General features: G+C 29.6%; 7 protein-coding genes and 1 pseudogene across 15 annotated transcripts; 5 read left to right on the forward strand and 3 right to left on the reverse strand.

Moving 5' to 3' along the window:
• Nucleotides 1-2001: 2001 nt before the first annotated feature.
• LOC122859473 lies at nt 2002-14968 on the forward strand. Of its 9 annotated transcripts, none has more exons than XM_044163083.1 (4): nt 2002-2544; nt 2988-3622; nt 13762-14178; nt 14286-14968. In XM_044163083.1, exons 2-4 carry the CDS (start codon nt 3354-3356, stop codon nt 14617-14619), a joined length of 1020 nt encoding a protein of 339 aa, XP_044019018.1. In that variant the 5' UTR covers nt 2002-2544; nt 2988-3353; the 3' UTR covers nt 14620-14968. The 9 variants fall into 9 exon arrangements, with proteins under 9 accessions (XP_044019018.1, XP_044019019.1, XP_044019014.1 ...); XM_044163084.1 differs by having other exon boundaries at nt 2002-2152; XM_044163079.1 differs by having other exon boundaries at nt 2002-2152; nt 3349-3622.
• LOC122859477 (eukaryotic translation initiation factor 3 subunit G-like) lies at nt 9574-11121 on the forward strand. The gene is made up of 3 exons (XM_044163092.1): nt 9574-10461; nt 10555-10746; nt 10822-11121. The coding sequence occupies exons 1-3, from the start codon at nt 10446-10448 to the stop codon at nt 11019-11021; spliced, it is 408 nt and encodes a 135-aa protein (XP_044019027.1). The 5' UTR covers nt 9574-10445; the 3' UTR covers nt 11022-11121.
• LOC122859470 (putative U5 small nuclear ribonucleoprotein 200 kDa helicase) lies at nt 14932-22067 on the reverse strand. The gene is made up of 2 exons (XM_044163074.1): nt 21787-22067; nt 14932-21513 (listed from the first exon to the last, which is right to left on the reverse strand). Exons 1-2 carry the CDS (start codon nt 21829-21831, stop codon nt 15145-15147), a joined length of 6414 nt encoding a protein of 2137 aa, XP_044019009.1. The 5' UTR covers nt 21832-22067; the 3' UTR covers nt 14932-15144.
• Nucleotides 22068-30012: 7945 nt separating this feature from the next.
• LOC122859833 (disease resistance protein RPV1-like) lies at nt 30013-31944 on the reverse strand. Its single transcript, XM_044163517.1, has 3 exons — nt 31635-31944; nt 31078-31547; nt 30013-30990 (listed from the first exon to the last, which is right to left on the reverse strand). The coding sequence occupies exons 1-3, from the start codon at nt 31786-31788 to the stop codon at nt 30013-30015; spliced, it is 1602 nt and encodes a 533-aa protein (XP_044019452.1). The 5' UTR covers nt 31789-31944.
• A 568-nt stretch (nt 31945-32512) lies between these two features.
• LOC122859834 lies at nt 32513-33813 on the forward strand (annotated as a pseudogene).
• A 15382-nt stretch (nt 33814-49195) lies between these two features.
• Nucleotides 49196-50526, forward strand: LOC122859479 (zip homologous protein 2-like). The gene is given in 5 exon segments (XM_044163095.1): nt 49196-49459; nt 49462-49488; nt 49562-49743; nt 49839-50086; nt 50160-50526. Coding segments are annotated over 5 exon segments (792 nt in total). The 5' UTR covers nt 49196-49374; the 3' UTR covers nt 50410-50526.
• Nucleotides 50527-50540: 14 nt separating this feature from the next.
• On the reverse strand, nt 50541-53744 carry LOC122859478 (transferrin-like). The gene is given in 8 exon segments (XM_044163093.1): nt 50541-51131; nt 51222-52224; nt 52441-52586; nt 52734-52894; nt 52962-53168; nt 53171-53242; nt 53344-53574; nt 53675-53744. Coding segments are annotated over 8 exon segments (2193 nt in total). The 5' UTR covers nt 53736-53744; the 3' UTR covers nt 50541-50819.
• Nucleotides 53745-54909: 1165 nt separating this feature from the next.
• On the forward strand, nt 54910-59377 carry LOC122859835 (modular serine protease-like). Its single transcript, XM_044163518.1, has 9 exons — nt 54910-55094; nt 55159-55346; nt 55447-55660; nt 55759-55878; nt 55953-56287; nt 56729-56980; nt 57051-57485; nt 57570-57871; nt 57935-59377. Exons 1-9 carry the CDS (start codon nt 54910-54912, stop codon nt 58034-58036), a joined length of 2133 nt encoding a protein of 710 aa, XP_044019453.1. The 3' UTR covers nt 58037-59377.
• Nucleotides 59378-72089: the final 12712 nt, after the last annotated feature.

A 72089-nucleotide genomic window follows, 5' to 3' on the forward strand; every position in this document is an offset into this window, starting at 1 on the left:
ATTTTATCGAAAAACTTATCGAATAAAAAGTGTTAGTTTTGATGTAAGATACATTTTGGTGCAAAAAAAAAATACAGTATTTATTAAAAAAAACTATGTTCATACCTAAAACTCCGCCATTTTGAATTTTTTGAATTTTTTTTGTTTTTTTTTATGGGTCCCCCTCCAAACCCTACAACTTTTACTTGAATCATTTTTCAATTTGAGCTATAATTTTCAAGAAAAATCCATTATCCAATTAAAATGGGACAGTCTGTATATACATAATATTTTTTAGAAAGTAAAATGTATAAAATTAAATAACAATAAAAACTAATTCCTTGTGAGTATGAAAAAATTGTTTTTTTTCGGCAGTTTGGATGTGATTAGAATTTCGAAGCGCGTACCATTCAGAGACACTGTGCGCTCCTGCTCCAAAAAAATGGTTAAAAGCGGCCACAAACTGAGAGAGACGCCGAGCATTTGATCAAGATGGTCATCACAACAATCATTTTCTTCAAGATCATTGAGAAATTGCAGAAAGACATCACCGTTTTTTAATGGCTATTAAATCGAATCTTTTGCACATCACGGAAGATTCAGAATTCACAATATCGAATCAAAAATAATAATAATAAAATTGGCTCTTTTCAGGGCCAGCGAATTGTATAATTAATTTCTTAATGTAACATGAGCTCTTCGATTTAAAAAAAAAAAAAAAAAAAATATAGTCAACTGCTCCAAGTTGCACCCTAAAAGTGTTCCGTAAGATTGTTTTTTTCAATTTTTTTTTAACGTTCGATTTTTTTTTTTTGTCTTTTACGTTTTAAATTTTTTTTAAACATGAAAAAAAAAAATAAACTATACAAAACTCTATTGGATCTAAAAAGACCCAAAATAAAAGAAAATATCGTTTTAAATTTGTATTTTTTACGTTTTAAATTTTGTTGCAACATATATAATAAAAAAAAAAATTTCACACAAAACTCTAATTCGGTTGGTCAGTTCAAAAAATATCTTGAAATAACAAATTCTGACACTACCGCATATCGTTGATTAAAAAAAAAAAATAAAGGACCGAAAAATTTGAAAATAAAATCGTAAAGTCTGCAGATGAAGCGTTGTCGATTGGGACATTGCCGGAATTGATCAATCAATATTTACAGTTGGGCCCTGTGAAAAAATTGGAATATTAAATTTAATTAATAATGGGCCCAATAATGAGAAAAAAATATGATGATTGCTTTGGGGAAAAAAAAATCAAACAAAATAACAAAAAGTCATATGAAAAACGAAAACATAAGTGTCCTACAGAACACTAAAAAACGATCATTTGTGACATTTTTAAAAGTTCCAAATGCATCAAACTAAACTATTTCTACCTGAAATCAGTTTAATTTTACGTTGAAATCAAGTGAAAATAAACTGGAGTGTTTCTCGGTCCGTTCAAACGCGATCACCACGTGTCTATCCAAGATATATATGGATAGTATGGATTGCTCCGATTTTTCTTCTAACTTTTACTTTTACTTCAAAGCGAAGTGAATCGGAGAAATGTGGAGATAAGTTCAAAAGAAATTGGAGTAATGCAGAGAAAAACGTAGAAATATCGGAGAAAAATGTTCGCCAGGGTCTCAAGAAAAAAATTATACGACAAAAATTAAAATTTTCAATACTCCGGTGGGCTATGTGCAATTACTAATTGGTGCAATTGTTTTTTTTTTTTTATTCTCAAGTAAAAATTGAGTTTGTTTTTTTTGAAAACTTACCGTAAGATATTCTGATTTATTCCTATACATGTACATGACATTTTCTTCCAAGAATTTATGATGTTGTATATGCATCCGAATAGGGATTAAAATTTCAATTCATTCAAATAAATAAATGATGAAAACTTTTTTTTTCATTTCTCTTAGATTTCTCATGTGTATACTATATATGTATAGCAATAAAAAGGGTATTGTCCTCCTTCTTTTGCCAAATCGATCGACGCTTGTGCAGTAGCAACCCTCTGACAGACAAGGCACAGAAACGACCCTTGATAAACCGGAAGCGATCGCCATTCATATCTACGACATTTATTCTATATACATATACATATATATCAGTGTACATTTTTATTGTATGTCAATTTTTTATTGGAATCAAATTAATTCAATCTCAAAAATCCCAGGTGATTTAAATTCATGTTGTGTTTTCTGTGTGTTGAAATAATAATTTCGAAAATATAATTTAAAGTTTTACATCATGTAAATATTTAACAAACATTGAAAAGTGAATCTTTTTTATTAAAAAAAAAAAAAACGAATAATAAAAACTAATGTTGTGATAAAGCTAACGCTGCATTTGTTCAATGTTTTCCATTGGTTTTCAAAAATCATTTTAATTTTACCTGTGAGTGTTATTTTTTTTTTGAGATGAGACTACGCCAGCCAAAATGCAAGTACTGGTATATACGTTGTGTATAAAAATAAAAAAATGAATCAATGAATTATTCACTACACATACACGTTGGTCAGTACTTGGAATTTGTTTCCGTGACATACCCGATGACATAATGTTTGAGTTAGTTAGAGTAATTTATAATAAATGGACTGGAAACTAAATTATTTGAAAACATTATTCTAATTTTAAAACTTGCATTTTTTTCATTAAGCAAATTAATTGTCATTAAATCGTTCAAGTAGCATATAAATCAATATTCAAAAAATAGTAGCAAATTCAATTCGATAATTTAGAGATCCAATTAATAATTAGATAATCCATCAATGCAATGAAAATGTATATTAAAAAATTTAATGAAGGAGGAAATCAATAAATAGCAAATCGTCACACCAGTATATGATTGACTAGTTTACATTGAAGTTGTTGTCTCATCAAACTTTTAGCCAATTGATTAATATACGTTTTGTTTTATAATTTGATTATTAATTGATTGTTTATTATCTGTCAATTAATTTATAATTATGATAATTATAACTTAGCTATTTTTTTATTAATTATTTCAGGAATAAATTAATACTCGAATATAAATGCATGAGGTGAAATCGTGACAAGTGAAGTCCACACAAATCATTAAAAAGATTTCTGATGGCTTTTGAAGTGTTTTTAATAAAAATTAAAATTGATGAAATAATTGAGGATGAAAATATGCGAGCTCAATGAGACATTCAACGCGCAATTAGCGAGTCTGGATATTACAAAAAAAAAAAAAAATTAAATAAAACACGTTAAAATTTTGAATAAATAATAAAAAAAAAAATTAAATAGTTTGTAGAATAAATATTTAAAGTAAAAAAAAAGTATATAATTCCAAATTTATTCAAGTGAATTTTTATTTTTTACTCTTTTGTTTGTGGTTGAAAAAAGAAAAAATGTCAGAAGCTGAAACAAAACTACCACCATCAGCTTCACCAACAGTTCCTTTAATGGTGACAATACAGCCTCCAGTTGCAAGTAGAATTCTACGGTCACCAAGTCACGAGAGCGTCGCAACAGATTTATCATTATTCAGTGTTTCATCAATAGCAAGTGATGTCAAAGGATTAAATCGGCTTGGTGGTTTCAAAACATTTAGTGAAGTACAATTAACAACTCGTGGACCTTCACCAAATCCGGATACACGTGATAATCAAATCAACAGGTGAAAAATTAATATTTTATTTTTTGTTTAATAACTAATTTTCACTTTGCACACTGTAGGAAATTCTTTCTCGATAGAAAGCTAAAATTCTGTGTTTCAAAAATAAGTGTAATATAATCGTAGATTCTTGATAGTGTACATACTACATACACTGAAAAAAAAAGTTCTACCAGATAGAACTTTTGTTCTAGGAAATTTTTAGTTTTGAAAGAAGAAAAAAAGTTCTTGTTATGAACGGAAAACTTCTTGTTAAACGACAAAAAAATTCTTGAAACATGACAGATTTAGATTTGAAATGAAACTAAATTAGTTTTGAAAAAAAGGAAAATTATTTTTGTAATGATATTATAACTTCTTGAAATAAATGTTAAAAAGGTCTTGAATTTAGACGCATACTTCTCAAAAAAAAATCTTTTTGTTCTTATTTCAAGAACAACAGTTCTAAATTTTAGAACAAGGCTTCTTCGAAATAATCCAAAATAATCTTGAATATAGGACGCATACTTCCTAAAAAAAATATTTCTGTCCTCACTTCAAGAACAACAGTTCTAAATTTTAGAACAAGGCTTCTTGGAAATAATCAAGTTGTGTCTTGAATTGAGAACAAAAAGATTTCTATCAAGTCAAAATTAGATTCAATTCAAGAAGTAAAATACTACTGATTTAAATAAAAAAAAAAATTATTTATTTAACATTACTTTCGTTAATTAACAGAAGTACAGTGCAATTTTACATTGTGAACCATATATTTTTTTCCTAAACTAATGACCTATGAGGGGATTCGAACCCTCGACCGACGCAAACTACGATATCTTAAACCTAACGACTTTCTCAGAAATATAGAATTTTTTTTGACAGTGTAATATTAAGTTTGCGGAATAAATAATATTTTGGAACTAAATGAATTGCGAATAGGAGGAGGAGGATAAAAGTTATATTCAAAAAAAAGATTTTGTTTTAGGAAAAAACATATCAACAAAAAGTGTGAGAAATTTCAACTAAAAAAAACAATTATGTTTGAGTAAAAATTACTATAAAAAATTGTAATATTAATTTTATTTATCGTTGATCAATTTTTTTTTCACAAAATTTAGTAAAATGATACATAATATGGCAGCTGGACTTAAAAATTGTTATGTTATTTCAAGCCTCTCGAGATCGTTATCTAATGGAGATAGACATGGGGTCAAGGGAGGTTGACTATCGGCAATTCGATTCTAATCAATTTACAAAAAATGACTTTTTTTTATTAACCGTTAGATTACGAGTTATGAGTTAATTAAAATAAAGAACATGCATGTTTTGTGAAAAAAATAGAAAATATTATATGTTCCACTGAAAAATACTGCACAATTCCAAAAATATTCCAATATATATAATAGAAATTATCATATATATATATGTAAAAGTTAGTACAAGCTTCAGTAAATTTTACTATTTAGTTTAGTAAAAATTCTGGTGGGATAAAATGACATAAAGATAACCAACGGAAAGAATTTAGTCATTTTTTCAAAAGATAAATTACAATAAAATTACAGTAAATTTTATGGCTGAGTATAGTACCTAGTCAATGGCTAAATTTTTACTAAACTTTATACTGAAAATTATTTATCAATATACGAATAAGTTCTACAAATGACGTCAAGATCTGTTAGCGACAAAGTTTTTACTATTTTTTCTGTAATTTTTTTTTCTACGTTTGTAATTCTTACCCAGGAACAAATCGTCAGATCAAATTAGATCTAATTTGATCTGGCTCAGATAAGATTTGATCTGATCAGATCTGGGTACAGATCAAACTTGATCTAGTTTCAGATAAAATCTTATCTGACCAGATCTGACTGGATCAAAATTGATCTGGACCCAGATCAAATCTTATCTGATCAGATCTGACTAGATCAAACTTGATCTGCGCTCAGACCAAATCTTATCTGACCAGATCAAATTTTATCTGACATGATCGAACTTGATCTAACCAGATCTGACTAGATCAAACTAAATCACGGGCGAATGAATGTTTAAGAAGACAACATTTTCTTACGTTTTATAATCTCTGCCATGGTTAAGTAGGTAAGGCTCTGGATTTTCACACCAGAAGCATTGAGTTCAAGTCCGAGTGATGTCAATTATTTATCGTAAAAATATAAAATTCTCAATTGTATTTCATTAAAACTACAAGAAGAAAAACCAAATTCTTCAATCGAGCATTGACTGATTGGAAATTATTTTTATTAAGGGAATTCGAACGAAAAAAGTACAAACAAGAAATGTGACCTAGTGGGCCCCTCAATGCTATAGTAAAAATTTATAAAATTTTATGCGGCACTTTTCACTTTTTTCTGCGTAGACGGTCCTGTTTTCCACCAATACATGTGCGGTTGTGTGTATCTATATGCACACAAACGTATTTTGTTACCTCCACTCCTTCGCTCTTTGACTTTTTTTTTTTTTTAAACAATGATTGTTCAACTTTCTAGCCGGGAATTTGAATTTTTTTTTTTTCTATAATTATTCTAAGATTTTAAAGTTTCATACAGTTAGTTTTTTATTTAGGTGTGAAGACAAGAACACGGTAAAAATTTGATATATATTGTTTTTTTTTTAACATTTTTCGACTTTTCCGTAAACGTACACGCTAAAAGTTGTTGACTTTAAATATTAATAACTATTTTACTAGCGGGGATAGACTTCTGAAATTTTGGCATAACTCTGAAAATTTTAAAAAAAGTTAAAGATAATCAAGTGTTGTTCGAACTCCCTTAAATTAATAAATTTTTATCCAGATCAAGTCAGATCAAGCCAGATCTGAGATTGTCTAATAATTCTTATCTGGCTTGATCTGGAATATGTCAGATCAAATCTGATCTGATGATTCTTCCCTGGGTAGTTAAAATTGCTTGCAGTGTAGTTTTTATATTTAAAATATTCTTTTTTTGAATAAAATATTTTTACCTTTGCGGAAATATTTCTCCGGCATTACTCCCTTTTTGGCCCATTGTTGAAATAATTATTCTGGCATGAGATTGATGCTGGAATAATTTCGTCGTCATGAAATTAGTACCGAAAAAATCATTCCGGCAGTGATCTCATGACCGAGTATCTTCGCTGTTATCGATCTGATGCCGGAGTAAATTCTCCGTCATCAATCTCATGCCAAAGTAGTTTCTCAGAAATGGGCCAACAACGGAGTAATGCCGGAGAAAGCCGGAGTAATGCCAGAAAGAGGATTTATCTAAGTGCAAGCAAATCATTTTCTAATTGACTAATTTGAATTCAATTTCGGGTTAAATTTTTGCTGTCGGATTAAACTCACGAGCTTATTAAATTTTTTGTTTTGGTATTATTCCGTCAAGGTATTGCAAAATTATATATTATAATTGTCCCAGGGCAATTGTCCCTGCTACTGATAAATTTCACCTAAAGTTAATAATACCTATTTGTTTATAATATACCTAATTTGGGATAATTTGTATATTCTAAACAGGTACCTTCATGTAAAATTTTCGATTAATTATTATGAAAAAAAAAAATATATATACCTATATAATTATTGTTAATTTTTAATGACTAATTTTAAATAGATTTTTTGATGTGCTGTTCGATTGATTGGTTGTTTCTATCCGTTGGCTGCATTATTATTTTCCGGTAAACAACATTTACACAAAAAAAATTATTATAATTATTATTTAAAAAAACTTAATTATTATTTAAATTATTATTTTTTTTTTATGAAAATTACCTTGTTCTTGATGAATGATCAATTCCATTATCTGAATTCATGCCAGCATAAGTAAGTCCAATTTTGGCAATGTTACAACCTGCATTAATATCCCTATGCCATGTTATTCCACACATGTGTAATAATTAATTGGATATGGCAAACGCTGTAGTTTTTTGTGGTTTATATTCGTCCACTCTAACAACAATTGTACTTTTCATTTCAAGTAGTTTTTTTCTAATTTGCAAAGCGGTCTTAAAATAAAATTTTAGTACCTTCATTTTTTTTTGTCAAATTTTTGAGCCTCTTTTTACTTTTTGTTCTCTACCACGATTTCTTTGACGCAGTCTTAATTTTTTATTTGTTTTCACCATTTATTTTTTTTCAGCAGGTTTTTTTCGGCTTTCAAATTTACGTTCTTTTTTTGATTGGTGATGAGTTTTTTTATCACTATTAGCAAGCGAATTATTTTTCGAATATTTTTTCTTCGAAGTTACTTCAAATTCGGAAAAATTCGGAGCATTACGGAGCTTTACGTAGTGTTCCCGGAATTTTACGGAGGATTTCCAGCAGTGTTCGTAGATATTTCTTTTCACTTTTTGATTTATTTCGTCTTTTCGATGACGTTGATATTTTACCAGAATAAATTGAATTTGATCTTGATGTTGATGAAATAGGAAGTGAAAGAGTACGTACTGTTGGTGTATTAAGTTGTTGTTGTGTTGTTCATACTATTCAAATGGGGCTGCGAATGTAACCAGATAAATTAATTCCTAAGCAATATTTTCTATAATAACATAAAATTATTGTGTCAAATCCCTGGTGGAAATAATTTTTCCGGAATTTCTCCGGATTACTCCGTATTTCTCCGTATTATTCAGAATTTCTCCGGATTATTCCGAACTAATTTGTAGTCTAGATGAATTCTCCAGCAATATTATTTCTATAATAAATTAAAATGATTATGGCCAATGGCTGAGGAGTTAATCTGAACTAGGAATTATTTTATTTGGTTACATCCTTTCCTTAGCAACATTTGCTAACAGCTTTTTGATTAATTAATTATGGTAAATGTATCTAAGAAAAGAATGTGACCAAATAAATTAATTCGTAGTCTAGATTAATTCTCCAGCAATATTTTTTATAATAAATTAAAATTATTGTGGCAAATGGCTGAAGAATTTATTTAAACTATAGTTTTTTCCTATAGGAATAATTTTTTTGGTTACATCCTTCCCTTAACAACATTTGCCAATAGCTTTTGAATTAATTAATTATGGCAAATGTAAAAGGCAGATAATCTATCTTTCTTCTAGAATAAATTGTAAATGTTAACTTAATGGTAGAAAAAATTCTTAAATAATTATTAATTAGTTAATAAATAAATTATTTACCTCCAAAAATAATTGGAGTTTATTAGTATAATACGGTGCTATAGCTATATATGATATTGAAATTTTTCTAAGTTTAAAAACTGGAGTTTCAATTACTTTCAAAATACTCGAATATTAAGAAAACTTTTCAGGGACAATCGTGTTTGAGAATCAGTCTTCAAACTTCTCAGTTATACCTTTTAAAATACCGATCGAATATCGAAAAATATTCTCATAAACACAAATATACTCATAAATATCGCTGGAGATAATTCAAACACTAGAAAACATTAAAAGTACTTTTCAAATACTTAATTTTTTCATCTCGGGGCTGACAAGAGCACATACGAGAACCTTTGAATGAAAACTGACGTAAAAAAATCACACATAAGCTATGAAAGGCAGACTGTTGGAAGAGAATATGTTGCTGGCAGAATCTTTTCATCAGGATTATATATTTTCATAAATGACAATATTGATTCCTTACGTTTATCGAGAGGTTGATATTTTTCTTGATAATGCTCAACAATGCTCAATACGTAACATAAAATCAGCTGATACTTCTTCTTTATTCATTGTTGCATAGTCTGGACTTAATAATACTTTAACCTTGAATTAAAATAAAAATAATAACTAATTATAGATAGGTACACTTGTTGATTCAAATATATATTTATCTCTTTAAATTTGCAATCTCCGGTATAGGTAAATATGAAAATATTTTGGCAAAACATTTGGTATCGAGAATTTAATAGATTTTTTTCAATTTTTTAAATTTAATTATTGTTGTTAAATTTCATTATTTACATTTTTTTTTTTTTTTTTTTAATGAGTATTGACTGCTTAGGTCGACCGTCAAAAATAGCGTCCCTTATTTTTTTTATTTTTTTTTTGCAATGAGAGCGTTCGATAGCATTCGATAGCTGGCCGATTCTAAAAACCCGGCCAATGTTTCATCATGGTTTATTTAATATGTTTGTAGTGTCAGCACTGCTACATTATAATTTCAAATATTTGTATAGATTTCTTTCATAGCGAGTTTTTGATTTATCAAGTTGTATTCCTGTTAGCCGAGGCCCAGACTATTTTTTTTTTATCGTAATAATAATTTTATTACTTATACTTATTATTCATATTAAAAAAAAATTACTGACTAATATTATTCTCCTTCGTTCACTAAAAAAACATCAACTGACACTAATATAGACAAGTATATGGGGTTGTTTGAAATTTTCTTATATTTTATTTGAACTGTCGCCATCTTGAAAAACCGAACCGAACGAGGTTTTGGAATTTACCCCTGGGCTGCCCTGAGCGTCAAAAAAAAAAACACACAGAAAAAAAAAAAATAGACATCTCCTGCGTTTTCTTATTTTTTCTTTATCTAAGTATATTGTTATTTAACAATAATGCACAATAATGTTTAACAATATATTCACAATTAAAAAATAGCAATTATTAATAAGACATGTTAATAAAATACATAAATACAATATAATATTTAGCTTTTTATTGTTTATTAAATTAACAAAAAACAAAAACACAAAAAAAAAAAGGCGCAATAAACCAGAATTGTTTTTTTTTTTATTGCGTAGTTGTGAAAAAATTGTGTGTGAAGCAGTGTGAAACATCATTGTCTCAAAGATTTTAGTTTAAATAAAATAAGTTAAAAAGCATTAATTAAAATTTATTAAATTTGATTGTAATAACAACAAAATAAATAATTCGTGAAATGGAACAACGAGAATGTAAGTAAATAACGGCAATAGCAAGAATATTATTCTCTAAAAATTTGATGTATCAATATTAATTATATCAACTAAATTTAATTAAAATTCTAGCCAAAAATTGTCGTTTTGACATATCAATGTCAGAAAATGATCCAGAACGTGATAAAAAAAAATTACAAAATCAATTGAATCATCTCAAGAAAAGTATTGATAAAAAAAAAGAAAAAGGACTTGATTATTTACCACCAAAAATCACTGCTAAATCTGAAGCATCAAATAAAAAAATACCACTCGGAAAGTCAAGTAAGAATAAAAATAGATTAGCATCTATACATATATCAAATTTATCAGAGAGCTTTACTTTGGCTGATTTGAAAGAACTTGTTAAACCATTTGGCCATGTAAAAAAACTTTATATTGCCAAGGATTCTTCAACAAACAAATGCAAAGGTTTTGGATACGTACATTTCAAATCACGTGATGATGCTAGCCGAGCAATTGCTCATTTAAATAACTATGGATATGATAATTTGATTTTAAGTGTTGACTGGTCAACACCATCAGCACAACAACTCTAAATAATTTCTAACAAATTCATTAAAATAAAATGTATTGAAAGGTATTTTTTAATTGTCTTTTTTTTTCTTTTATTTTTTAATAATTTTTCACTAACTTGTTGATAAGCTAATTTTGATAAATAATAATAAAAAAAAAAATACTCTAGTTGCATGTGTGTTATTTTCATAAATAATAATAATAATTTATCCTTAGATTTAACGAATTTTTTTCATATCTGTTTAACACTTTAACTAGTTGATTTTATTTTTAAAAAGATCATATCATATTTTACAATTTATTTGACCTCGAAATAACACATGCAATAACATACTGCTTATCATTCCAAGATTAAGCATGATATGAACAATTTCATATGGTATTTGACTTCTTCTTGGTTCATTATAAGCTTCAGTTGTATAAAATGCAACTTTTTCATTGCAAATTCTTCAGCTAAAGTTGTAAGAAAGTTTTTGATCGTATTTCATTGGGTAAATAATTTTGTGCTTCCTAAAAAATAAAAAAAGTAATAAAATATTGACATAAATTTTTTGTTTAAAATACTATCATAAAACACATCATAGACTGTACTTTCTTTCAACATAATTAATTCATATTCTTTTTGTTGTGAAAATTCAATCATGTCATTAAATGGCATGGTAATTGTTGGTGCTGTAAAAAAACTAGTCAGACATCCAGAATATGTAGCATACACAATTGAGACAGTAATAAATACTGAAAAATATGATATTCTAATTGAAGACTGAATTGGTATATCTAAAAAGAAAATTTTATCGAAATAAAAAGTGTGTATAATTATTTATTAATGAATGAATTAATAATGCTCATTTACCAGACAGTCGTTGTTGACAAAATAAACCCCAAATATCAAGTAAGTAAATTACCAAAAAAAAAAAAACTGAAGAAAATGTATCAAGGTTGATAAATAATTATAGTCAATGATAAAGATAGCATCAGCATAATTCCAATTACAGTGATCCAGACTTGTCCATTAAATATCTGTGAAACAAATAACCAATATTTAAAACACACAAAAATATATTTTAAAAATTCCCAATTACATATTTTCATTATAGTTATATTTACAAGTGGTAAGGCTAATATTTTATCATCATCATCTGACGACAACCATTCAACAACAAGACACAAAAAATCTCATATTATATTTTACTACTAACAATAATTACAAAAAATTATTTTTAAAATCATTGAAAAATCATTATTTATTTTTTTTTTAAGTGTGATCAACTGAAGCTGAAGTATTTTTTATTTTTACAAGAGTTTTTATTTCAACGAGTAAAAAAGACAATGCCAATATTTTAGGACATTGCATGCTCGTAACAATGCAGTTGTACTTTTAGCTGATTTTCTCATAAGATAAAAATTGTCAGAAAATTGGTTAACCTTGTGATCCTATCTATCGATTTAAAAATGATGTAATAATTTTTTTTCAAGGTAAAAGTGGAATTCTTTTTAATTACCAACTTGTTAAAATAAATATTATTGTAGTATATTTAAAATGTTTTTACTCTTGATAATTTGTTGTTAATTTTTTATTATTTAAAATTATGTTTGGCATCTTGATGACTGATAAGCATTATTAAAATTTTAGAATTTAACTCTACCGTTAAATGATTTATTGTAGTAATATTTAGTAGTATTATTTAGAAGATAAAAATAGCCTCGACACCATTTAATGACACCGTTTATCGTAGTTAACATACAATCAAAGTTTAAATGATAAAACTGTTATCAGGTTAAAATAATTGGCTTTACCAGGCCACTTAAAACTATTTAAATAAATAAATAAAAAACATCAACTAAAATATTGCATATTTTCAAGATAAAGTTTGCCAGCATTGATTTGCTTGATAAGAATATTCTAATTAAATTATTCTCTTATCTTTTAATAGAAGAGATAATTAAACTGAAAAAAGGTAATATAAAAATTAACATATTTATTACATAATTAATTCCATTTAAAAATCAATTTAAAATGTTATATTTTATTTTGTAATACATAATATTGGAAAAGATTAAGCACATTGGTATTGAGTAATATAAAAACATTCGATACTTCTGATGACTATTTCATGATAAAAAATTTTGGAGCAAATCCTCCAACGATATCAGACTTAGAACAAATATTATCACAATGTGGAAACTTTTTGATAATTTTAAAACTCCATCGAAATAGTGACTATGTTGTAATGTCATTATAATTTTAGAAAAAAAGGACAATCAACAAATGCATAAACAACACCAGCAGCATCATCTACATAATAATAACAACAATTAATAATAATAATAATAATAATAGTAATAATTTTAAGTTTTAGTATAGTAATAATAACAAATTACAATTGGGGCATACTTTAAAAGGTATTTTTTTCATTCCAAATATAATACACTTGATTGTATGTTAATCAACTAATTGTTAATTTTTCAAATAATCGCGTATATCAGTACTATTGTGAATAATTACGTAGGTCTAACGACATGGTGTAAAAAACCATGACTTATTTTGTATTTAGTATGAAATGTATTAGTAAAGATTGATACGATTGTATACTGTAAATTAAAGAAACTTTTTTAATATAAATATACAAAGCTTTTCAAAATTTTCTACGAGAAATCTCAAATCATAGAGATCGTTTAAAATTATAAAACTCGTTTAAAAATGATTATCCACCTAATTAATTAGCTCAAAAAATTAGTATAACATGTAAAATTTTTTTTCAGCAGGCCTGCAGACATTCCAGAAGTTTTTTGGTTCAAAGAAGAGACCGACTTGATTCGTAGTTGTTGTGCATTGTCATCAGCATTAGGTCTTCAAAAGAGTTTCAGCGCAAGTGACGTTTTTCAGTTATCATCACCTGAGGCATCATGTACACTTGGATTACGTTCAGCAATATCAGATTTAGCACTTGATACAGCACACCGTAATGGGTTATTGCTTGAACAGGCAAGACTTGACAATGCATCAAGATCATGCAGTACTTGGGTTGCTGTTGGTGATATTGCAAGTACATCACAGTTACCAAGTCCACATGGTGGAAATGCACTTCAGCCATTGTCAACACCAACTATTCCATTTACTGCTGCTGATCTCGTGAGATCTGTTAATAAAAAAATTCGTCAAAACTACATTAGAAGAAGGTAAAATTTATGTTATATAAATTATAAAAAAAGGTGTTCAGTTAATGATATATACTTTTAAGAATGAACGCTTATTAATTTTATGTTTTTTTTTTTGTTTTTTCAAGACTACTAACAACGTATAGAGCACTTGAAAGACTTTCTCAGAGCGAATTCAACTTAGATAGATTAGAAGCAGCTGCATCAGCTGCTCAAACTATTAGTCCGGGTACGACACTTCTGGTACCTGGCGAAGTTCCAAAAATAGCGGGATCAACGGTCGTCAGACGTAAAAACAAAGATCATCCACTGACTGTCAGTGATGTTGAAAGAGAACGAGGAAAACAACTTACCAAATATGAACGAAATATGATGATTTTTAATTGGTTACATAATCTTGACGATAAAACAGATGATTTTCTTGCAGAAAGTGGAGTAAAAGATTTACAATCGAGTAAATAAACTAAAAATAGTATATATATTTTTTTTTTTTCTTTTTCTCATCATTGTTATCTGTTTGTTTGATGAAATTAATACATTTAGCTTGACGAAAAAAAAAAAAAGTTTCTTGTAATAAATTAAGAGAGATGTTTTTTTCTGAGTAACCGTCCCATTTATCTAAAAATAAATGAAAATATATTTCAATAATAAAACATATCTCTGCAAAAAAAAAAAAAACAATTAAAATGTTCCGGATATTTGTACAAAAACTGAAAATTAAATTATAATATTATTAATCAAGATATGTAATAAAAAATAAATCACAGCTCAAAATATGTGACTAAAAAATAAAATACGATAAATTTTATTAAATCAATGTGCTCAGTAATCCTCGAATTCAATTAATACAAATTGAACGTTATTAAATAATTTACATTTATTATATGAGGCAGAACGATACTTGAATTTGTTGTTGTATTTTTATCTGAACCCTTTATATTTACAGCAAATTATATGATAGTGTTTTTTTTTCATTTTTCTTATAATTTATTCTGTATCTGTATCGGAAGCTGAGCTACCACCCGACACATATTCACCGACATTTATTGTAAATTTATACTCCTGATCACATCCGAGATAAGCATCACTCATGAAATAAATTGTATAATTATGTTGTCCAGCAGCAGGTGCAACAAAATCAAGTTTAACTTTGGCCTTTTGTTGTAACGTCAATCTTTTAATAGAAAGTAACGAATTTGTTTTTGGATCACCAATAACAACCCACCAGCCTTCTTCTCTTTTTTGTGGAAAGAAAGGTGCAACAACAGGACCAGTAACTTCATCTTCACGATCCAATTGTACAATAACATTAACAGTACCACCACTGTGTAATTTGTCTTTTTCCTGTACTACATGGCTCATCTCAATGTTGGGATAACGATTACAAAACTTGGCAACATCAGCCATTTGTGATTCAGATAATTGTAAAAGACGATTTCTATCGTCATCATCAAGTTCCATAACATCAAAAACAGTCTCAACACCTTTGTCAGTACAACGTTTTATTGTTTCAGCAGTAAAATGTGGTAGTTGTTTTAAATATGAATCTTTGGACCACATTGCTTGTGTAACCATTTGAGCAAGTTCCATAGCAGCAACTGCTGGTGCAAGCCAACCAGATGATGATAGTACATCGACACATGCTTGTATAAGTCTTATGGCTTTACTCAAAACTAATTCAGTATCTTTTTGTAATTCTGGACTAAGTTGAATTCTTGATAAGTGTGCTTGTATGAGAAGCTGAGATTTAATATGTGGATCAGCCATTCTTGATACTTGTGGTGAATGTGGAAGTTTCTGAGCAACACTTCGCAAAAGATTTTCTTCTCTTTGTCGAACAGGAATATTTTCATATTCAGCTGCTGCAGATATAATCTCTAAAAGTCCACGAATTTTTGTTTTATTATTTAATGAAAGACTGAAAAGTTCAATTGTTGCATAGTTGATATAATAATATGCTGCAATCATGCCAAGATTAAGTGGCAATGTGTCCATTTCATCTTCAACAGCAACACATTTGGCCTGTTCTAAATCACTTAATGTACTTTCTACTAATTCAGAAAGATGATCAGACAAATGTCGATGTGTTACACCTTGTAAACTATAATAATTTGGATTTTGTGTCAATCTTCGATATAAAAATGTCCATGTCAAGTAATCAACAGCATCTTGTTTGTTTTCAATTGTTTTGGTTACAATTTCAGCATTAAAATGATCATGTAATCTGTGATCCAGATGACTTTCAACTGGCAGTGGTTCATTGAGGAATTTTTTGAAAAAATCTTTTTTAGAACTTTGACAGAGTAATACACATTTTGCATCATCATCATCAAGCGGTCGATTTGCTCTACCAACCATTTGTAAAACATCAGTCGTAGGATAATCTTCATAGGCATGTGTTTTACCATTATAACACTGAGTATCCATTACGACAACAAGATGTGAACTTATTGATAATCCCCAGCAAAGATCTCTCGTGACAACAGCTACTTGAATGGCACCAGCTTCAAAAATTTGTTGCACAAGATGACGATCTTCCGGTGATAGTCCTTCATGAAGATATGCAACACCCTTTAACAAGGTATCACAGAGAATTTTGTCAGACATACGATCGAGGAATGGTTCAATATCAGATTTTTCAGTATGGAAAAATTGATCTGGCTGACCTTCAGCTGCAGCAAATGTCAACAAATTAAATGTCATTAATCTTGCTTGTTTTCTTGTTGGTACAAATATTATGACTGGTTTGTGTTTTGCATGACGGAGTATTGCATTGTAAACTGGTTTTGCCATTGCAGCAAGTCTTGATGCATTGTGTGTAATATTTATACCTTGAACATGAAGCTCAAGAGGTACAGGGCGTACTGATGGATGAAAATTGAATGTTGCTGCAGCTGGAGCACCTAGCCATGAAGCAGCATCTTTTGAATCTGCTAATGATGCTGTAAGTGCAACAATTCTTATAGGCTTTTCTAGTTGTGATGAAATATAACGAGCACGTGAACAAGCAACTTCCAAAACTGGTCCCTCTTCACCACCAATTAATTGTAGTTCATCAACTATAAATAGTTGAATATTTTGTACATTTTTACGTTGTTTCCATCTGCGAGATAATATATCCCATTTGTCAGCTGTTGTTATGATTATTTGACCTTTTGCTAGAAGTTTTAAATCACTTCCTGTTTCACCAGTGAGAAGTACAACTTTTCTGCCAAGTTGATTATTGAATTTTATCGTCCAGTCTGCATATATTAATTCAGCAAGTGCTTCTTTGCTGACCATATAAACACAACGACCTTCTGAATTTTGTGTCAGTAATCGAAGAACAGCAAACTCAGCAATTGTTGTTTTTCCCGATCCAGTTGGCGCACCAATAAAAACATTATCGTCTGAATTATAAACAGCATTAAATACTTGAGTTTGAATTGGATTAAATTGTGGAAATTTGTCAGTATATAAAGATTCAAATTTGTGATTTCTCAATGCAGTTATTGGAAGTGGTTGAAGATCAAGAAGTTCAGTTGGTGGAAGATTTTTTTCTGGTAAAATCAAATGACGAAAACTTACTGGTAATTGTGCTTCAGCACCAATCCAACGATCAGAAACAACTCGAAGAAAATACTGTGGTGGTAATGGTTCAAAAACTGGCACAAAAAATTTTATCAAATGTTCATCATTTGCATATTTTTGTTTCAATAAAAAATATTCATGATGGAGAATAACTTCAGAGTCAACATCTTCAACGAGAACCCAAAAAGCTTCAGATACACCGTGAACTTTTTCATCCCATTGAAAATCTGGTGTGATTGTCAATTCAACTCTCAATGTTGATCTTGTGATAGGCTGAATTTGAGTTTTTAATTCAAGTTTAGGAAATTGATGAATATATTTGTGAATAGTTTTTCCTAATTTTGGAACACGTACTAATTCACCAATTTCAGTTGGACCAAGATCATAAAGACGTTCCCATGGGAAACTTTTCTTTTCAATTTTTTTAATAACTTCTTCGGGCATTTTACGAAATTGTCGCAGTGGAGTCATGGACTGCCACATTCGTCTATCAATCATTTTGCAAAGTGACAAACATTTATCAGCCAACTGAGCCCATCCACGGAATAATACAATTTCATAAATTGCTCTCATCAATCTTGATGCTGATTGTGTGACAAATACCATATCAGACATCAAAGCAAATCCTTCAAGTTTTAATTGGGAAATATATGCTTGAAGAAGTACATTTACTTTAGCACTTGGTTCTTCAATACTTTCTTTAATTGGAATTGGCACACGTTCCATTAATTTTTGTAATTCAAGTTTTTCTTCATCTCTTACATTAATGTGACGAAATTCTCCAGACAATGAAAAAACTCTAAATAATTCAATTTCACTCAATGTTCTTTTTAACAATTTATTGTAAGTTGCCATTGTTTCATGAGTGCAATAATAATGTGATGCGATTCTTCCAAGTTCTGTTGCTTGAAAATTACCAGATTTTCTATCATATTTACATAGTCCACTGCGGTCAAGTTGAGCTGCTGCTGAATGAATTAAATCAGCACGGTGAAGTTCCAAGCAAGAATCTTCTTGTTTTTTATCATGACTAATTCCGTATAAATTAGGACAACGCTTCATTCTGACGTATAAATATGTATATCCAAGCCAAGTAACAGCATCGCGTATATTTTGAATAGTTCCAAGAACAATTTCAGCATTCAACATATCTGACAGTTTTCCAATTAATTGTGATTCAATTGGCAATTGTTGATTTAAAAGTGAAAGATAATATTGAAGTTCACTATGATTTGTAATTAATATACCTTCACCTTTTGTGTCATATTGAGGTCTTCCAGCTCTTCCTAACATTTGTAAAACATCAAGTGCACCAAGCTCTACCCATCTTCCTTTTTCTGGATTATAAATTTGTGTTCCTTTGATAATTACAGTGTGAGCTGGTAAATTGACACCCCAAGCAAGTGTTGCAGTTGATACTAAAACTTGAATATGTCGATCGGCAAACAAATCTTCAACTAAAGTTCTATCAACTCTTGTCATACCAGCATGATGAATAGCAAATCCATAAGGTAACAAATCTTTTAGTTCTTGATTTTTTACTTGAACAGCTTCTGCACGTAATACTTCCATTGATGCTGAGCCTTCACGTAAAAATTGTCCAAGAGAATCTTTTTCAAGACACATATCACGAATTGCTCGAGCTGTTTTGCCGGTTTCTTTTCTTGAATGAACAAATATTAATACTTGATTTTTTCCAGCGTGTTCCATTGTTTTTTCATAAACAATTTCATTCATAACTTGAAAACGTTTTAAGGCTTTTTTTTCAGTAACACCAATGTATTGTTGTTCCAAAGATACTGGACGAAAACTATTATCAAAATAAAAGAGTCCAGTTTCAACGCTAACTCTTAAAAATTTAGCAACGTCATAGTAATTTGGCAGTGTTGCTGAAAGACCAACGAGTCTTACATCTTCTTGTGTTGCTTCAATATTACGAATTGTACGTGCAACAAGTGCCTCCAGTACGGGTCCTCTTTCGTCGTGTAACAAATGAATTTCATCAATGATTATTAATCTCACTAAATTGGTAAATGTTTTTTCACCACCTTTTCTTGTAATAATGTCCCATTTTTCTGGTGTACAAACAATAACTTGAGTTGCTGCAATTTGTTCACGAGTTAGTTGATGATCGCCAGTTAACTCTGAAACAGTTAAATTGTAACTTGCCAAACGTTTACCAAAATTACCCACCATTTCTTGAACCAATGACCTCATAGGTGCTACATAAATAATTTTAAATTGATCAACATCAATAATTCCCTCTTCATTTATATGTTTGCCAATTTCTCTCATCATAGTCAACAAAGCAACATTTGTTTTACCAGCTCCAGTTGGTGCACAAAGTAACAGATTTTCATTACTTTCAAGTGCAGTATGATGAAGTCTACTTTGTATACGATTAAGAGTTTCAAATCCTGCAAAAGCTGGCTGTACATACCTTGGCAGTTGATCAATTGGAAGTAATTTTTCATTATCATCAAATGGTTTTGGTTTAAGTGCTGCCACATGTACTTCTTCGTATCCTTTTCTTATTTTTCTGAAACTTCCATCTGGTAAATCACACTTTTTGTTTGCCATAAAATGAGATCCCTGAGCAAATACTAAATCACCTAAATCAATCATTGTTCTTGTGCCTTGGACCAAACCACCTGGACCACCAATATCTTCATTTTCTTCCCGACGTTGTCTTTGTGCACGTGCTTCCATAGTTTCATTATTATCCTCATCATTTTTTCCAGTATCAAGTTGACGTAAAATTTTAGCAAGACTTGGATCATCATTCATTTTGTTACGTATTTTTTGACGATCAGATTCAGACTGTGATGATGCTAACATTGTGCAATATGCAATCATTCGACGATATTTTTTTAGTTGTTTAATAAAATCAAATTGATCATAGCCAAGCAACAGTACAAGCTGATTTTCACATTCACGATCATCACCAGCATTTTTTAAAATTGCTAAAACATCGGTTGCTTTTGACTGTGATGCAATAGCATCATTATAATATTTACTCAATTTTCTTTGTAACCAGTATGCATCAATGTCCAATGGATGCAAAATTTTTTCTTTTTTCATTTCTTCAACATTACCAAGATTTTCAGCGTGGATCGCTCGGTTTTCATTAGCTTCCTCACCTTCTTCCATATGTTCTTCGTCATTTTCATGTACTTCACCATAGACATCCTCATCGTCTTCCTCACTGCTTGATTCAAATTCAACATTGATACCGTATTGTTCGTCAATATTCTCTTCACTCGTTGGATTTTTTTCTTCACTGCCAAAATCAGTAATTTTTTTAGCTAAATTAACTAGCAATGCAAATCTTTCATCAGGTAATGCACCAAGAAATGCTTCAACTTCTTTTTTTTTTTGTTTATCTTGAAGCCTATCATTTTTCAAAACTACTAAAACTTCATCAGCAGTACCACACAGAATATTTGATGGCTGATCACCAAGTGCTTGTTGAATAAAGCTCAATAATACTGTATATTTTTCACGAGTTTCTTGAGTTTTTGGACGATAAATAATTCCGGCAATATCATCAACGTTATCTGATAACAATGTTTCACCTTTCATTCTTACAAAATCATATTGAGCTTCGTCACGTTTTTGACGTTTAGCTTTACGTTCTTCAGCTTTTCCTGGTTTTGAACGTTGTGAACGATCACCCATTCGTGTACCATCCAATTTCCCAACAAGGGACATGACTTCACCGGTTGCTTCATCTCGACTACGTCGTTCAATCAAACGTACGTCAGCTTGTAATACAAGATTTGAATTCTGAAAATATAAATAAATAATTGTTATATCAACACAAATTATGTCATATTACTTACGGTTTTTTACTGTTTTAAAATTCAAGTATCTATTTATTATTATTTTTAAATACAGCCAAGCTGAATATATACGTAACCTCCAAAACAAAAGTTTAAACTACGTTGTTGATAATATATATTATGGAATAAAAAAAAAAAAGTTGCATTGTTTGAATTAAACAGTCTAGTTATTGATGAAGTTATTAGGTGTTTTTAAATTTATTTGTTAACTACTTACCGCTTTATATTCGTATTGAAGCTGTCTTGCGGCAGCGTCAGCCATACTTGTGTACACTCGATATTTTATATATATATTATATATATAATTATATATATAAATAAATAAATATGTATAAAAAATGAATGAAATCCAACGAAACTAGCAAATGCTAACAAAGTGACTTGATAAACGTATATATAACGATATGTATAACGTATATATAACGTTATATACATAAACTGATATAAACGTCTGTATATATAGCAATATATAGGTAACGAAACAGCCAAAGCACGGTGCTGAAGCCTAACGGGAGTCTGTTTCGCCTGTTTCGTCTGTTTGTTCGATAGCCAGCGCCCTGCACCCGTATTCAAAGGATGTTCTCATTAGGGCTTTTTTTTTCCGATGGTGGCGCTTGTGAACTTTTTATATAGATTTTACATGGAAAAGCTTCACAAGCGCCACCATCGGAAAAAAAACGCCCTAATGAGAACATCCTCTGAATACGGGTGCTGCAGTCCAATTCACAGGGCAAATTTTTTACAATTTAGGGCTTTTTTTTGCCGCAAATGGCGCTTGTAAAAATTTTTTTTATATAGATTTTAAGGCATGTGGCCACTAGCATAGTTTTTCGACCAAGTTCTATACCATAGCACTTGTGTCACTATATCTAACTAGAAATTTACTAGAAAATGGCCGCTGAGGACTAAGTTGAAAAAATGCTGCACCCGTATTCAGAGGATGTTCTCATTAGAGCTTTTTTTTCCGATGGCGGCGCTTGTGAACTTTTTATATAGATTTTACATAGAAAAGCTTCACAAGCGCCACCATCGGAAAAAAAAGCCCTAATGAGAACATCCTCTGAATACGGGTGCTGCATGCAGCATTTTCAGCAAAGAACCGCTAACTTCACACTAGTTTTTTTTGATACAGCCAACATTAAAAAAATACAACAACAATGGGTGCATTCCTTTAATGAAAAATTTTTTTTCGCTCTGCAATTTCGCCCTGTAATACCGACAAATAGCTAGAAACAGAAACAATGACAAAAGTGATAAAAATCTCTATGTAATATCCCAGACTTTACTAATGTCTAGTACGACCTATGTGACAATAACAAGCAAGTACAACAAGTCTATTTTCTATTTATTTGAGTTTGAAATAAACATTGAACTGTCATTCAGGTTATTCTTTTAATAATTGAAACCAAAAAAAGAATCATTTCATGTGCCAGTACTGCCACTGCAAGAAACAGCTTTTTCCTATAAAATTTTAGTCGGTATTACAGGGCGAAATTGCAGAGCGAAAAAAAAATTTTTCTTAAAGGAATGCACCCAATGGTTAGCGTTGTTAATAAATTTCTTTGTTTATATTTACACATGTATAGTACATATATATAATGATTGACTGTCAAAATATCACTGAAATATAATATAACTGGAAGGTGAACTCCTATGCCTAGCCAATGCACGGAGTGTCGCTAGAGATAGCAATATATTGGATGGCTTTCCCTCTCACTCACGCATGCGCACATTAAATCTCGTACAGTCAACGTCAAAACAAACTAGTACTACACGATATAAAAGTTACATTATATTTCAGTACAGTTTCAACCAACTTTAGTTGACGTGACTGTACCGACAAGGACAAAAGCCCATCCATTGAATTTCTCTCTCGGCGACGCTAAGTTCGGCTTCGAGTTTTATTATATTTCAGTGCAAAATATCAAATTGTCAACAAATAAAAAAGGTTATATTTTTATTTATCTTTTATGTGTTTGTAAGCAAGTTGGTACAGCTGAAACAATTTCAAGAAACGACTAAAACGCCGCCCTATAGCCGTCATATGTGAACTTTTCCTTCCATAGCGCTATGGCATAGAACTTGGTCGAAAAAGTATGCTAGTGGCCACAAGCCTTTACATACAAAAGCTTCACAAGCGCCGTGAGTGGTGAAAAAAAGCCCTAAATTGTAATGCCCTGTGAATTAGACTGCTGTATTCACGGGGCAAAATTGTTCTCATTAGGGCTTTTTTTTTCCACTGATGGCGCTTGACAAAATTTTTTTATATAGATTTCACAAACGCCACCATCGGAAAAAAAACGCCCTAATGAGAACATCCTCTGAATACGGGTGCAGAGGATGTTCTCATTAGGGCGTTTTTTTTCCGATGGTGGCGTTTGTGAAGCTTTTCTATGTGAAATCTATATAAAAAAAATTTTGACAAGCGCCATCAGCGGAAAAAAAAGCCCTAATGAGAACAATTTTGCCCCGTGAATACGGGTGCTGAATCTGGTGCAGGGCATTACAATTTAGGGCTTTTTTCCTCCACTGGCGGTGCTTGTGGAAAAATCTTCAAATCATGTGAAATCTATGCAAAAAATTCTAATTTTGAGGTATGATACATGAAGAAAAGTAAACTACTGCACCCGTATTCACAGGGCAAATTTTATACAATTTAGTTGCTACTTGATGCCACTTCTAAAATTTTTTTTATATAGATTTCACATACAAAACACTGAAATATAATAAAACTGGAAGGTAAACTCCTATGCCTAGCCAATGCACGGAGTGTCGCTAGAGATAGCAATATATTGGATGGCTTTCCCTCTCACTCACGCATGCGCACATTGAATCTCGTACGTCAAAACAAACTAGTACTACACGATATAAAAGTTACATTATATTTCAGTACAGTCTCAACCAACTTTAGTTGACGTGACTGTACCGACAAGGACAAAAGCCCATCCATTGAATCTCTCTCTCGGCGACGCTAAGTTCGGCTTCCAGTTTTATTAAGGCGTGTGGCCACTAGCATAGTTTTTCGAACAAGTTCTATGCCATAGTCCATTTATTACCAGAAACAACTGACTTTTTCAGTGATAACTGGAAATAATCTAGATGTTTCTGGTAATAAATGGACTATGGCATAGAACTTGTTCGAAAAACTATGATAGTGGCCACACGCCTTTATATTTCAGTGATACAAAAGCTCTCTAAGCGCTGCCAGTGGAGGAAAAAGCCCCGAATTGTATGGCCCTGCACCCGTATTCAGAGGATGTTCTCATTAGGGCTTTTTTTTCCGATGGCGGCGCTTGTGAACTTTCTATATAGATTTTACATGGAAAAGCTTCACAAGCGCCACCATCGGAAAAAAAACGCCCTAATGAGAACATCCTCTGAATACGGGTGCCGCAGTCCAATTCACAGGGCAAATTTTATACAATTTAGGGCTTTTTTTTGCCGGTGATGGCGCTTGTAAAATTTTTCTATATAGATTTCACCAAGGTCCCTAGATGAGTTACTGGATTTAGACAGGTCATCCGAAGCTAGAATTTGGGACGCTATATTGGGGATCTGCACCCGTATTCAGAGGATGTTCTCATTAGGGCTTTTTTTCCCGATGGCGGCGCTTGTGAAGCTTTTCTATGTAAAATCTATATAAAAAGTTCACAAGCGCCGCCATCGGAAAAAGAAGCCCTAATGAGAACATCCTCTGAATACGGGTGCAGTAGTTGTGTGCATGCGTATATGTACACAAGATAGGTACGTATGTATGCGTGGATAGTCACACACATTCACACATGTTTATCAATGTTTATGGTTGACATTGTCTGACGTTGAAATAAATTTAATTTGTTAATTATGGTTACTTGATATTAAATTATAAATGCAATTTGTGTGATAATATTGGTACTCCTATATTCAAATAGACGAAGTTAAATTAATATACTATCATAATTATATTTTATTTAAAAGGAAAAAAAAAAAAATTCGTTCAGGTTATTTTATTCAATAATATTTTATAAACATTAATATTCTTATTATTATTTTATTTCATATTAATATATTGATCATTAATGATGATTACAGATGCAAAAAAAAATTTTAATAATTTATTTTGATTTATTTTGTGACTGCAATTCATATAACTTGACGCCGTAGCAGTTTGAATTTGCGCGGCTCCGCCATATTGGGGATATCGACGATTTTACTTCGGATGACCTGTATATTGGGAATCATTCTAGGGACCTTGGATTTCACATATAAAAGCTTCACAAGCGCCACCGGTGGATGAAAGAAGCCCTAAATTGTAATGCCCTGTGAATACGGGTGCTGTGAATTGGACTGCTGGATAGCTTGACTCGATCATATATTTAATATACTACTATATTGCGCATCGCCTATGCTTTCCCGTAAGTGGCCGTGCGCATTTATTACGGTGCAGACAATCTCTCTGTCGCAGTCATACTGCTCGACAAAAATCTTTTGCGCATGTCCGAATTATTATTTGAGTAGGAGCTCGGAAACATTCGACAACGCACACAAATTCATTGTGTATACGTGTGAACTGAACGGATTATTTGGACATGCGCAAACAATTTTGTCGAGGCGTATGACTGCGACAGAGAGACTAGGTGCTTTCTATTGGGTGTTCATTTTTTTTCCTGTTTATTTTTACGCATGCGCAGTTGAAGGCGCAGTCAGCAAAAAGTCAGTTTGCAACAGCGTAGGACATGAGAGGCTGGATCAGCCATGTTTCAATTTTTATTTTTTAAGAATTATTTGTTCGACGCCACTGTACTCCAACAAGTTTGCATAACAGGCGCATGTGCATGATCATGCGCATGAAAGTGAAAAAAAATAAATACACAAAAGAAAGCACCTAGTGGCGTCAAGCGAATAATTTTTCAAAAATAAGAATTATTTGTTCAACGCCACTGTTCTCTCCTCAAGTTTGCATGACATACGCATGTGCATGATCATGTGTATTAAAGTGAAAAAAAATAAATACACAAAAAGAAGCACCTATTGAAAGGCGTGTGATAGCTGGCCGAGGACCTTGGCTTGAGCCAACAGAAAGACAACTTGATAAATCGAAAACTCGCTATGAGAAAAACCCATTCAAATATTTGGAATCATATCGTAGCATTGCTGACACTACGAACAAGTGTCGCCACAAGAGAAAAGAAATTGGTATTGGCTAACTTACGCTTGTAAACATGGCCAAGGTAATTCTCAGTGATCTGACCATGCGCAATACGTGAATTTACTCGGAAAATCACGTCGAATGAGGAAATATCACTCGTTTTATGGGAACTTGGGGTACGTTCCAAAAATCACTCGGAAGCCCGGAAACGGCGCAGTAGACAGAAATATTTAGGAATAGAATAAACTTAAAAGTTACTGGAAGTTACTGTTGATTACAAACAACAAAATTAACCATATTGCATACATGCCACTTGCTTTTGTTATTTATTACAGTTGTGAAAAGTATTTTTATAATTATTAATAATAATTAAACAATAATATTTTTCTGACTTGCACCTATTAAAATTCATGGAAAAAAAATCATGTCTACCACAACAAAATATCAAAAATTTTCTATAATCACAATCTTGAATTTCCGGGCTTCCGAGTGATTTTTAGAACGTACCCTTAGACGGCCATGTTTACAAATTCGAACAACCCAACTTCTTGCGCATGCTAAGTGCGTTTTACAAGCGAATGTTAGCTTGTCGTGAGTTTGAGACCTCAAGAATTGAAATTTCAATAAAAATATATGATTTTAACAATAACATTGAGATCATTCGTTGATATATTTTCATCTATCATTCAAATTAATTGCGCTAAATTGGCCAATATTGCAGTGCTTAGTCTAGCGACGCTATTGGCTCAAAATAAAAGTATGCGCATGGACATGCCTGCAGTCCAATTCACTGCACCCGTATTCAGAGGATGTTCTCATTAGGGCTTTTTTTTTCCGATGGCGGCGCTTGTGAACTTTTTATATAGATTTTACATAGAAAAGCTTCACAAGCGCCACCATCGGATAATAACATCTGAGCTCGGTGCTGATCAATTCACAGGGCAAATTTTTTACAATTTAGGGCTTTTTTTTGCCGATGGAGGCGCTTGTAACATTTTTTTTTATTTAGATTTCACATACAAAAGCTCTACAAGCGCCGCCAGTGGAGGAAAAAAGCCTTAAATTGTATTGCCCTGTATATATTTACTGATATTGAAATTGCAAATGAAAATTTTGAACTCAATTGAGTTGACATTGCTTTTGAAGTATTTAGAAAATTTATCAAAAAATATTTTTTCCCAATCTTTAAAATTTATCATACTAATTATATTTTAATATAATTTATAAATTTGTATTTCAAATAGAACAAAATGTCTAAATGCAAAAGAACTCCAAATAGTCTTAAAACTTTCATTAGAAATCCCAGTCACTAAAAGTGATAAAATTTTTTTACAGGCAAATCGTGAAATTGATGGTGGTAATTCAGTTACAATTGTTATGTTTTCTAATTTTTTTTATGAACTTATCCTTTAACTATAGAAATCGTTCGAAATTCTCATATTTAATAAACCTTTTCATCTGTTTATCTAGAGGATATTATGTCAGTTTTAAATAGTCGAGATAGAAAAAAAAAACTATTTGAGAGTTTCTTTTTGTCTCATCGCTAAGAACCCAATCGGTTATAAGAACAGAGTTTCCGACAATCTTCTATTAACAAAGGTATCAAGTTCCTGAAATATCATTTTAAGTCATTTCTTATTAATATTTTAAAATGAAACAACAGCAACAATTATCGATAATATTGATAGCATGTCAATTCCTGTCGCAATCGAGTTATTCATTTTTCGATTGTTTTGACCAAAAAGTGTACATAATTTTTCAAACAAAATTAAAAATATACAGCAAAGTTTTGAAAAGAAAAAACTATTGTTAAAAAAAAATATACATACCCATACTTAAATATATTCAATAAAATATTTTAAACAGCATATATTGTTGATAAAAGATGTTTTTTTTTTTTTTTTGAATACATACCAGAGCGCAGATTTTTTTATTTTTTGTTTGCGATTATTTTTTTGAGTTTTTTCACTGGTTTAATTTTGATACGTTAATAAATTTTTCGTAGAATGCTACAAAGTTTAGAAAACAAAAAAAAAAAATTATATATGAAATTTGAAAGAAATTATAAATGTTGCTAACATGTAGAATGATCACAAAAGCTCATTCACTTCATTCACCTTGTGCATCTGGAATTGTTGAAGCCCACAAACTTTCTTACAAACTCAGAAAAATAAATTATTAAAAATAGTTAAACTAAATTAAATTTTTTAATATTAAATATTAATACTTTTATAGCTTATTTACAATATTATTGTCTTCAAAAAATCACTATCGAGGGAGAATGACTTCAACGTATAACATCCAAATTTAGTGAAGCTGTTGATTTTTCAGATTGCAAAAATACTTAGAATTGATCCAAAAGATACATCATCTCCGCTGCTATATTTGAAGTTCATGATAGTGTATGTATAAATTTTTTCTTTTGATTCATAATTTTACACAGCTTTAATAGAAGTTTTAATTTAACTTTTTTATTTTTAACAAAATCGTAGAAAAATTGATTTAGAAGAGCAAATACTGAACTTTATTTTGCTGGCATTGCTTTTGAAATATGTAAAAAATTTATGCATCATTTTTTTAACAAAATTAAAAATCTACAGCAAAGATTTAAAAAGAAAAAACTTTATATACATATATTATATGAAATATATTGAGTAATAAAAATATACTGTAGATAAAAGATGTTTTTTTTTTTTGAATATATAGCTCAGGGTTCATTTTTTAACTTTTTTTTTTTACTATTATTTTAAAAGTTTTCACTGGTTTAGTTTTGATACGTTAATAATTTACTCGTAGAACTCTAAAAAGTTTAGAAAACAAAAAAAAAAGATAATATATGATGATTATTTGTTCAAATGATATTTATTTAATGTTCCTGAAATGAATAATAAATAGATGATTAAGATATAAAAACAAAATTAAAATTATTATAGCAATACAGTTAATGATTGCGTGTACTTATTATTATTATCAGTATGTTGGTTGAAAAAAAAAATTAAGTATTATGAAAACAGTATGCTTACATTCATTTAACTGTAAATATAAATTTAAAAAAATATATTCTTTTATATTTATTAAAAGTATCAACTCTGCATTATGTTTTATTTTGTTTTTTGAATTTTTATTCTGTCTTTTATTAATAAAGAGAAATATTTCTTACTCTTTCATAATAATAATCTTAAATAATTTTCATAAATATATTTTCATAAAGATAATTGTTTTGATTAATCAAGTAGTCAACATAAGCTCAAACATTAAGAGTAAAAAAACATTAAATCTATTGATCAACATGTAAAATGAATTTTTCAAATTCAATTAAATGTCCATGTTTTTTCCACAATCTTTTTTTGGTGATATAAATCTGAGCCATGGAGAACGATTACGTGACTCATTTTCATCAAATACATACTCATCATTTAATTGAAAATATAAAATTATGTTATTTGTACGCTGTTTTGCTTCACCGATAACAATTGGTCGAATATCACTTCCGATATGTGGACATCCATCAACATTGAATCTTTCAAGTATTAAACATTTTTTCAGTATTGTTTCAACACCATCATTTGTTACTTTAAGACAGTTCTGACAAGATAACATTTTCAAAGCTTTTAACGATGATGATATTTGAGTTAATAATTTGTCATCAACATGTTCATTGTCACGTAAGTCCAACTTTGATAGATTTGCAAATTTATTCGGTATTTCTTGCAATATATCTCTAGATGGACAAGTGCTCAAGCACAAGTATTTCAATTTTTGACAATCTCTAGCAATATTACGAATCAAATCAACATCAATATCATGAGCCCATCTAATTGCCAATGATTCAAGATCTTCAAACTGTATCAAAGTCATGGATTTATGAAAATACTGCTGTATAAATAAATATTTAAGTTTTTTACATCCTGACATTATACTATCAATAATGATGCTATCAGCATAATGAATGTTCAAATTCTTTAAACTTCCACATTTACCAACTTCTGCAAATGAAATTGGTAGTCCTGAATTGTCTTCTGTGGATGATACTGCTTCTATTTCTAAATGCTTTAATTTTTCCAGTCTACATCTAATATTTGCCGATATTTCTTGGTTCAAATAGTACATCTTACAAATATTAAGATACTCAAGGTTGTACAAACCATTTATCAATTTTGGTTTTTCAACAGAGCACTCTTGTAAATCCAAGTACATAATTGTTTTTGTATTTGCAATTTTTTTTGTAATATTACTTTTAATCTCATAGTTGTTGAGTGTTAAACATTGTAGAGAATTAAATTTTTCAAGTGGCTGTAATTAAAATATAAAAACGTTCATTAAATTAACTCAAATAGCATTAAATTTTAAGAAATAAAAAATAGAAAATAATAAACTTACCAATTGATTCAGTTCAATTGGATAGTTATTGAGATTTATAATGCAAATTTTTTCAATTGTCATTGGTACACTTGTCAGAACAGACATCGCAACACTGGAAACATAACTATTCGAAGAGGTCATGCATTTTTTATGTACTTGGCGTAGATTGTATTTTTCATATATTTTTAAAACTTTCAGTCTTGACATACTCATGCATAAATTGTTGAAAAATATATCACCATCATCATCAATGACCAAATGACACTCAAATATTGTTAAATTACGACATTCATTAATAATCTTTGTTGGAACCATTTTGTCATCCAATGATAGATTTTTATAAATCAAATGTTTTAAATACTGGCCACAAAGAGATAACACTTCTATTTTTTGTTCATCATTTTGATATCGTAAAACTTCAATATCAAGTTCTAATTTATCAATAACAGACCAAGTCGTTTCTCGTGCTGTTTTCCATTTTTCGCATACTAAAAAAATATTATTGTGAAAAAAAAAAATATAGGTTAATTTCTAATAAATTTATTGTATTGAATTAATCAATTAAAATAGCATACCTTGATTTACACGATCAGCTTGTTCAAATGTTGGAAAATGGCTGAATATATTTGCAAGACAAAAATCACTAATAGGTTGTTCTTTTGCAACAATGCCCTCGCTAACATTTCCATCATTAGTCTTAAATAATTTAATTTTTTTATTTTTTGACATTATGTCACTGTTTATTTAACTGTTTTTTAATTGTACTTAATTTATTGCTTGATAATTGTGTAATCAATTTCACATTGAAAATACCTCTCGCTGATCAGTGTGAAAAAATGTCTACAGGACGATCGGTGAGTGTTTAGTAAAAACCGTTGGCGCCAAAGGTTGTTTACGTGTTTACGTTTTTTTTTTTTTCTACCAGCGAGAGAGCCGCAAACGTACACGAGCGGGGAAGCAAGGGGAAGTTCGACGTTCCGAAATTATCGGTTGGTTCGGGTCTCCTAGCTCTATCCTTCTCTTCTCTCTTCTATCTCTTCTTTTAGAAAAATTTGTGGCTCTGATCTTCGTAAGTTCGAGAATTGTCGTTCGGTTTAGAGAAAGATCAGAATTGTCGTTCGGTTTGGAGAGAAGAGATAGAAGACCGAACCAGAACCTTTAATAATTTAGTAATATGTAAACAATAATTTATTTTTTAAAATGGATCAAAGTGGAAGTCATATTCACCATATGTTGTGTAAATCATTAAAGCGACAACTTAATGATAAAATTTTGTACGATGTTTAAATTATTAAATTAATCTATATTTTTTTATGAATCAATTTTTTTATTAATTAATTTTTATTTTTGGAATACTAAATTGCGTTGTGTATTAAAATTTTATTGTCTCAATAAGTTCTCAGTGAAAAAGAAGGTATTTATTTTATAAACATGGCTGAATCAACATCAAGTAATGAAAAAAAATTATAATATTAAAGAAGATAATTCAGTGACAATGCTTGATGTATTATGAGAAGAAAGAGAACTTGAAGATGATACAATTGCTGTTCTTGGTGCTTTTGATAATAAAAATTGTACATATGACAAGGTCAGTCATAAAATATCAAAAAGTCAAATCATCAAACTCCATTTCTTACAAAGAAAATATTGTTGAATATAATTTAAATAATGTTATTTAATTTAGATAAATATTTTTCTTCAATTTGATAATAATATTTTATGTTTTATGTTGATTATAGTCAGGGTTATAGGTATAAGACAAGCATTGTACGCATGTAAAACATGTTTCTTCGGTGATGATAAAAAACAAGCTGGTGTTTGTTTGACATGTAGTTTTCATTGTCATGAAGGCCATGAATTAATTGAACTCCATAAACGTTCATTTCGTTGTGACTGTGGTCATTCAAAATTTGGCAATAAAAAATGCATTTTAGACAAGGTAATTTATTTTTTATTTAGCTATTGTCAATTAAATAATGCTACCTTTGATAATAAATTTTATTTTCGTTCAGGCAAAAACACCATTGAATATTGAAAATAAATACAATCAAAATTTTGATGGTGTTTATTGTACTTGATCGGGTCCAGATCTAAATCCAGATTCACTAGAAGAAATAATAAATGATCAAATGATGCAGTGTGGTATTTTTCAAAAAATCTTATCTTATATGAAGAATTCATATGTTCTGGTTGTATGAAAAAACATTCATTTTTATGGCGTTATGCTACAAATTATTCAGCAAATAACAGTATTAAAATTACATATGATAATAAATTAAAGAAAAATGACAATGCCGATAAATCAATTGATGTTTCAAATGATACAATTTGCTGTAAAATGTCTAAAATTATTATTAAAAATAGCGAAAGTTCATGCTTTTGGATTTTAAATTGGAGATCATGATTGTAAAAAGTTATATGAAAATGAAAAAATTGAATTTTCAATTGATCTTAATGGCTATAAAAAAGGAATAAAGGCACTTGCATCACTTGGACATGTTGAACAAGTCAATGCTATTGAAGGTAAATTAATTTTTAACAATTAATAATTAATTGCATTTTCATATATTTAAAAATAATATATTTATTTAATTATCTAGAATATAATAAAATGAAAAATCAACTAAAAGAATATCTTCAAAAATTTGCTGAAAAGAAAAAAGTCGTACGCGAAGAAGATATTAAAAAATTTTTTTCTCTGGTATAGAATCAAGCAAACGTCAAAAAGTTATTGTACCAACATTTTGTCGTTAAAAAAAAAAAAATCGAATAATCACGTTATAAGTATAACTATAATAATTAAATATATTCTTTTATATATAAAATATACTTCGTGTATTATTGTTTTTTTAATTATTGTACACTCAATTTTAGAGTAACAATTATTCCAATATAATTCCGATTTCATGTAAAAATATATAAATTTAAATGTTTAATAATTATTTTATGATTTTTTTTTAAACTTTAAGAATAAAAAGAAAACTATCACCATTTAAAAAAATAATACATGAGTTAAATTTGGTTAAATTTTTTTGAAATTATAATTTATAATAAATTGGAACTTATCTTTTTTCTAATTTTATTGATAAATTTAATTTTTTTTTCTAATAATGTGAATTCGTGCGAATTGTGATGACAACACGTGGTTCATTAAATTTTGGTTTATTAGTATAACTTGACCAAGTACGTTTATCACAATTGGTGAACCAGCAAGTTTTTTCATAACACGAGATCTTTGTTCTTGACAAAATTGAAAAAATAGATTTGCTGGTCTGCACGGTGAATTTTAACCACTTCTTCCTCTTTTTCTTTTAACCAACTTTTTTTAATTTATCATCTTTTTGTTATGGTATACATTTTATTGTTTGTTTCCATGAATTCCATGAAGAATAGAAAACAGAAGGGCAAGCTGTAATAGGGCTATTAAGTACCCTCTTATGTAAATATTGTTTTTATTTATGCATCCTTTATTTATGTGTACGAGCACATTGGCGCGCTACGCGCGCCTGTATCTATACCTTCTAAAAGGTTCATTTTTCATTGATTTTATAAACACAAGTATTATCATAAAAAAAAAAAAAAAAGAATGAATAAATTGACGAAAAATTTTTTAAATTTATTTATTTACACATAAATCACACATAATTCACACGTAATTTTTAGTCTAATAACATCAAGATTGAATGTTTACTGAAAAAGTTGTGCAACCTTTATATCTTAAATTCTTAATTTAAAAAAAAAATAGAAAAAATAGAAAAAATTTTTTTTTTCAAATTTATATTTCCCCACATAGAAACACATAATTCGCACAAAGTTTTAAGCCCAATCGCATCAAGATCCGATGATTATTAAAAAAGTTGTGCTAGCTTAATATAACAATTTTTAAAAAAAATGTAAAAAATAAAAAAAAAATTTTCTTTCAAATTTATTTCTTCACACATAAAAAACACATAATTCGCACAAAATTTTAAGCCCAATTGCATCAAGATCTCATGATTATTAAAAAAGTTGTGCTAGCTTAATATGTCAATTTTTAAAAAAAATATAAAAAATATTTTTAAAAATTTTGTTTTTAAATTATTTCTTCACACATAAAAAACACGTAATTCGCACAAAATTTTCAGCCCAATTGCATTGAGATCCGATGATTATTAAAAAAGTTGTGCTAGCTCAATAAGTCAATTTTTAAAAAAAATATAAAAAATATTTAAAAAAATTTTGTTTTTAAATTATTCCTTCACACATAAAAAACACATAATTCGCACAAAATTTTAAGCCCAAGTGCATTGAGATCCGATGATTATTGAGAAAGTTGTGCTAGCTTAATATGTGAATTTTAAAAAAAAATGTTAAAAAATAAAAAAAAATTTTTTTTCAAATTTTTTCCTTCACACATAAAAAACACATAATTCGCACAAAATTTTAAGCCCAAGTCCATCGAGATCCGATGATTATTCAAAAAGTTGTGCTAGCTTAATATGTCAATTTTAAAAAAAAATGTAAAAAATATTAAAAAAAATTTTCTTTCAAATTTATTTCTTTACACATAAAAAACATAAATCGTGCAAAATTTTGAGCCCAAGTGCATTGAGATCCGATGATTATTGAGAAAGTTGTGCTAGCTTAATTTGTCAATTTTTAAAAAAAATATAAAAAATATCAAAAAAAATTTTGTTTACTCACTCTTTTTTTTTTGTTTTTTCGTTGCTAACGAAATAAATAAAAAAATAATAGAAAAAGGCAAACAGAAAGAAATTCGTATGAGAGTAAGTGAGAAAAAAACAATGACCAATCAAATGTCCGGAAGACCGATGATGTTTGTCCTTTGTATATTAGGATTACCTGATAGTTAAAGTGTTTAAAATAAAAAAATAATAGCAATAAATTAATTTAATAAAACAATAAGCTCATGATATTTTATTTTGTATTGATAATATTATAATCATTTTTAGCTATATTTAAATGTGATGCTTTAGACAAAGACAGATAATGCAATTATAAAAAATTATTAAAAAAAAAAAAAAAATTTGTTTTTTCATTCTCCAGTTGCCTTAAAACCCATTGAATCGAATCTCGACACAGGACCGTTACTTTTCGACGTCGCACCGGCGCTTTTCGATTAATCGATTACGACTTATTAATCAAATTACAAATCAGACGTTTTCTTGATTCAAATAAAATAAAAATTTAATGATATTGTAATAATTAAAAAAAGAATTAAAAAAAACTTTGAGTGAATAAATTCACTTGAGTTATGTTGTACTCTTGTTTATAACACGTTTCAAAACCAGAAATCTTCTCAGTTAAGATGGAAAGATCTCAATCAAAATAATAGAACTTTTCTCTCAACAAATCACTCTCCTCAATTCAAAATAATTTATAAACAAAATTTGATTTATATTTTTATAAATTTCCATTTACAAATTAAGTCCATTTCAATTTGCATTAACAAATTTTCATTTTTCTAAATTTGTATTTTTAATCGTGTGTATCGTCAAAAGCATAAGTCGCCTCTGAATTTTCTTTTGCTTTATTATTATTTTTTTTTTTTTAGGACATATATATATATATATTTATATATACACACATACATTGTGAGCTTTGTGATGCTACGATTTCGATTTTAACGAATCACGTGTACTACCAATATAACGTGCAAGCCAAAACCAATTATCGGATCTACAGAAACATCAAAGTAACTTAAAACAAAGAAACAAATGTTAACAAATGAAACAAACTAAAGCCAGAGAAAAAGCCAAAGATTTATAAAAATTTAAAATATCACCCAGTTAAAAAAATCTCATAGAAACCGCAAAAAAGGGTCAAATACACATCAAATGCTCATAGATATTATTATTATTCTATGAGCATTGAATGTGTATTTGACGCTTTTTCGTGGTTTCTATGAGATTTTTATAAACTGGGCAGGTATTATTATTTTTTTCAGGTGTGAGTCGACAAAAGTTTTATTTAGTTATTTTAAATATATCAAATAAATTGTCTCTTGTCTAGTTTTATCAGATTGTTTGTAAAAAAAAAAAATCAGATCTACCACAACAAATAATCAAAAGATTTTCAAACTCTGCCATTTTTAAGTCTGCACCCGTATTCACGGGGCAAAATCGTTCTTATTAGGGCTTTTTTTTTCCGCTGATGGCGCTTGACAAAATTTTTTTTATATAGATTTCACATAGAAAAGCTCTACAAACGCCACCATCGGAAAAAAACGCCCTAATGAGAACATCCTCTGGAGTGCTATTCTTGGTCCCGTATTGCGGGAGTTATTGCGGGTCCCGCAATAACGATTCGCCGACAAGAAATGTTTGTCGCGATAGAAAAATATGAAGGCGCTTGTTGTTGCTTTCATGTGAAGCTGCCATAGTCGTATGCAAATGCAAAAATAAGGTAGAATTTACATGAAAGCAACAACAAGCGCCTTCTATCGCATCGCTTCTTCTTGTCGGCGAATCGTTATTGCGGGACCCGCAATAACTCCCGCAATACGGGACCAAGAATAGCACCCCTGAATTGCTCTGAATACGGGTGCTGTACGGAAAAAATAACCATGGAACGCACCCACGCATGCGCAATGAATTTGTGTGCGTATTATTTTTGTGTTTAAATATATGATGCATAAGATATTACTATTGATAAACTATTATTATAATTATTATTGAGGAATAAATTAAATAGACATATTATTTATACACAGCTGATCTCACATATGAGGAAACCTGAATATGTGGTGAGCTATTCCGGGGTACATTCCAAAAATCACTCGGAAGCCCGGAAGTTCAAGATTGCCATTATACAAAGTTTTTGATATTTTGTTGTAGTAGACATGGTTTTTTTTCATGAATTTTTTATGGGCGAAACAGGGCGAAACATGAAGACTAGACAACAGGAGGCCAAACTTGTATAGAAAAAGGTATCTGGCGATGGGACGGTATGTGTCGCCGAATCATGAGGGCGCTATGGTGAGACTGCCGACTTTGCAACTCGGTCGTGTATGTGAAAATGCGTGTTCTGCAGTCCAATTCACAGAGCATTACAATTTAGGGCTTTTTTCCTCCACTGGTGGCGCTTGCAGAGCTTTTGTATGTGAAATCTATATAAAAAAAATTTTACAAGCGCCATCACCGGCAAAAAAAAGCCCTAAATAGTAAAAAATTTGGATGGACACCGATGTCTGCCAGGTTTCTCAATGGACCCTTAGGGTGCGAACTCACGACACGCAAAAGTTTGCGTTTTATCATGGCTGCCGTAATTCTAAACTTGGCTGCCGGAATTTTAAACATGGCGCCTCCGTGATTCAAGCTTTGAACACTAGATCATATATTTAATACTACTATATTGCGCATGGGGCTCGATTTTGCTGGTTCCTCAAACGGTGCAGACAATCTCTCTGTCGCAGTCTTTGGAAGATTTAGGCAATGACAAGAGTGGGGATTCGGCAGAACTCGGAATAGCTCAACAATATACAGAAATAATACGCACACAAATTCAGTGCGCATGTATGGAAGCCGAATCCCCACTCTTGCCATTGCCTAAATCTTCCAAGGACTGCGACAGAGAGATTGTCTGCACCGTTTGAGGAATCAGCGCTCCACTTATGGGAAAGCATAGGCGATGCGCAATATAGTAGTATTAAATATATGCACTAGATACACTACACACACACATTACACACAACTACATTTTTCAGTGATATTTTGGTAATATATAGTAAGTTCTAGTGATTTAAACGCGCGTGTGAATTTACCCGCTCGACAATGTCGAGCGGGTGGATTAAATCACGGAGGCGCCATGTTTAGAATTACGGCAGCCATGATAAAACGCAAACTTTTGCGTGTCGTGAGTTCGCACCCTTAAGTTTTGCTTGTAAACATGGCCGACATTCTTCTGAGTGATCTTAGCATGCGCAACACGTCAAATTACTAGGAAAATTACGTCAACTGGGAACATGACACTAATTATCTTCAAGATGGCGGACGTCAATGCCTATATAAATTGCTAGTCTGAATCACTGCCATATTAAAAATTCCAACAAATGATCATTTCTAAATGAATTCTATATTATGTTGACATATCGTTCATTGACGCCCAATATGCCGGAGTCCGTTCAGAAAGTTGCATTTTTTCGGATCCCCAAGATGGCGGTGATTCGGCCCAGCAATTTAGATAAGCACTGACGTCTGCCATCTTGAAGATCTGAAAAAAAATGAGACTTTCTGCAGTCCAATTCACAGGGCAAATTTTTTACAATTTTGAGCTTTTTTTTGCCGGTGATGGCGCTTGTAAAATTTTTTTTTATATAGATTTCACATACAAAAGCTCTACAAGCGTCGCCAGTGGAGGAAAAAAGCCCTAAATTGTAATGCCCTGTGAATTGGACTGCTGAACGGACCCTAATGGCAAGGAAGCGCTTAAGTCGTGCGGTCATTTGAAGAAAGTTTAGTAACCTAAACTTACTATTTATTTATTGTTATTTCTTTTTCCAAGTTCTTTTGTTCTCTTCAATCATCATTCATCAGTAATTTGTTCTTGTGTCTTAAAAAAAATTATTCAATTAACAAAGTCAACACATGACTAAAAATAAGGAATGCGTTGGTAAATTTGTAGCTTTCATATCGAGTAGTTCAGTGGAGTAGTGCAGTATGACTGTACACGAGTTGTTGTGCGCATTCAAGTGCACATGCGCGAAAATAAACGGAAAAAAAAATATTCAAAAGACGGCACCTAACAGCGTAAGACATGAAGGGCTGGGTCAGCCATGTTTTAATTCTTATTTTTTAAGATGTATTTGTTCGACGCCACTGTTCTCTCCTCTAGTTTAGATGATAGGCGCATTAAAGTGAAAAAAAATAAATACACAAAAGAAAGCACCTGTTGCCAACTGACTTTTTGCTGACTGCGCATTCAACCGCACACGCGCGGAAGTAAACAGGGAAAAAAAAAAAATATACAAAAGAAAGCACCTATTATGTTGCTATCTCTAGCAACACGTCCGTGCATTGGCAGCGTTCTTTGACTTTATTTTTTATGCATACCATGACCACTGAAATATAATAAAATTTATAATATAATATTTAGTTTTATTATATTTCAGTGACCATGACCATGCATACGCGCAGTAGCTGAAAAATTACGTGCATTTTTAGGTTCTCTGTTAGTGTGGGTTTTCACACATACGTAATTCAAAATTTTTACTTTATACCTCGGCTTGCAGCATGTCTTCCGGCTTCAATGTACTAATATTACTGACAACAAATATAATCAATCCCTAGAATCGAGTTACCAAACAATTCTAAGTGAGAATATTCCTCTATCAAAATAAATTTCCCAACAAAATGTTTAAACTGCGAGTTTCTGATTCATAAGTTTTCCTATCATAAAAATATAGGAATGACGATAAAACTGTATGCTTGTTGTTCTCAAGTTTCGAGATTGTTTCGTTATTCATCATTGGTAATTTGTTCTTGTACCTTGAAAAAAGATATTAAATCAGTGTTGGGTAGGTAAGATACCATGTAAGATACCGTATCTTACATCATCGGTTTCATACATCGAGGTATCTTACATTGCGTTCCCAGCGCCTCCTACGAATAAAAGTGGAACCTTCGTGCTACAATTTTTTTTTATCCGATAAATACATGTAATTCATTTATTAAATAAATAAAAATTCCAAAACAAAAAGCAGTAGCTAAGAAAGATGTGCTAAGGAATTAATGTTGCTTAAAAAGATTTCTTTGGCAACTGTAATTCCTTAGCTCCATCTTTCGCCTTCTATTACCTTGGGATTTTTATTTATTTAAAAATTAGTTATTTAGAATTAAAGCAACATTAATTCCTTAAAACATAATTTTTTGGCAACATTCATTTCTTAGCTAGATCTTTTTCTTAGCTACTGCTTTCCCTTGGACATTTGTATCATTAAAAAATAAATTTACATGTATTTTATTTATGAAAAAAATCAAAAGGTCCAAAGAAAAGCAGTAGCTAAGGAAACTTTAATAATAGAAAGATAATAAGGAATTAAGGTTGCCAAAGATTTATATTTTAAGCTTATTATTTCCTTGAAACATAATTTTTTGGCAACCTTAATTTCTTAGCTACTGCTTTTTCTTGGACATTTGTATTATTTAAAAATAAATTTACATGTATTTTTTGGACATTTTTATTTTTGAAAAATCAAATGACATGTATATTATTTATTTAATATAAATAGAAAATGTCCGAGGAAAAGCAGTAGCTAAGGAAAAGATGGAGCTAAGGAATTAATGTTGCCAAAAAATTATGTTTCAAGCCACATTAATTCCTTAAAACTGATTTTCCTTGATATTATATATATTTATATAACAAATAAATTACATGTAGCAATATATATCGAGCAATAAGAACTAATTGTCGAGTCGACAGTCAATAAGAATGTTCAAAATGGCGTCAGAGGTATCTTACAGTTTCTTACAGTATCTTACAGTATCTTACTGTAAGTGTATGAAACCTCAAAAATCGACCATTTACCCATCACTGTATTAAATTAACAAAGTAAACATAATGACTGAAAATGACGAATCATTTGGTAAATTTTAGTTACTTAATTTTCTTCAAATGACCACAGAACTCTAGCGCTTCCCTGCAAACGCTCCGAGCATATGCCACTAGTTGTGTTTGATGGGTCTTCTCGGCTCAGTTCCGTCTCACTTAAGGCGCTTCAATTGTACGGTCAATTGGAGAACTACAAGTAATGCTCCAACCGGGTTCCTCCATTACCCGTAGTTCTCTAATTGACCATACAACAGAAGCACCATAAGTGAGACGGAACTGATTCGAACACAACTATAAATAAAACTGCACCCGTATTCACAAGGCAAATTTTATACACTTTAGAGCTTTTTTTTGCCGTTGATGGCACTTGATGGCACTTGTAAAATTTTTTTTATATAGATTTCATATACAAAAGCTTCACAAGCGCTGCCAGTGGAAGAAAAGAGCCCTAAATTGTAATGCCTTGTGATTACGGGTGCTGCACCCGTATCCAGAGGATGTTCTCATTAGGGCTTTTTTCCTCCACTGGCGGTGCTTGTGGAGCTCTTGTAAGTGAAATCTATATAAAAAAAATTTTGTCAAGCGCCATCAGCGGAAAAAAAAGCCCTAATGAGAACACTTTTGCCCCGTAAATACGGGTGCTGGGGAGCGTTCGATACAGCAGTCCAATTCACAGGGCAAATTTTTTACAATTTAGGGCTTTTTTTTGCCGGTGATGGCGCTTGTTAAATTTTTTTTATATAGATTTCACATACAAAAGCTCACAAGCGCCGCCAGTGGAGGAAAAAAGCCCTAAATTGTAATGCCCTGTGAATACGGGTGCTGGCCGAGGCCAAAAATCCGGCTGATTTTTTATCATGGTTTATTTCATATGTTCGTTATAATTGTGCCTGTGTCAGTGCTGAGCGGCTAAAGACGCGAATGCGAATCATCCTTTCCATCGGCTGCGATAGTCTTAAGCGGTGTCTCCACGTTATAGAAATCTCATGAAAGTTCTTGTAGCAAGATCTTGCACGAAAAAATGGAACATGTCCTATTGGCTGCGATAGTTTTGCAAGGCTTTCAAAGGCTGATTTCCACCAAAATTCTAGTAATTATCTAGTGATAAAAGATCTTGCAAGCATTTCTATAGCGTGGAGACACCACTTTGTAAGGCTGATTTCCACCAAAATTCAAGTAATTATCTAGTGATGATAGATCTTGCAAGCATTTCTATAGTTTGGAGACACCGCTTTAGCCAATGCGCGGGACTCGGGAGTGTCACCAGAGAGAGCAGCATTTGGGTGTATTCTTCTCTCACTCACGCATGCGCATATTAAATCTTGTACAGTCAACGTCAAAACAAACTGGTACTACACGATATAAAAGTTACATTATATCTAAGAGCTCAAACTCACGACAAGCAATATTTCGCTTGTAAAACGCACTGAGCATGCGCAACGAGTTGGGTTGTGTCGAACTTGTAAACATGGCCGTTCTTATTCTCGTAAAACTAGTGATATATTCCTAGATGACGTGATTTTCTTAGTAATTTTACGTGTTGCGCATGCTCAGATCCCTCAGAATTATGTCGGCCATGATTACAAGCGAAATGTTGCTTGTCGAGAGTTTGAGCCCTAAGGCTTGTGGCCACTAGCATAGTTTTTCGACCAAGTTCTATGCCATTGTACTATGAAAGAAAAAGTTCACATATAACGGCTATAGGGCGGCGTTTTAAGCGTTTCTTGAATTTGTTTCAGCTGTACCAACTTGCTTACAAACACATCAATGATAAATAAAAATATAACCTTTCTTATTTGTTGACAATTTGATATTTTGACAGTCAATCATTATATATATGTACTATACATGTGTAAATATAAACAAACAAATTTATTAACAACGCTAACCATTGTTGTTGTATTGTTTTAATGTTGGCTGTATCAAAAAAAACTAGTGTGAAATTAGCAGTTCTATGCTGAAAATGGTGCTTGCCTCGATGGCCATTTTTTAGTAAATTGCTAGTGAGATATAGTGACACAAGTGCTATGGCATAGAACTTGGTCTAAAAACTATGCTAGTGGCCACATGCTTTAATTTGAGTTGACGTGACTGTATTGACAAAAACAAAAACACTCCCAATTCGTTTCTTTCTCAGCGACACTTTTGACGCTAGAGTTCGGCTTCCAGTTTTATTATATTTCAGCAGTCCAATTCAGAGGGCATTACAATTTAGGGCTTTTTTCCTCCACTGGCGGCGCTTATAAAGCTTTTGTATATAAAAAAAATTTTACTAGCGCTATCAGCTGCAAAAAAAGCCCTAAATTGTAAAAAATTTGCTAACCTGTATATGAGGAAACCTGTATATGTGTTGAGCTATTCCGAGTTCTGCCGTGAGCATCTCCTTCCTACCGTTCGCCACTTATTGGGAAAATAGGATGCTAGCAATTTATGTAGTATTACTTATTTATTATATATATGATAAATCTTTCAAGGGTAGAGAGATTGTCTGCACCGTTTGAGGAAGCAAAATCGAGCCCCATGCGCAATTATTAAGGTTGAGTGTAAATAGAATTTCCCACTATACGATTTGTGATTTTTTGAGTTCATATTGAAGCCAGAATAATTATCTATCTTGTTGATTTTTTTCGGAATTTTCGTGGGTTGTTTTTTTTTAGATAATTGATGTCAAAGTTGACAACTTTAACACGTAGGTATAGGGACTGAACACATATTTTCTCCTGTAGCTCAAAAACTTTCTATACGACCCGAGGAACGAAATTTATATATATCTTTATATACCTTCATATATTCACATATAACTATTTTATATAATTATATAAAAATTTGAAGAATTTTTAAACTCTCTATATATAATTATATACAACTTTATAAGGTTACATACAGCTATATATAATTTTATAAAGTTATATATAAATGTGTACAAAGTTGTGAACGATTTGTGTATAAGTATATATAATTATATAAAGCTATATATTTCTAAAGTTTGGGCTGGTAGAAAACAATGAACTATTACTGAAATTTTTGTAGTAAATTCTTGAAATAACAATACGCAATCTTGAATTTTTTGTTAATTTTGTTGTAACTACTTATTTTTTAATTAATTGTTAAAGTCGACTACTTTTTTAGAGGTTAAACATAGGGTCTTACGGAGATCAAAGTTTAGTTTTCCATTACCTGGTTAGCCATTTTGAGAAAAACAATTACAGATTTACCAAAAACTAGAGATTTATAAAAGAAAAACAAAGGAAATTTTTGATGTAAAAATCAATAGGGCTTTGAGACCTTTTTAGAGTGAAACCGTCAAAAGAAGTTCACGAGGTATGTTATGCGCATGCGCGAATATTGACGTACACAGAGACAAATTGTATGTCTGTGTGTACGAGAATTGTGAGTGGGGGGATGAAGCTGTTCATACAGATATACAATTTGCCTTTGTGTACTTCCATATTCGCGCATGTGCAAATGGTTTCTCATGATCTTCTTCTGCCGGTTTCACTCTATTTTACTTGAGTGGAAGTGAGAAACAAGATTTTCTCCTTCTTTTTTATTTCTTTTCACTCATCGAAATATTATGTTTCTAAACGCCGTCCGAAAGAAGTCTCTAGATATGCGCGGGTAACACCTTAATTGTAAAAAAACTATGCTCCAAACCTCTTTTATTTTTTTTCTATACGTTATTTTGTCTCATTTTATAACCCGATAGTTTTTTTTTCATGATGTCATATTGTCGATTGGAGATATTGGTATTTTAATGGATTTTTTTTTGACAAAAATCGCATTCTCCATAAGAGCCAATGTTAAAAGTTGTCAACTTTAAAAATTAATAAAAAAAAAACGAGCTTCCAAACAATTACCAAAAAATCACATAAAATCGAGGGGCTATTCATTGGTGTAGTCATGGTGTAGTAAAGGTCTAGTAAAAATATAAATGTGATTTTAAATTAGAAAAGATCATATTTTTGATCACATTATGTGATTTATTTATTGATCACATTGATAGAATAATCACATAATGTGATCAAAAAAAATATAAAAGTATTTTAAATTAAAATGTGATCAAAAAATAAATCACATAATGTGATCAAAAATATAAATGTGATTTAAATTATCAGTGATTATTTTGTCATAATTAGTGTGAGTGCTGTGTGTGTGAGTATGCAGCTGCGCATTCATCCAGCGAATTTATGATTTAGCTCTATCTGGCGTTCAAATTTTGAATTAATTAAAAAAACAAAAACATTTTAATCCATGGCGCGTAAACAGACACGTGGGTTCAGACGCCATAATGATGATAATTATCGACGCTCGATTCTCATTGGTCAACTTAAAACGCTAATAACTCGGGCACAAAGAGTCGTAGACCCAAAATTTAAAAACACGTACTATTTAAAATTTCACGTTCAATCTCGTGGTATACCTGGCATGCGCGACTTACGAGACATCCTGTATAAGTATATATATCAAGATATAATTAGATCTTGCTGCATTTTCGATACGATTAGATCTAATTATATCTACTTAGATCTGATTATATCTACTTAGATCTAATGAGATCTAGTTATATATAAGCATATATAAGTAGATCTTGCTACTTTCGGATTTAATTATATCTAAGTAGATCTGCGCGATTTTTTCCTGGGTAGTTATTTCACGTAGTTATTTGTAGTTTTATGTAGTATAGTGTCATATTTCGTAGTATTATGGAGTCATTCGCACACTGAAAAAAAAAACTTCTGTAAAATAGAAGTTTTCTTCTTGCAATAATTTTCTTGAATCATGAACAATCTGTTCTTGATTTGTGAAGAATATTTCTTATTTTGAGAAAAAAAAATTTCTTGAATCAAGACGTCTATGTCATAATCCATGACATGTACGTCTTGTTCCATGAAACATTTGTCTGAATTTTAAAAGTATCCTTCTTGGATTATGACAAAAAGTTTCTTGGCTCAAGGCAATATTGTTATAATCCAAGACTATTTTGTTATAATTTTAGAAGTATGATTCTTGGATTGTGACAAAAAGTTTCTTGATTCAAGGCAATAATGTCATAATCCAAGAGTATTTATGTTATGATTTTAGAAGTATTCTTCTTGAATTATGACAAAAAGTTTCTTGCTGCAAGACACTATTGTTTTGGAACAAGAAAAAAAAGGATTGAATAATTGAATAAATCAAAAAAAAACGTACATATGACATGGATTATGACATAGACGTCTTGATTCAAGAAATTTCTTTTTTCTCAAAATGAGAAATATTCTTCACAAATCAAGAACAGATTGTTCATGATTCAAAAAAATTATTTGCAAGAAGAAAACTTCTATTTCACAGAAGTTTTGTTCTTGGTTTTAGATTTTTTTTTTTTCAGTGCAATAATAAAGGAAAAATAAAAAGAAAAATGAGATCACAGTTCAAAAAATAAAACAATATTTTTTAAATGAAATTAAAAAAAAAAATACAAATCTTTTTAATGAAAAGTATTAAAATATAAAATCGAAAGAAAAAAAAATATATACATACATTTTCTTGATGAACACTATAGTATCTATTTGACATATATTTATACAAATATATAAAATGATATTCTATATAAAATATTATTTGGTATTATTAAAGGTTTATTAAATGTATAGAATAAGAAAATAAATACATTCCAATAAATTAAATTCTATCATTATAACCCCTCATAAATAATCCCATCATATTATAATAATAATATTAATGATAATAATAATTATTATCCAATAATGATAGTATCAATAATATTAATTAATATATCAATAATAGAAATTATTATTATAATAATAATAAAAACTTTAAAAGTGTAGTCATTGTAGTATTGTACTCATCATATTTTGTTGGTGTAGTCAAGGTGTAGTTATTGTAGTTATTATAAGGTGTAGTTATTGTAGTTATTATAAGGTGTAGTAGGTGTAGTATCGTCTTTTTGACTACATTATCTAGTCATGGTGTCACTAAATCTGGCCGTGAGTAGCCCCTCGCATAAAATGTATTAGTATTTCAAAAATCTACTGTATAAATTTCATTTCTTTCTCATATTCCGAAAAAAATCATAATGTGATCAAAAATATGATCTTCTCTAATTTAAAATCACATTTATATTTTTGATCACATTATGTGATTTATTTATTGATCACATTGATAGAATAATCACATAATGTGATCAAAAAAAATGTAAAAGTATTTTCAATTAAAATGTGATCAAAAAATAAATCACATAATGTGATCAAAAATATAAATGTGATTTTAAATTAAAAATGATCATTTTGTCATAATTAGTGTGAGTGCTGTGTGTGTGAGTATGCAGCTGCGCATTCATCCAGCGAATTTATGATTTAGCTCTATCTGGCGTTCGAATTTTGAATTAATTAAAAAAACAAAAACATTTTAATCCATGGCGCGTAAACACACACGTGGGTTCAGACGCCATAATGATAATAATTCACGACGCTCGATTCTCATTGGTCAACTTAAAACGTTAATAACTCAGGCACCAAAGCGTCGTAGACCCAAACTGTAAAACATGTACTATTTAAAATTTCACGTACAATCTCGTAGTATACCTACTGTTCGCGACTTACGCTTCATCCTGTATATGTGGTTGTGTTATAAGCACTGAGAAAAGGCTCTGAATCTATAGAGCTGTAAGTCGCTTGTCAGTGTGAAGCATAATTTAAAACTTGTTGAACCAAATAATCAAAAAAAATCTAGTTTTTAGTCAAGTTTGTCCACATTTTTTTTCGTAAAATAATTGCTCCTCAACGAATAGCCTTTGTTTACTTCATGTTGGATTGTATGCTGAAAAACTTCTCTTTAATTTCATTTTATATGAGGACAAACTGCAAGTGCAAAATAAAATTGATAAAATATTGTCAATTATAAAATTCGTTTTTAGCCAGGTAGCAAAGTAACGAATCAAACTTTGGTGTCAAAATATTAAAATAGTTATATCCTGAGATAGTTATTGCACCCTGAAAACAAGTACCTATATTGAATAATGTCATATGAACATATGTTTATTATTTATTTCTTCAAAAATATATATTTGTACTACACTACTGTTGTTCTCTTATTCATTAAAAAATTTCGTTTTTGAATAACTGAATAAATAATACATAAAAATAAAATTTATTGTTTTTTTATTTATTTTTACTAATGAATATATTATATCACAAAATTCACAAACCTTGAATATTAAAAATTATATTATTACTTTTAATATAAATTATTAATAAATTTCAACTAAGTACTATTCCAAAATCAAAAACTTAAAAAGAGTATTTCACATTGGACCAATCATAGAGTTTCAAATTTCGCACATGCGCGTTAATGTGAAAAAAAAAAAAAAAAAATTGACAGCTCAGAATGCAGGCTATGTAATTTGTGATGTAATCACCTGCAGTGCCAGTGTTACACTTATTTTCAGAGATCTACTAAGGCCTTCCATTCTCTGACTATTTACTGCTATTTACATAGCGATTGATATTATTTATTAAGTTAATTGAGACAAATGGCCATTATTTCCCCACAAAAGTGAGAGAAAAATAAAAACATGTAATTTACTGGTTTAAATTGTAATACCGCTCAATCAGAAACTGTTCTAGTTGCATGTTGACGTTGTTGTTATTCTTATAAAACAGAAAAAATATTTCAAATCGGTTTGGAATATTATTGATATTTTAAATTTTTTTCAACAACAAAAATAACATTTAGTAAAATATTGAAAAAAGTTCAAGATAATTTAAAATGGATGTTATTGAGTTTTTTTGTAATAAGTGCTGGAGTCCAATGAAAGGTTCAAAATATGCATTTTCCATCACCGAGTGTGGGCATATTTTTGCCAAAAATGTATGAAAAAAGGTTTGTCGATATTTAAAGTACTTTATCTTAAAACTCTTCCTCAAAATTAATTAATCTTGTATTTTTTTTTAAGCTGGTAATTCATGTGCTAAATGTAAACTAACTGCAGTTAAATCTTTGGTTTTAAATCAGCCACTTTGTGCATCAGTTTCAACACTCTTCAACCCTCTTGTTGAAACAGTTAATCAACTTGGAGCATCAACTAAATTTCAATTAGGACAGTACCATAGTCTTATTGAACGTTACAAAGAATTAGTATGTTAACGATTATATTATTTTCATCTTATTTTTGTTTCCATTAAATTAAAATTTACTTCATGATTTTGTGTTTATTTCTGTAATTTCTGTAGGAGAAAAAATATGAAACATCAAAAAAGTCATATTGGCAGTTGATGCATCACTTAAAACAGATTAATGCAGATAAAGAAAAATACAAAACCAAGTTGTCAGAAAAACAAAGACAAAGAAACTATCAGCCAGGTAATACCACCATATCTCAAGATTATGGATCACCATTGCAACCTTATGACAAAAAGTTCACCAATGGATTTCCATATTCACCACCAAGTACTTTTCGGGGATCAGTTGAAGACACACCGTGAGTATAATGATGCTTTAAAGTACTATTAACAAAAACGACAAAAACATAAGACATTAATCAATTATTGCAGATGCTCATCACGTGCGAGTTCAAATCAAAATTTCAAGACTCCAGAATCTTTTAATTCTGCATCAACAATCCAAGGAAGCAGCTGTACTCAGTCACACATTACCCCTGATGGTTTTAGAATCCCACTAAGTACCAGAGTACCCAAATCAGCTGGTAGATATTCAGTAGTTTCTTCAGAATCGTCTAATCTTACTCTACCATTCAGAAATTTCAAACCCTTTGGTTCTTCCAATTTCTTTCGTCAACAATGATGCATACTGGAATTGGTTTTTTTTACCTTGAATTGCTAATTGTTTTTGAATTTTTCTAAGTTTGAACAAAAAAAAACAATCGAATTAATTAAACATTTCATTCCATGAAAAACATTAACAGAGTAAAATCGATAAATATTATTATTTGTTTATTTATTTTTTAGTTTTTTAAATTTAATTTCATAAAAACAAATTTAATCCATAAATTAGTAAAAATAATAATTTGGGAATTATAAATATTACCCAATAATAAAAATTTAAGTTTTTTTTTTGTTCTATTTAAAAATTATTATTATTTCCATTGTTCTTTTTTGTATAATTGTTATTGTTTATATAATATATAATAAACTTTTTAATTGATATTTAATATTATCTGATATATTCAGTATTGATTTAATATAATTTTATAATTACTGAAGCAATATGTATGCTAATAAAAAAACTACTATAAAATTAGAAATATTTTTCAAACTACCAGACGTGCAAGTATCGATTTTGCTGAATAATTCTTTGTACGCTAAGACACTTTTTATGGTAGAGTTTGGTGCTTCAAGTGCAATTGTTGAATCCTTGAATAGCAGATCTGAATGATCAGTAAATGAGTCGTAAATTCTAATAGCACGTCTTGAGTCAGGACGATAACCAAGCCAATCTTCTAATTTCAATAGTGCAAGAGTTGTATCTAATATCCTTATTTTTGAATCGTCTCTGCGGCCAACGAGCTGAAAACAAAACGATATACAATAACAAATGTTGGATTTCCAATTTTTTTTTTTAATTACTAAAATATTAAATAGTTAATTAAAATATACCTCACTATCGATGGTGATAGAAAGAGCACAATTATCATCAATATCAAATCCAGTGTAACCAGCTAGACTTCCATTTCTACAAAGTACTCTGTATTCATTTTGATTAACAATTTTTCGATCAATTAATTTTTTCAAGTTTTTCGGTTCAATAAAGCCAATATCACCAGGTCCTTCGAGACATTTAAGAACTCCTTTATCACCAAAAAATTCATTTTCTCTTCCAGCAGAACACGTAGAATTATTGCCTAATTCATTTGGACAAATTTCACAAAGTTTGTTCAATATATTTATGTTTTCACCGGCAACATCTGAATAATTGATATCTTTTATTCCTGGTGTACATGCTGATATCACTAAATTTGCAACTGCTTCGGCATAATCACAGGTATCAGGTATAATTTTATGAAAACGAGCTGTATTTATAAACGAAATCCATGATATTCCACCGTAATCAGGAAAACACAGATATTTATTTTTAATTTGTTTAAAATTTTGAATTTTATATTCACTATCATCACGTATAATTGCAATGACTTTACTGTTTTTATCCTCCATTGTTTCTGGGTATAAAATTGATGTTAAATTAAATTTTACTCTAGCCAAGTGTCCTTGATTTGAATCAATTGTAATAATATCAGTTTTATTTTCGTAAATATCACGAAGACAGCTTTCAGTTGAATTTTTTTCTATACAAGTAAATTTTGGTTCAATTCCAAGTAACAATGCTTCTTTTGCAATAAAATTACATTTTTTTGTTTCTCCTTCATTTAGTGTACACCAACGTATGTCATGTCCACATGATCGTTCATTTAAATCTACTTCTCTACCACGTACTAGATAACTTTTTAGACTTATTGATTCATTAATAAATATTACTTTTGTATCTTCTTGTATTATTTTGTTAAGAGCTATGAGCCAGGCATCAGGTGGTATTCTTGAATCCATGCTTGGATTTGTCGAGAGCCATTCTTTGAGACTAGTGGCCAAATCATTTACTCGTTCACTAGAAAAAATAAATGAAAATTTGAACATGGTAAAAAAATTTCTCGGGAATTTAATTTGTTTTTTCTCCGTAAAGTTTATTTCTTTTTTAAAGAAAAAATCCAGAAATAAATCCAAAGTAATCCTCGAAAGAAGAATTAAAATATATTATTCTAAACGCTGCTCTGACTTTAAATAATGTTTTATTTATTTTTAAATAGAATATATGTCTTATTACTTTCTTGTAAGAATCAATCCCCAAGGCTGTTGAATCCAGGCACAAGGATTTGACTGGGTCAAAGGTTGAACAGTGCCTTGTGGACAGAGAAATTGATAGCTAGGTTTGGTAGTTGAACTAGTTGATGAAGGATTACTCTCATTGATCTAAAATCAAACAAAATTGAAAAAAAAACAGTATTAAAAAAAAAAAAAAAAAAAAAAAAAAATATATAAAAGCGCGTGTTTTATTTATTAAAAATATAATTAATGAACATATAGAAAGTTTTAAAATTTATGTACTTAAAGAATTACCTTAAAGAATTGATGAACATATTCACCGGCAACATACGCAGCGTTTCCACGCCCCGATGTTAAACACTCAAGTGCACCTATATGACCATGATGTAAGTTATTTGAATATTTACAATTTTCTCGGTCATCGCATAGTTGACAAAGTTCAGGATATTTTTCCTCTATAATAAAATAATAATAATAATAATGATAATAATAATAATAAAATTATTGCGATAAGATACTAACTTAATCTTTTATCTTCAGTTGATTCAAGTACCCAGTCACCAGGCCGGCACGCCGTTCCGAAAAAATCTCTTATATTTTCAACTTCATTCTCAGCAACTGATGACTCATTTCGGCAAATATGTTTATACGTTTTACGTTCCAAGAATTTTAATATGTAATCGTTCCAGATTTGTGTATGACTAAATCCTGGATGACATAATCCACCTTTTCTAAACCTGACACACCTTCGTTGACATTGTAATTTGAAGGAACTACAACGACACTTTGGAACTGCCATTCTTCTGCATGGTGAAAAATATCGAAAAAAAATAAAAAAAAAAACAGTTTAGAAAAAAGATGAATGATTATACTTGTCATGTATCTATTTGCTTGATATATTTACCATTAACACGTTCGATATGTTTAAGCTGCGCTAGTGGTGTAAAATCATCTGGATAAAATTGATAGGCAAGTATAAGTTCTTCAGCATCGAAAACACCAAAATCAGCTTTTCCATCGTGCAATTTCATTGCACAATCAGCACTGTCTGTTACTCTGACACATTTAACAAATCCACCACGAGAAAGACTGTTACATGTCGAATCGTCAATTGTTTCTGGTGCACATAGACGATCTGTATTTAAAAAAAAATTAAGATAAGCTAACATTCAAGTGAATTGTAAATTATAAGTCGAAAAAAAATTAATAAATTAATTTAAATAAATAAAACTTGCATGTATTTTCTGCCCAAGATATTCTAAAAATAACGAAGGCAAGTGCAAAAAAAAATTTCATTTTGACCAATATTGTGTAACCATAAACTTGAAATTTTTTTTAATCAAAGAAACTGACTAAAAAATATATATATCTTTTCGCACTGAGGCTTGATCTGAAACTAGGCGTCACCCTCCAAGTACTTACTGCTGCTGATAATTTTTTGGTCTTTTTTTTATTTTGATAACGATGAGCCATCCTCACACACCTTGGATATACAAACGTGATTCTATTATATATACAAGCTGACGCATATATCATCACGATTGACTGTCGAAATAAAAATATATCAAGTAAGTATATGTAATCTTTTACTGTTTCTTTTTTTTCCTTGTACGGAAAATCTAAGATAATATTCATCAAATGTATAAAAATAAAATTTCATATATAACTTTAGACTTTTTAAAAGGTTGTAAAAACCTATATTTTTTTTTCTTTGAATGAAAGTATAAATATAAATGTTACCAGTTATTTTTTATTTAAATTTATATGTAAATTAATAACAAGAGTAATAACAAAAAGTTTTCCTTTTTGAAAGTTAAGATAATTGCTTATGGAATAGTGCTTAAACAACGCAAATTAATATTAGAAACTCTCAATTGCCTGAATGAAAGAAATCTTTGACTGAATTATTGAGAGTTTTCCAATAATAATATATGAAACTTAAAAAATTTTCTCATTTACTGACAGCTGCATAATTCTTGGTTTTATTTGTCCTTCAAATCATTTTTTAAATTACGGGCTTGCATAATTTAAAAATTTATATACGGGAAAATTTGCATTTTAATATACCGTAAAATGTGACAGTATTTAATTTTATCTATTTTTGTTTGAGAATTTGTAATTGAATTATTTCAACATAAAATGTTTGATGAGTAACTGATAACAGCAAATTTATTATCATGTTTCCGAAACAAACACATAAAATGAGTAAAAAAAAATTATGATGCTTTACGCTTGAAAATCGTGCATAATAATTTACTGAACAATTCTTTTTATGGCTGGTAAATAATAAGAAGAAAAACATATTTGAAAAAAAGATTTTAGTATTATTATTTTTATGTTTTTTTTGTAAACGTCGATTTGCATATGAGAATATCGTTATTTGTCATATATAAAGGAGACTAATAATTACAATAATTTTCAGTTGAAAGAAAAACAAAAAACAACATACTTTTTTAAAATTTTCGTTACAATGAAAACACTTTTTATCATTCTATCATTGCTTTTAGATGATGGTGTTTATTCCAATTCCATAGGACAAGTTCGAGAATTTTTGTGTATTGATGGAACGAAAATTGATTTAATGAGAGTCTGTGATGGAATCGTGGATTGTCCAGATTCTTCAGATGAAACAAGGAAATTATGTCATCACGTTGTGTGAGTTGAAGTATTTTTATGCTATAATAAATAATTATTAATTTTTAAAATATTTTTTCAATAGATGTCCTTTGTCTTCATATAGATGTGATTACGGTGCTTGTATAGAAAAATCACTTCGCTGCAATGGTTTTCAAGACTGCATCGATGAAAGCGATGAATTTCATTGTGATATCAAAGAACCGTGCTCAAATCACGGGTATCGCTGTTTTCATTCACTTGAGTGTATTTCTCTGTCAAAAACTTGTGATGGTAAATAATTATAAATCAATAAAAACAAAATAAAAATATTCTTGAACTATTATTTTTTTTTATTTTTTATTAAATTTTTTTTTTTTTTGTATAAATTTAGGTTATCTCGATTGTGCTGATGGTAGTGATGAAAGCACTGGAATTTGTGCAAGTTTTCCATGTCCAGGTTCCACATTTCAGTGTAATTATGGTGGTTGTATTCATTTAGAAACAATTTGCGATGGTACGTATGATTGTATTGATGCGAGTGATGAAGATATTTCAATGTGTACTGCAATAAATTGTGGTGATAAATGTTTTGCTTACAAATGCAAGTAAGTTGAATTATTCTAAATAATTCCGACATAAAAATTATTCTAATAAATTAAGAAAAAAAATCAAATGCATTTGAAAATTGATAAAATTTTTACAGGGAACATGAATTTACTTGTAAAAGCGAAGGTCAGTGTGTAGATTCATCACGAGTTTGTGATGGAATTATTCAATGTCGAGATGCCTCGGATGAAGATATTGAAACCTGTTCATTGAGACAGTAAAAAAAAAAAAAAACAATTACTAAATCAAATCTATGACTACTAAATGGAAATATACTATGATTTTTTTTAGATGTGCTGATGGATTTTTTCGATGCAAATATGGTGCTTGTATACCAGAAAAATTAAAATGTAACTCTGAGCGAAATTGTCATGATTGGAGTGATGAAGATGAGTCGATTTGTGGAATTGCATTGCCAAATGGAGCTTGCCGTTTACCATCAGTAAAACCAGGAACACATTATTCCGTCTTTCAATGTCCACATTGTCAACCTGGCGATGTTGTTCCAGAACTAACACGTTTAGATTTTTTTTGTGATAGTAAAGTGGATAATTTTTTGGAAGGCTTGTCAAACGTTTTTTGTCAGAATAATCAATGGTTGCCATATGTTACAAGCTGCTATACTGGTGAATATATGATAATTTAAAAAAATAAATTTATTAATTTTAAATATATTTTTAATAATACTTAAGAGAGAAGTTTGTGAAAAAATAAAAAAAAAAAAAAGTGGAAAATCACTTTGAATACAAAGCTCTTGCACCAAAATCAACTCATTTTTGATAAAAAGTTAATCTTCTTCTAAGGCAAATGCATGGGTTCATAGGTAGAAGAATACACGGCGTCGACAAACCCCTGCATTCACCTTGGAGAAGAAATCAAGAAATTGATAATTTTAATTTAATTCGGCATCGTTTGCACTCAAGAACATTTATCTTTCAACAGCAACTATTTTTTAATATAAGGTGTTAAATATTTTGATAAATTGTATATCATGAAACTGCATACAAAGATTCTAAAAATATGTGTGATAAAAAAAAGAAATATCGTAATTTGAGAATATTTTATAGATTCTGAAATTATTACTTGTGTTCCTCTGAACTCGCGTGGTGCTCGACAACGTTGTGAAGTACTTTGGGGACCACATCAAGGCTGGATTAATTGCAATGGATCAATACCTGTTGGTACTCATGTGACACTAGAATGTCCAGAATTTTATGAACGTGAGTCTGGTTCTTATCACAGTACTTGTCTTCATGATGGGACTTGGAGTCAATTTCCATTACAATGTCAACCAATTTGTGGTCTTCGTGAAACTTCAGGTAAAAGTCAGACTCTTATTATCCTTAAGTTATTGATAAAAAGAAAGTAAAAATAATTCATTTGTTTTAGCTTTGCCTCTCATTGTAAAAGGCTGGGAAATATCACCAGAAGAGCCACTACCCTGGCATGCAACGTTATTCTCTCATGATGATGGTCAATGGATTTTTTTTTGTGGTGGAACTTTGATTAGTGAGCGCATTGTGTTAACAGCTGGTCACTGTGTCTGGAAAACAGATCCAAAAACAATTCGTGTGATTCTTGGTGGTTTTTCGAGTAACTTTAGTCTTGACAAAGAAGATAAGGAGACACAAGTTTTTGACATTTTTAATATCAAGCTACACAGATCTTATCATGATCACGAGGGGAATTATGGGTCAGATCTTGCTGCATTGATTCTCAATGGATCTGCTATCATGTCTTCCAGAGTAAAACCTGTTTGTCTTAATTGGTCAGCTGACTTAAATGTTTCTCTACGAGAAAATGGTGAAATCGGTCTCGTTGCGGGTACAATTGAAAAATATCTACTTTAATAACTCTAAATTATTTTTTATCATACTTTTATATTTTTTTCGACATATTAATTTGTAGGAATGGGGATTACTGAAAATGATACATTTAGTAAACACCTTAGAGTGACAACTGTGAAATTGATTGACGAAAATGAGTGTCGCGAGAGTCAAAAAAGAGATTTTCGTAGATATTTAACATACACAACTTTTTGTGCTGGATGGAATAACGGAACTGCTGTTTGTAATGGTGATAGTGGTGGTGGATTGGCTCTTCGGAGACCAAATACAACAATTTGGGATCTCCATGGAGTTGTTTCCATTAGTCCTCGAAGAATTGGAACTAGTATTTGTGATCCACAATACTATACAGTTTTTACAAAGGTAAAAAAAAATATCTATAAAATTCTGATTAGTATGTTTAATCCAATTGTTTTTTTATTCTAGATATTGATTTACAGTGATTGGATCGATAATATTTTGAAAGAAATTCCAGTTGTTGGACCACCTGATTTGCAACAAATCCCTAATCGAGATGCTATTGTATAAAGCATGAGGAATTCTTAAGTTACATTTTATATTTTCAAAATAGCATATTTTGTAAAATTCTGTGATAGACGAGGGGTTATATATAAGGCGAGATAGAGTGACACCATTACTTTAAAAAGTAGTCGACTACACGATCGTCGACTGTCTACACTTTACACTGACTATGACCTCGACTACAATCAATAGTAGTCAACTTCAAACAAGAAAAAGATCTGGTAACGTTTGTTGGGGCGTGTGGCCCGCGTTACCGTTGAAAATTAAAAATTTTCAATACTCCGGCTAGGGCCGTGTTAAATTTTATCTTTTAAATGGTTTTTAAAAGTAACAATACAATAATAGTACATTTTTTTTTATTTTTCTGAAAATCGATTTTTTTTTTTTTTCGTTCAAGTTAAGGCAAGCTATAACTTCTGTTAGAATCAACGGAATGACTTCATATTAGGCTCAAAAAACGTGGTTTTTAAAACTCTATCGCCCCTCAAGAAGTTTATCCTGATTCCAATAGTCAATTTTTTTCTATTTTTGAAACAAAAGAGACAAAAATATTTCAAAAATTCTATTTTTTACTATTTTATGAAAACTATAATTTTTTTTGAAAAAAGTTTCGACTAGAAGTTGTAGGATTTTACCACACAAGCTTTTTAAGTCTTATACAAAGTATCTAGGACGATTTTCTCGAAAGTTAGAGCGTTTTTCAAAAATTACTCGAAAACTAGGAAAGCAATAAGTTTTGATAAAATTATAGTAAAGACTTCGTATTAGGCTCAAACAACGCGTCTTTCGAAACTCCATCGCCCCTCATGAGAAAGAGCATTATCTGTTCAGTCACTTTTTTTTTTTTTTCTAAAAACTAAATGGTTTTTTTTTAATTTTTATGAAAAATGTGATCCATAGATCAAAATTTTTCCAAAGAGGCGATAGAATTTTCGAATACGCATGTTTTAAGCCTAATATGAAGTCTCTAACACCATTTCATCACGAGTTATTGTTTGCCTAAAAAATAAAAACGGCACAAGCTATAACTCAAAATGGAGTAGTCGCAGAGGTTTCATATTAGGCTTAAATTAATCGTTTTTCAAAATTCTATAACTTTTTCACATGAATTTCTATCGTACGAATAGTATTTTTCGTGCAAAAAAAAAAAAAAAAAAACACAATTTTTTTTTTTTTCGTTTTTTGGGAAAAAAAAAAATGGCCGAATAGATATCGCTTTCCTCTATCAAGGGCGATAGAATTTCTAGAGCCGCTTCTTTTGAGCCAAATCCGAAGTCTTTACGACGATTAGTTTAGAAGTTATGAACGTTTTTTTTTTTTTTGGGGATAAATCCAATACTGCGGCCGAGCCTTTCGGCTCCTAGCCTCCGTAAAAAATGCCACTACACATTTTTTGTATTTTGTACTATAGAATTTTTTGTGTATACATCTATAGAAAAAAAAAATCTTTGAATATTATTAAGGTTGATTCTGAAAATCTGAAATCGCAACAGATTTTTTTTTTTTTATCTTATGTTTAAATGAAATAATTATCTACATTGTTAATTTTTTTCAATTTTTTTTTGTTCGGTTTTTTTTTAGATATTTACTGTCAAAGTTGACAACTTTAAGGAGGTTATGCAGAAATTACTCTTTTTTTTTTAAATATAATGAGAATGTTCTGAAATTTTGTACACAAGTAGATCTTTTCATTCTGAATACAACGGTATAATTATTTTCTTATGTTGATCGGTTAAATTTTTTGTAATTAATTATTGAAAATAATATTTAACATTGGCTCTTATGGAGATTTCAACCATTTTTTTCGGATAGAAAAAATGATGAAAAAGTCTTGAAAAAAATCACACATATACTAGAAACCGAGTTTTATTAATTGCGTGAAAAATTTTCATATGTTGATCGGTCAATTAATGAGAAATTAATTATAAACTTTACAAAAATTAGATGTGGCAACGTATGGCATGTTCAAACACACACACACATCCCTGCAATCCCATATATTGTATACGGGGCGCAGGCGCTTTACACTTTATTTTTTTACAGTGTAGCCAGATTTCAGTTTTGTCTGTGACGTCAGAAGCGCCCCGCAACACCCGCAATGAATTTGTGCATAACCTCCTTAACACGCAAGGTATATATAGGCGGTACCTCATATTTTTATTAATAACTTTTTCAAAACGCAACAGAAAACGTTAGATTTCTATCAGTTTGTAGCGCTAGAAAAGACAAATTTTTTGATATAAATTTTTAGTATTTCGTCTTTTGCGTTTAAAAAATAAATATAACTTTGAAATTCAAAAATTTCGCGAGAAGCTCAGCACACAGGCATGAACACAAGCATGGTTTCAGGGGTGCGTTCCGTAGAGGACCGCGGTCTACCAAAAATAGGCGTGGTTTATCATGGTGAATTTAATTTCGTTGTAGTGTCAGCACTGCTATGTATTAGAAAACGTAAACAAACATAAGCAAACGTAAACACCGAAAAATATGATTAACGAATTATAAAGAAAAAAATAATTTGGCATCAAAAAAAAAATTGTCAATTAAAATAGTCGGTGTATATTGTTGTTATCTCAATTATTTAGCCTGTAAATTGTATTTCTTTTCAAAGTTAATGCTTCAAAACCTATCATAACTCAAATGTAAGGTTAGGACAGCACTTATATTTTTGTTATCTTTCAAGATCTTAAACTGGCTGATGTTGCTGTTCATTTTCAACAAAAACAACAATTACTACCGACATCAGTCAATAGATAATGTGTTTGAAGTGGAATTTTTCTTTTCATTTTGTTAACTGTTATTAACAAATTTATTGTTTTAATAATTTTATTCAGTACGAAATTCAGTAAGCACCACATCCACAACATTAACAATACATACATAGAAAGGTGTAAAAAAAAGTATACATGAGACTGGTTATTTTTTAGGGATTCCTAGGGAGATTTTTAATTTTTATGGATCCACTCTGATTATGGCCAAAAAGGACCGCGGTCCCCCTACGGAACGCACCCCAGTGTACGATGTAATCTTCGCTTGCTGGTGTGTAGCCACGCACACACACACTACGAAAGAACTTGGTTTTTTCATCAGTGGCGCCACAAAAAATTTCAGGACACGGGAATAAAACATAGAGTTATTGATATACGGGCCCTTCGTGGCATAAATATTGGTTCGGTGATGCGACTGGGAATCAACCTTAAATAAATCGGAGTTTACAATAGAGTTTACAATCCCAGGTAGGAATTCTTGACGTTGACGCCCGTATCAGGCTTGTGTAAAGGTCGTGTATCAAGCTTGCAGGGCCAGTTGATTTTACCTGGCCTTACAGCCCTGTATACTGAAAGAATTTTTAATGAAATTTTACGTGATTATACTTTAAAAGTGTATCCAAATGCCAACCCCACATTTATTACTTCTTTATCCGGGATAATATAAATGATTTATTAATGAATTTCACGTTGTAATATCATATAAGAGACTATGTTTTGATTTTTTAGTATTTTCCAGTATTTATTATTTAGTTTTGTAGAAATTAGTACGTGAAACTCTGCTTTTTTCACGTTGTATTCTGAATTATTCACGTTTGAGGCATTGATAATCACTGAGTTAAGATATATAATATAAAACCAGTTTAATTTTACTAAGTACCACGTGATTTTAAAAATTTTTTTCATTGGTATGACGAAAAAAATTATAAAAACACGTGGTAACCCGGTAAAATTAAACTACGTCATATTAAGCAACGTAAAATGAAATCTCTTTAATTTTGCTGTGTGACCACGTGATTTTTTATTTGTATTTGTCCACAGTATTTTAATTTATAAAAATAAATTGCATATTTACGACTAAGGATAATCAGTAGCTAAGGGATTAATGTAGCCAAAAAAATTATGTGGTAAGCAGCATTAATGTTGCTTACCACATACTTTTTTAGCTTCATCTTTTAGCTGCGTGAACCTAGCACCCCACTTTATCGTAGAAACTTCTAGTAAGGTTCATTTTAAAGGTCTTAATTTGTAGTAATTTGTAGTGTAAAGGATTTTATTTGTAGTTCAAAAATTAAGGGCGGGGAAAGGGTTAAAAGGTACTTTCTTCAAAAATTGACTTATAGCGATGAAATACAACATATACATATATGTTCGTTGGAATTTGTTGTAATTTGAAGTGGAAAGGGTTTAATTCGTAGTTCGAAAATTAAGAGTGGAGAAAAAGTTAAAATGTACTTTCGCAGAAAATTGAAGAAAAATGGTAAAAAATAGGTCAAATAGCTTTCTTAGAATTTGTAGTAATTTGTAGTGAACGAATTTTAAGATGGAAGACGGTGACAAAAAAAAAAAAAATTTTTTTTTTTGGAGCAATTATCATATTAAAATAGCATAACTTTCTTGTTTATAATAAAAAAAAAAATACAAGTATAATAGATGAAGAGAAACTCGTGAAGAATTTAAATAAATTTTTACTAAACCAGTTTCCCAAAAAAAAAAAAGCGTCAAAAAAGTAGAAAAAATTTTTTTTTTTACTCCAAAATATTAAAATCTTAATAACTTATTTATTTATAGACCAAAATTCAAACTAAAATATCGTATGGATACGAGAACATCCTAGCTAATTTGTAGTGATGAAATTAGAATTTGTAGTTGAACCGTTTTTCCGGAAAAATTAATTATCTCATATATAACCTTAATAAAATATTGCGAAACTTTTTTATTTACAGACCGAAATCATAATTAAAATATCAGATAGATAAAAAAACATCCTAGCTAATTTGTAGTGAAGAAATTAGAATTTGTATTTGAACCGTTTGTCCGAAAATTAATTCTCGCATATAATACCTTAATAAAATATTGTAGAACTTTTTTATTGATAGAACAAAATTCAATCTTAAATATCGAATAAGTACGGGAACATCTTAGCTAATTTGTAGTGAAGGAATTAGAATTTGTAGTTAGACCGTTTTTCCGGAAATATTATTTCTCTCATATAATACCTTAATAAAATATAGCGTAACTTTTTTATTTATATAGAGCAAAATTCGAACTAAAATATCGAATAGATACGGGAACATCCTAGTTAATTTGTAGTGAAAAAATTAGAATTTGTAGTTGAACCGTTTTTCCTAGAAAATTAATTCTCTCAGATAATACCTTAATAAAATATTTCGTAACTTTTTTATTACGGAGGTGGGATAGGCGCGAAGCACCCCACCTAGTATTGCTTTCTGTACACTTTTTAAGAATCCCGCTCATAGTTTCCTTAATAATTGAGATAGACTGTTCATATTAGGCTTAAATGAAAGATTTTGGTAAAAGCCACAGCCTCTGATAAAAATAAAATTTTTAAAATGAATAATGAAACTATAAATGACAAAAGAAAATTTGCCAAAAATATTCAAAGCAAAATATTAAGAAAACTAAGCAAAAATCATGGATGCGAAAATTTGACAGAATAAAGTACGGAACGAAATTGACATTATTAAAGGTCTATTTTATTTTTATTTGTTAAATTCGTTTATTTATCCTAATATAAAAAGGACAAACATCATCGGTCTTCCGGACATTTGATTGGTCATTGTTTTTTTCTCACTTACTCTCATACAAATTTCTTTCTGTTTGCCTTTTTCTATTATTTTTTTATTTATTTCGTTAGCAACGAAAAAACAACAAAAAAAAGCGAGTAAACAAAATTTTTTTTGATATTTTTTTTTTTAAAATTGACATATTAAGCTAGCACAACTTTTTTAATAATCATCGGATCTCGATGCAATTGGGCTTAAAATTTTGTGCGAATTATGTGTTTTTCATGTGTGAAGAAATAAATTTGAAAGAAAATTTTTTTTAATATTTTTTATATTTTTTTTAAAAATTGACATATTAAGCTAGCACAACTTTTTTAATAATTATTAGATCTCGATGCAATTGGACTTAAAATTTTGTGCGAATTATGTGTTTTTTATGTGTGAAGAAATAATTCAAAAACAAAATTTTTTTAAATATTTTTTATATTTTTTTTTAAAATTGACATATTAAGGTAGCACAACTTTTTCAGTAAACATTCAATCTTGATGTTATTAGACTAAAAATTATGTGTGAATTATGTGTGATTTATGTGTAAATAAATAAATTAAAAAAATTTTTCGTCAATTTATTTATTCCTTTTTTTTTTTTTTTTATGATAATACTTGTGTTTATTTAAAAATATTTAAAAAAAACAATGATATAATTGAAATAAAAAAATGAAAAAAATCCAGAGTGTTTGAGATAAATCGTTGGTTTTTACTGTGAAATATATAAGCATTGGGTTTTATGTTGAAATTGAGGTACTGAAATAAATATGAGAATCTTTTCAATGGACCGCAATGAATGGGAAAACCAAGAGGGGTGAAAAAAAAAATTAAAAAAATAAAAAAGTCGACAGTGCGAATGTAAAAAAAAATTCAACAAAATTTCATGGTCTACTTTTATTTATTATTATTATCATTTTTTCATTTCAATATCATCTGGTGTATGGCAATTTATTATTTTTTTTTTTAATATAAAAAGTCAACAGTGTGTTTCATACACCCTCAACTTGGACACACAAAAAAACATGAAAAATAAATGAATATAGTAACAATGATAGAGGTGACAGTATCAAGTTTTGTAGAATGAAGATATTTGCAGTTTAGAAGAAATCCACTTTGTTGTTATGACCATTTTTCGACATCACGATAAGGGATCATAAAATTGGGATAAATAAGGTTGAATAAATATATATGTGAATGTGTGTTGGCCATTGGTCAAACAGATAAAATATGAGAGTCATGTAATCCCCAATGACAGCTATTTCAAAAAATAAAAATACAAAAGCTAATAATAGACACACAACAAAATGTGTTGAATAAAAATTGCTCACTTTTATATACATAAATAAAATGAGAATATATTTAGTCGATGAGATGTATATCATGATGAGAGAAAAGTGGGGAAGATCAAATCGATATGTAGCTGTTACATTGTATTTACATTGCACGCATGTCTATTGAGCACAGATCAATTATAACAATTAATTAAAAATACATTTTTTTATCCTTAAAAAGTCAATTAATTTGTAAATTTTTTTATTCATATTTTTTGAATTAAAATTGATATCAATAATTAATTAATTATTAGAAAATAAATTATTATTATTTAAATTTATAAAAATTATTATTTAAAATAATTTATTTTATATAATGGAATTATTATTTTATCAACTTTAATTTGCCAACTCGGTCACCTTGTTTAACAAAAACCGATATCTGTTTTTTTTATACCTTACACAACTTTTTCAAAAATCATCTTACTTGTTTTTTCTTAGTTTTAATGGATTATTCGTGCCGAAATCTACAACCAAGGCTATACTTGGAATTTTTTCAACAATTAGTTTACTTATAATCAGCACTTGTTTATAAAAAAAAACCGAGTACGTGCTTTATACAATGAAATTTTTATCTATGTAACTTGTAGAAAATGTTTCAATGAATTTTTTGACGGTAGTACGAGCTCTTTTCATTGATTAGTTAATTAATTAATAAAGATTTAAACAATTGCGATAGTGGTTATTTGATAATTTTTTTAATAGTTGTCGAAATTCAGCGTCAGATAGCGGCACGGAATTTTAGTGATTTGTCTATAATTCCCTAGTCTTCGGGCTCAAACTCACGACAAGCAACATTTCGCTTGTAAACATGGCCGCTGTTCCTACGGACCTACTGGGCATGCGCGAATCCGTGATTTCAGTATGAGCTGTGCTATTGTCACGGTTCAAAAAATAAATAAATATAACCTAATTAAAATCTCAATATTGATGTTTTGATTAAATTTTGGAGTATTTTTTAAATTCTTTTTTAATTGAACACTTTTGCTCAAGGTTTTGTTTATATATTTTTTTGTGTAATGTGGTGTCATGCCCAAATGTTTTTATAATTATTTGGTTTTTATTTTTGTAACACTACTGACAGCTGACTATTTACACTGCATATAAACACAGTGCCTCCGTGATTTAAATCACAAGTTCGACACTGTCGAACACATCTCAAGGATTTGCGCATGCTCAGATCGCTCAGAATTATGTCGGCCATGTTTACAAGCGAAATGTTGCTTGTCGTGAGTTTGAGCCCTTCCCCATACAAATTACAAAAGCGTATTAGTGTAAAAACTGAATGACAGATTGAGGTACTTTTATTGACAATAAAAGCATTATCTTTTTTATCATAAATAATTCTAGGGTTAAGAATTTAATTATTAAATTTATTTAATTGTTATACATATTGCATTTTGTTGCATATATAATAATTGTGAATAATATTGGACCAAAAATGATGTAGCCAAACGCGCCATCCCACCAGAGTTTTGGAAATTTTCAATTTCCAATTGATAAAAGACCAAAGGTCGTCCGTTAATGCATTTTTATAGACCAAAATTATAACTACAATATCAGATAGATACAGAAAAATCCTAGTTCTGGTTCAACTACAAATTCTAATTTCTTCACTACAAATTAGCTAGGATGTTTCTGTATCTATCTGATATTTTAGTTTAAATTTTAGTCTATAAATAAAAAAGTTACGCAATATTTGATTAAGGTATTATATGAGAGAAATAATTCTTCCGGAAAAACGGTTCAACTAAAAATTCTAATTTCTTCACTACAAATTAGCTAGGATATTTCTGTATCTACCTGATATTTTAGTTATAATTTTGGTGTATAGATAAAAAAGTTACGCAATATTTTATTAAGGTATTATCTGAGAGAATTAATTTTCCAGGAAAAACATTTCAACTACACTGAGAGAAATTTTAACTAAAAATTACAAACGTATAAGAAAAAATTACAAAGCGAATAGTAAAAACTGCGTTCCTCCGATTATTTGTAAGAATTATTCGTATATTGATAAATAATTTTTACAATAAAGTTATGTAAAAAATTTGGCCATTGACTATATACAACACTAAGCCATAAAAATTACATAATTTTATTGTAATTTTTCTTTAAAAAAAAATGACTAAATTCACGATACTCACAAGTAAATTCTAGCAGACTGAGAATTTACGCGCTACCGGTTTTAGAATTTACTATATTTTATTATAAATTTTATTTAAAAGTTGGACCTTTTTTGTGCTAAGTTCGGCAGTTTGTGCTAGATTCACGGAGAACGGCAATCAATTCCCGGCAACATTTTTTCTTTTCTGTTTACACGCTCAAAACTCGAAAACTAATTGATAAATAGAAAAAATTCATTCTTGATAAATTGTTTAGAAATAAATTATCAACAATAAACCTCGCTTAACCCCATACCTAGCTTCAACAGATAAGGCTGTAGAAATGCTTGAAGTTACATGACAATTCAATCAATTGTTCAATCAGTCGGCCATCTTTGTATTATTTCGCCCCACAACCAGAATTTTTACAAAGCGATATAGTAAAAAATATTTAAGTCTATGCTAACTTTTATATGTGTACATGATAAATTTTATTATATATATTAGAATATTTATGAAATTGTTCAGTATTTTTTATTCGAACTTATAATATTTTTTATCGTTTTCACAAAACATGTATGTGCTTTATTTTAATTAACTCATAACTCATTATCTAAGGCATTAATCAAAAAAAGTAATTCTTTATAAATTGTTTGGAATTGAATTCTCAATAATTAACTCCACTCAACCCCATGTCTATCTGCAATAGATAACGATGTACAGAGACTTGAAGTAACATAACAATTTTTTGACATTGTGTGACATTTTACATAATTTTATTGTAGAATATCATCTCTCGCGGCCAATCCCAAAAATAAAACAAAAATTACAAAGCAGTATAGTAATTTCGATTCAACATGGGTTTTAATTTTTAGTTAAAATTTCTCTCAGTATACAATATCTGATTTCTTCACTACAAATTAACTAGGATGTTTTCATATCTATTCAATATGTGAGTTTTAATTTTAGTCTATAAATAAAAAAGTTACGCAATATTTTACTGAGGTATTATATGAGAAAATTAATTTTCCTGGAAAAACGGTTCAACTACAAATTCTAATCCTTCACTACAGATTAACTAGGATGTTCCCATATCTATTCGATATTTTAGTTATAGTTTCGGTCTATAAATAAAAAAGTTACACAATATTTTATTGAGGTATTATATGAGAAAATGAATTTTCCCGGATAAACGGTTTAACTACAAATTCTAATTTCTTCACTACAAATAAGATAGGATGTTTCTGTATCAATCTGATATTTTAGTTTGAACTTCAGTCTATAAATAAAAAAGTTACGCAATATTTTATTAAGGTATTATATGAGAAAATTAATTTTCCCGGAAAAACGGTTCAACTACAAATTCTGATTTCTTCACTACGAATTAACTAGGATGTTCTCGTATCTATACGTTATTTTAGTTATAGTTTCGGTCTATAAATAATAAAGTTACACAATATTTTATTAAGGTTCTATATGCGGGAATTGATTTTTCCGGAAAAACGGTTCAACTACAAATTCTAATTTCTTCACTACAAATTAGCTAGGATGTTTCTGTATCTATCTGATATTTTAGTTTGATCTTTGGTCTATAAATAAAAAAGTTACGCAATATTTAATTGAGGTAATATATGCGAGAATCAAATTTTCTCGACAAACGGTTCAACTACAAATTCTCATTTCTTCACTACAAATTAGCTATCATATTTCTGTTTCTATCTGATATTTTCATTATAATTTCGGGCTATAAATAAAAAAGTTTTGTAATATTTTATGAAGGTATTATGTGAGAGGAATGATTTTTCCGGAAAAACGGTCCAACTACAAATTCTAATTTCTTCACTACAAATTATCTAGGATGTTTCCGTACCTATTCGATATTTTATGCTATAAGGTATTATATGCGAGAATTAATTTTTCCGGACAAACGGTTCAAATACAAATTCTAATTTCTTCACTACGAATCAACTAGGATGTTCTCGTATCTATACGTTATTTTAGTTATAGGTTCAGTCTATAAATAATAAAGTTACACAATATTTTATTAAGGTTATATATGAGAGGATTAATTTTTCCGGAAAAATGGTTCAGCTACAAAATCTAATTTCTTCACTACAAATTAGCTAGGATGTTCCCGCACCTATTCGATATTTTAGTTTGAATTTTGGTCTATAAATAAAAAAGTTATTAAGATTGGTTTAGTAAAAATTTATTTATATTTTTCACGAGTTTCTCTTTATTTATTATACTTGTAATTTTTTTTTAATTATAAATATGATTATATTTTAATATGATTATTGCTCCAAAAAAAAAATTTTTTTTTTTTTGTCATCATTTTCCAACTTAAAATTAAAATTCGTTCACTACAAATTACTATAAATTCCAACGAACGTATTGGCCCTAATTTCATCGCTCTAAGTCACCTTTTGAAGAAAGTACCTTTTAACCTTTTCTCCATCCTTAATTTTTGAACTACAAATAAAATCCTTTACACTACAAATTACTACAATATAAGACCTTTAAAATAAACGTCACTAGAAGTTTGTACGATAAAGTGGGGTGCTAGGTTCACGCAGCTTCATCTTTTCCTTAGCTACTGCTTTTCCTTGGTATTTAGTGATGCCGCGATATGACGATATGACGATACGATACGATATGAAGGTGACGATATCCGATACGATATGGTCAAGACGATATATCGTCCATATCGACGATATGACATAATTTTTTTCATAATATATTTAGGGATTTGGACGATTTTTTTCGGAATATGAGAAAGAAATAAAATTTATACAGTAGATTTTTGAAATACTAATACATTTTATGTGATTTTTTAGTAATTGTTTGGAAGCTCGTTTTTTTTTTATTAATTTTTAAAGTTGACAACTTTTAACATTGGCTCTTATGGAGAATGCGATTTTTGTCAAAAAAAAATCCATTAAAATACCAATATCTCCAATCGACAATATGACATCATGAAAAAAAAACTATCGGGTTATAAAATGAGACAAAAGAAAACGTATTGAAAAAAAAATTAGCGTGTTGCAAGTACGCGCGGGGGAAGTGAAACTTCTTTCAGAGTAGTTTTATGTCACGCTGAATATTAATAATAATAATATTAATAATAATATTAATCCTGACAATAATATTCGAATATAAATATTATTAGTTAATAATAATTATTAGTATTTATATTTTGAATATTATTATTATAAATTTTATTATTTATATCGTCACATTAATGGAAGAAGGGCGTAAGTGCCATTTTTAAGAATTTTTTCTAAAGAAAAGGGTGAGTGCGAATTTATAAATTTTCGGGCTTTGCACCTAATTTTAAGGCTTAAAGAAAAAAAAAAAGTGCGTATGTTCAGGGACTTACGCCTTTTTTCCATTCTCAAAATCATTTTTAATAAAAGATGAAGATTTGTAATTATTTTTATGTTTTTCGTATTGATAATAAATTATGTATAATTATCAGTATACAATCAATAATTTAAAAAATCCTGCCATTAAATAAATTTCAAATAAAATTGAAAATATGCCTTTCATCTTTTATCAAAAATTATTTTGATAACGGGAAAAAAGGCGTAAATCCTTGGACATACGCCCTTTATCCTTTATCAAAGGTTGTTACGCCCATTTTCCCTTTTTTTTTAAGTATTAAAATTAGATGAATAACCCGAAAATTTATAAATTTGCACTTACGCCCTTTTTCCTTTAAAATTGACGTTTTTGGCACTTCATTCTTTAATGCGACAATATAATTGATACCATCGATATTATTACTAATATTATATTGATATTATTGTTAACATAATATTATTGGAGTTATTATTATTTATAATAATATTATTCATATATAACCATAGTATAAATAAAATAATAATTTCAAAAATATCATCGATAATAATAATATCAATATAATATTAGTAATAATAACAATAATATTATCGATTTATAATAATATCAGTGATATTAATAATATAAATAATAACATTGACAATAACATTCATATATAAATATTGATAATTATTAGTATTTATATTCAAAATATTATTATTATAGATATTATTATTAATATCAATACTATTGTGAATAATTGGTAATATTATCAAAATTATTGTTGTTATAATTATCATTTATATATATTTATAATAATTTTATTGTTATTATAATAATGATTCTTTAAACCCGCGAGATAACTATTGCTTGATACGTTCAAATGAATTTTTTTTAAAAATCAATTATTTAAGTATTAAACTCAGTTGAACTGTTTAATAATATTTAAATAAATAAACAAACAAAAAGTCGCACACGCATACACACATAGCAGCTGACGCTCCGAGTTTATACGCTATATATAGTGCATGTATAATGCTTGCCGGTATAGCAGAGAGTATAGTAGAAAGTATACGGGAGAGTAAACGCGAGAATAAACGCCAGAATATACGCCAGAGTAAACGCCAGAATATACGCCAGAGTAAACGCCAGAATATACGCGAGCGCGTAACGCTAGCAGGGCCTCGAATTTTTTTGCTACCCTCCGTAAAGAAGTTTCACTTCAAAAATAAAAGAGGTTTGGAGCATATAGTTTTTTCACAATTAAAGTATGAAAAAATGGATTTTTATGAGGAATTATTGAAAAATCAGTAGAGACCTCTTGCAGATGACATCTAGAAACACTATATATATATATATTTCTGTGAGTGCGAAAAAGACAAAAAACAGAGAAATAATGTTGTCTCTCTCTTCGTTTTGAAAAATCGTCCAAATCCAAATTATAAAATAATATAAATTGAAAGAACTGAACGAACGGTTCTTTTTTCACTTTAAAAAAAAAAAAAAAAAAACATTTCATTAAAATAAACAATTACACTTCGACTATTTAAAAAAAATATATAAATCTAGAATAGTTTGAAAATTAATACCAAGATGTCTTAACTGTACAACAACTTTAACTGACTTAAGGAAGTTCGAACAACACTCGATTATCTTTAACTTTTTTTTAAATTTTTAGAGTATAGGTTTATGAAATAGTTATCTATCTTATGCAAAAATTT

This window comes from Aphidius gifuensis, linkage group LG6 (assembly GCF_014905175.1).
Source record: "Aphidius gifuensis isolate YNYX2018 linkage group LG6, ASM1490517v1, whole genome shotgun sequence".
NCBI lineage: Eukaryota > Metazoa > Arthropoda > Insecta > Hymenoptera > Braconidae > Aphidius > Aphidius gifuensis.

What these genes read in the sequence shown, in the direction of transcription:
- LOC122859473 (XM_044163079.1), top strand. Translation starts at nt 2,104, where the DNA reads ATGTCAATTTTTTATTGGAATCAAATTAATTCAATCTCAAAAATCCCA. An exon ending in TTCAATCTCAAAAATCCCAG is followed by an intron (nt 2,153 to 3,348) that starts GTGATTTAAATT and finishes GGTTGAAAAAAG; the next exon opens with AAAAAATGTCAGAAGCTGAA. An exon ending in CAAAACTACATTAGAAGAAG is followed by an intron (nt 14,179 to 14,285) that starts GTAAAATTTATG and finishes TGTTTTTTCAAG; the next exon opens with ACTACTAACAACGTATAGAG.
- LOC122859477 (XM_044163092.1), top strand. An exon ending in AATACCACTCGGAAAGTCAA is followed by an intron (nt 10,747 to 10,821) that starts GTAAGAATAAAA and finishes CTGATTTGAAAG; the next exon opens with AACTTGTTAAACCATTTGGC.
- LOC122859833 (XM_044163517.1), bottom strand. Translation starts at nt 31,788, where the DNA reads ATGTCAAAAAATAAAAAAATTAAATTATTTAAGACTAATGATGGAAAT. An exon ending in AGCTGATCGTGTAAATCAAG is followed by an intron (nt 31,548 to 31,634) that starts GTATGCTATTTT and finishes ATATTTTTTTAG; the next exon opens with TATGCGAAAAATGGAAAACA. An exon ending in CAATTGAACTGAATCAATTG is followed by an intron (nt 30,991 to 31,077) that starts GTAAGTTTATTA and finishes TTTTAATTACAG; the next exon opens with CCACTTGAAAAATTTAATTC.
- LOC122859470 (XM_044163074.1), bottom strand. Translation starts at nt 21,831, where the DNA reads ATGGCTGACGCTGCCGCAAGACAGCTTCAATACGAATATAAAGCG. An exon ending in TTCAATACGAATATAAAGCG is followed by an intron (nt 21,514 to 21,786) that starts GTAAGTAGTTAA and finishes TTATATTTTCAG; the next exon opens with AATTCAAATCTTGTATTACA.
- LOC122859835 (XM_044163518.1), top strand. Translation starts at nt 54,910, where the DNA reads ATGAAAACACTTTTTATCATTCTATCATTGCTTTTAGATGATGGTGTT. An exon ending in GAAACCTGTTCATTGAGACA is followed by an intron (nt 55,879 to 55,952) that starts GTAAAAAAAAAA and finishes GATTTTTTTTAG; the next exon opens with ATGTGCTGATGGATTTTTTC. An exon ending in ACTATACAGTTTTTACAAAG is followed by an intron (nt 57,872 to 57,934) that starts GTAAAAAAAAAT and finishes TTTTTATTCTAG; the next exon opens with ATATTGATTTACAGTGATTG.